At 38.4% G+C, this 72089-nt stretch overlaps 1 long non-coding RNA gene across 1 annotated transcript; it reads right to left on the bottom strand.

The window, feature by feature from the left end:
- Positions 1 to 19129: 19129 nt before the first annotated feature.
- Positions 19130 to 39522, bottom strand: LOC107179350. Its single transcript, XR_006221173.1, has 3 exons — positions 39377 to 39522; positions 25257 to 25488; positions 19130 to 19476 (listed from the first exon to the last, which is right to left on the bottom strand). It is a non-coding gene; the product is annotated as an uncharacterized LOC107179350 (long non-coding RNA).
- Between the last annotated feature and the right edge of the window lie 32567 nt (positions 39523 to 72089).

Here is a 72089-nt window from a genome sequence, read left to right as displayed (position 1 = left end):
AGTAGAAAAATACAGCTGTCTAGTTCTTAAATTATTTGTCCTATAGATTATTTGAAGGTACATTGTGATAAGTTGATGATATTGTAAACTTTAGAGCAACAACTAAAAAATATATAAAACAAAGATACATATGTAATAAATTAAAAGAGGAGATAAAATGGAATAATCAGAAGAAAAATTACTTTTCCAGGAGAAGGAATTAAAAGAAAAAAGGAAAAAGAACAGACACCAATAGCAAAATGGTAAACTTAAATCCAACCTTATCAAAATTACAGTACACACAAATAGCCTAAACAGATCTATTGAAAGGCAAAGATTATTAGATTGAATAAAAAAATCAGGGGATGGCTAAATGCCATTTATAAGAAATGTACAAGTAAGGTGGGGGGGTGCCTGGGTGGCTCAGTCAGTTAAGCATCTGACTTTTGATTTGTGTTCAGGTCTTGATCTCACAGTTTGTGAGATCAATCTAGGCATTGGGCTCCATGCTGACAACACAGAGCCTGCTTGGGATTCTCCTTCTCTTTACCTCTACCTCTCCCCCCACCCTACTCTCTCAAAATAAATAAATGAACTTTTTTTTTTTTAAAGGAATACATTAGTAAGTTAAAGTAAAATAATAGAAAAATTACACCATGAAAATAACATAACACATCTGGAATGGCTTTATTCATATCAGACAATGTAGACACTGGGACACCAATTATTAATGGATAGACCTTTAGAAGAATATTAAAAGGGTCAGTTGATTGAGTAAATAAAACAATCTTATATGTGTATGCATTTAATAATAGTTACAAAATACATAGAGAAAACCTGATAGAACTGAAAGGTGAACATAGAGAAAATTTCACAATAATAATTAGAGTTCTCAGTGTTCTTTCAGCAATAGATAGAGCAACTAGACAGAAAATCAGTAATGTAGAAATCTTGAAAAACAATATCAACCAACCTGACCTCATTGACATTTGTAGAATATTGTACTCAACAACAGTACTATACAAATCCTTTTCAAGTGCTATTCTGGGGCTATCTTCACATATTTAAAAACATTAAAATCAAACACTATGTTTTTTTTTTTTTTTTTTACCATAACAATTAAATTAGATATTAATAACAGAGGTATCTAGAAAATCACCACATACTTGGAAATTAAACAACATGCTTCCAACTAACTAATGGGTCAAGTAAACAATTAAAAGGGAATTGTATAATACCTTGAACTAAATGATTATGAAAATGCAGTGTATGAAATTTTCACCTAAAGCAGTACTTTGAAGGAAATTTGTAGCAGCTAAAACTGCGCCTCCAGGGATATTTACAGCTTTAGATGAGCATATTAGAAAAGAAGAAAGGTTTAAATTCAGTGATCTAAATTTCACTTTAAGAGACTAGAAGTGAAAAGGAAAGTTAAATCCAAATTAGGTAGAAGGAAAGAAAAAACAAAATAATTTGAAACAAGTCATAGCCTAAACATAAAAGCTAAAATTGTGAATCTTCTAGAAGAAATCAAAAGAGAAAAATATTCAGCACCTTGAGATAAGAAGAGACTTCTTATATAGAACACTAAAAGCATAAACTAAAAGAAAAGTGATGAATTAGACTTTACCAAAACTAAAAACATCACTCTTTATACGATACCATTAATGGGAGCCTGGGTGGCTCAGTGGGTTGAGCATCTGACTTCGGCTTAGGTCATGATCTCACGGTTTGTGAATTTGAGCCCCATTTGGGCTTTGTGCTGATAGCATGGAGCCTGCTTGGAATTCTCTGTCTCCCTCTCTCTTTGCCCCTCTCCTGCTCTCTCTCCCTCTCAAAATAAATAAACGTTAAAAAAAATTTTATAAGACACCATTAAGAAAATGAGAATATATTTGCAATACATATAGCTGCTAAAGGACTTACATGCGGAAGACATAAAAAATGCTTAAAACTCAATATTAACAAGTTAAATCCAGTTTAAAATGAGAAAAATATTTGAGAATACTTCAAGCAAAAGAAGATATACAAAATGACAAAAGACACATGAAATAGTGTTCAACATCCTTAACTGTTAGGGAAATGTAAATTAACATCACAGTGGGTACCTCCACATACTTGCATGGCAAGAGTATGGAACAATCAGAATTGTCGTATATTGCTAACGGGAATAGAAAGTGGTACAACTACTTTGGAACACACTTTGTTAATTTCTTATAAAACAACACAGAAATTCAACTCTTAGGTTTTTATTCAATAGAAATAGAAACATTTCTAGATGGAACAGAAACACACAAAGACATGTATACAAATGCTTATAGTAGCTGCTGCTACTGCTTCTCCTTCTTCTCCTTCTTGTTTTTCTTCTTCCTCCTCTTCCTTCTTCTTCTTCCTTCCTTCTTCCTTCCTTCTTCCTTCTTTCTTCTTCTTCTTCTTCTTCTTCTTCTTCTTCTTCTTCTTCTTCTTCTTCTTCTTCTTCTTCTTCTTCTTCTTCTTCTTCACTCCAGTGCCTAGAATAGTGCCTGGTATAAACATTTTTGGGATGGGTAGGTGGGGGTAGGCTGGCTGCATATTTGAATGTTTCAGAATGATAAAGATTATGAATGAAAAATTATCAATATATATCATCATAAACTTTTTTTAGATACACATATTCTGATAAATATATATGTACATTCTGATTGTATATGTTTCATTGTTTTAGAGAGATTTATAGGACTCCATGTAAGAGTGACTCAAAGTAATAGCTGAGAGGATAGATATCATTGTTTCTTTTATTGTCAAATTGTACTTCTCACAAGTGAACCTGTTTCATGGATCACTCATTCATTCATTCATTCATTCATCCAGCACTTACCAAGAACCTTTGGGCATTGACAATAGATAGATACAAAATTAGATGCATGGGAGAAGTAGTATGGAAGTACAGAGATGGAAGAAAGAATCTGCGTTTGGAAAAGAGATTGAGGAAGTGGGAAAATCTTTGAAAAGAACTTGCCTAGTTCTAATTGATAATAGAAGTATATCAAGTGGAGAAAGAAGAAAGGGATTTCCAGGCAGAGGGAGATGCTTTAGCAAAAGCAAGAGGTATAGAAACTCAAGAAATCATTTGTGATGACTAAAGTATAGTGTGTGTTAGAGAATGGTGGAGAGTGATGTTGGAAAAACATGTTGAAGTCTGATAATGAAGGATCTCCAAAGCCATGCCAAGAAGTATATCTAGTAGGTAATTTAGGAACCATCAAAGGACTTTATCTAGGAAGGTGACATGAGCAGTTTCGTGATTTACAGGATAATTCTTACTGCAGTTAGGATGAGAGAGTGAGCCTGAAGGCATGGAGATTAGTTAAAAGACCACTAACAGTTTTTAAGCAAGAAATGGGGCCTAAATTAAGACAGCAGCTGTATGAATAGGGAGGAAAGGACTGATTTCAAGATTAAAATTGATGGGTCTTGGGACCTATAGGGGAGTGAGAGAAAAAGAGGAGATAGAGCTGACTCTGAGTTTCTGGTTGGGAGTCTTGCAGATGGGGCTCTAATTGATCCACTGTGACCTGCAATTGATTGGCCTTCCTGGTTCACCTCATTTCCTCCATTGACCTTTCTCCCCAACTTTAACTCCAGGAAAGAGGTTTCCTTCTACTTTGGGCTCATTAATACCTCTTTTCATTCACCAGGTATAGAACCTACTAGCTAATCAATCTGCAGGAGTAACCTTTCCTTTTCCTCTGTGTCAGCAGCTGAGTATCTTACAGATTGATTCAATATGCTCTCAGTTCTGTCAAAACTGTTTCAGGATACCTAGAGAGCTATTTCACTGCCTTGTAGGTTTGCACATCTTCTAACAACCTGCTGTAATACTTTAATTCATTCAACTTTTTCTTATTATCCCCTTGTATCCACTTATATCAATCCATAGATGATATCAATTCCAGTCTAAATGGTCTCTAAAGGTTTGTTCTTAGTCCTTATGTGGGATGTAGATTTCTGACTGTGGATTCAATATTGAGATAAGTACTGTAAGGAGAGAAACAGTGCACAAAGGGTGGTTTCTTACTTTTCAGAGTTTAATAATCTAGATGAAGAGATGAGACTCTACCCCTTCTCCCTTTTCTTCCTTCTTTCCTTACTCTCTCCCTCCTTCTTTCCTTCCTTCCTTCCTTCCTTCCTTCCTTCCTTCCTTCCTTTTTTTCCTGCCTGCCTTCTTTTTTTCTCCTTCATAAATTAAATTAAATTAAACTAAACATAAATACTGCGAAGGTATCAACAGTGCAAAGATAAGTAAAACATGAAGCTTTCTGATCATACAACAGCCAATAATTAAGTGACAAATTATATGGCACAAAACTGAAAGCTAGTTTAACAGGGAAGTCCTCATAGAAAAACTAGTACACATTTAAGGAATATTTATTATTAGTAGTATTATGTGTAAGAACTCTCATAAGCATAGGACATCTTGATTTTAGGAATTAACTAGCAAAAACAATCAGGATATTCATCTAGATTAGTTGAAAAATGTAGGTGAGATGCTGGTATAGTTAGATGGATTAAAGGGCAATTCTCGAGATTATGAATAAACTAGGGCTGTGTCAAAGTGAATAGAATTTTCTAGGAATATGTGTTAGGACTCTGCCTTTAACCATATCTTATTCATCAATGGTTGGATAAAGTCATAGAAGGCTGGTTTATCTGAAGTATAGACAGTGAAACAGGATCTTATTATACAACATATCACATCAAGGTTCAATATGAATATGGAAGTATAAAATTTCTGAGTCAAAAATAATAAATAAAATGAACTTAGGTTCAAAAAATTCATGATGGTAGTATCAGGGCAAATTGCCTTAACAGGTTGGAAAAGTTTTTGGAGTTGTAGTTGCCTATGTGACTTGGAGTGACATTGCTGCAAAACTAATCAAATACCACATCAGTGGGAAAAGATCATGGGGGCAGGCGTCTCCCTAAAAACAGCATTAGCTAAACCACATGTACTATTGAATGTCCAATTCTGTGTCCCTTATGTTTAGAAGGTTACATGCAAACTAGAGCATGCTCTGACAGTACCACTCATGATGTTTTAGAAACCATATCACATAGAAACTAGACAAGAGATGACTATAAAAAACATCTGAAAAATTACTTCGAAAAAATTTTTAAATGTTTTTTTAATGTTTATTTATTTTTGAGAGAGAGAGAGAGAGTCCAAGTGGGGGACAGGTAGAGAGAGAGGGAGACTCAGAGTCGGAAGCAGACTCCAGGCTCTGAGCTGTCAGCACGGAGCTCGATGCAGGGCTTGAACCCACAAGCAGTGAGATCATGACCTGAGCTGAAGTCGGACGCTCAACTGACTGAGCACCCAGGCACCCCAATTACTTCAAAATTCTTAAAGATCATGAAAAATGAATAGGCTTGCTCTGTCTTATTTCAGAGAGCAGATACAGCAAGAACAGATACAAATTTTAGTGAGGTGAATTTGGACTCAAATCAGAGAATTTTCAGTTTGGTATTCTAGAAATAATTGAGGTAGTTTCCATCATTTACACAATAAGTGCCCTTTCACTGACAGTATTCCAACAAAGTCTAAGTAGATGGTCATTTGTTGGAGATGTAATTAAATGATATCCTATTTGAGTGGAGAGCTAGATGAAATTATCTATAAGCTTTCTTCCCGTGCTAAGTCCAAACAAGCCTTATTTTTGTGTCTTCTCTTAGTAGAGGAAGTTGAACAATGTATTGATTAGATTAATAGGTCAATGATAGAATTATGGGAAGGAAGTAGAGGGAAGAATATTGAATATTTTTTTATACTGTGCTGTAAAGAATGTATATTTCCCTAACAACACAAAGAAAATTTTAGTAGATATCTTAGAAGTTGTTTTGAATTGACTTATACCAATAATAGAATCCTTTACTTCATTTTAGTCCCAAAGTGAAAAGGGAACCAGTAATACATTCCACACATCCTTTTGAAATAGTTAATTGTCAATGCCTAGTGTGGAATAGATTTAAAAAAAAAAACACCTAGTAATTAGGCTTCTAGTTAAGGCATTTTATTCAACAAATACCAATGCTTAGCATACACGTGGGACTTTATATTTGCCAAGTTATTAATTTGTTTTCATATTAACCATGGGAAAGCAATGAAGTGATATCTTTACCTATCAGATGAAAAACATTAAGACCACTAATATGCAGAATCACCAAGTCTATCATTTTTCAAAAGACTTGAAGTGGTATTTATTTATTTATTTGGGGGCCTTGATACCGTATTTCAAGACAGTGAATCCAAGGAGCCAAGTAGTTGATGTGATTCATGTGTTAACATTGCCCAAAATATCAAGCTGATTCTCTTTTCTGAGGCCCATTCTTTGAGCTTAGCTGATAATTTTATAGTTATTATAGAAACAATACTTTTTAAATTTTGTAACTCATTTTTGTTGCCTACAAAGAAGCTTTAAATTACTCAATATCATTTAACAGATAAAATGAAATACATGTTTCTAACTACCCTATATACTTCAAACAGTTGTTTTCGTAAATCCAAGGAAAAAATTCAAGCAAACTTGTTTACCACTGGCTGAATAAAGTTGAAGTTCAGACGGCATAGTTATAATTTATTACTTGGCACACAGAATTATTTTAAATTACTGCATTAGCACTGACTCATTCAGAATAGCATCTGCTGGAAGACCACCAAAAAATCCTAGGGATTTGGTACAGTCAACACAATGACAATAAACAACAAACTGGCAGCCTCTGGGGCTGGCAATTTTATTTACACATATTATATATTTTTTAAAACTTCAGCAGAATCGATACCAGTGATTTCAAGTTTTTAAAAAATTCTATATATCACTGTTGCTTACTTCATATTACTCAATACTGTCAGGCGTTTTAATCTTTGCTGTTCTAATGGAGATAAAATCACATCACATTGAAGCCTTAATTTGCCTTTCATTGGTTGCTAATGCAGTTGTGAACCTTTTAAAATATTTATTCACCATTTGTGTGTTCTTTACTATGAATTACCTATTTATGTCTTTTGCTCATTTTCATAGGTTATTTGTCCTTTATTGATTTGTTCAATTTTCAAATATATCAGGGAGAGTAAACTTTTTTGGTTACATATGTTACCAATGTCTTCTCTAAGTTTGTGGTTTATTTTAACCTTTTTGATGAAATATTTTCCTAATTATTTATTTTTTTGGATGGGGGATATATGCTAATAATTCATTAAGTAACAAAGTTAAACTTTTTAAAAAAATTGAGTGTTGGATACCGAGTCATTTAAATCATGCCTATCTATGGCGAAAGCCTTGTTTAATGCAAGACAATTAACACTGGTACATAACAGGTTAACCAAAAAAAGTAGGCAACAGGGCACCTGGGTGGCTCAGTGGGTTAAGAGTCAGACTTCAGCTCAGGTCATGATCTCACGGTTGGTACCTTTGAGCCCTGCATTGGGCTCTGGGCTGACAGCTCACAGCCTGGAGCCTGCTTCAGATTTTGTGTCTCCCTTTCTCTCTGCCCCTCCCCTACTGACGCTCTTTCTCAAAAATAAATAAACATTAAAAAAATGTATAAAAATAAAAATGAAAAAAAGTGGGCAACACAAAACATGATAAAATAAGATATACAACTGGAAAAAAGCAGTTGTGGAAACATACTGAAATAGTTTTGGTAAATACAGCTCAAATATGGAATGAGTAAAGACAGGTCACTAGCTTCTGAAAGTCAGCCTATAGTCACTATGTTCTGCTGAGGAAATGTTCTGCTAATCATTTCTTGATACCAATATTGGCAAATTTATCAGTTTTACCCTATATAGTCAGTAGGTTTTGGGTTCTTGTTTAAGAAATCCTTTGCTACTAGTGGTGATAGAGATAGTCTCTGATATTTCTTCTAAAATTTTGAAAGATTTGCTTTTCACATATATATATATATTTAATCCATCTAGAATATACTTTTGTATAATATAGAGATCCAATTTTATTTTTTCCAGGTGGATAATCAATTTTCCTAATACAATTTATTGACTAGTTTTTTTCTTTTTTCAATTATCTGTAATGTCACGGTCACATGTGGGTACATGTGTAAGCCTGTTTCTGGACTCGTTCTCTACATCTGGCAAAAAACTTTACTGTTTCCACCTGGTCCAGGCCTGGGCGAGGGCTCCGCGGTGGTCAAAAACCTGCCTAGGGGCCGCAGGGAGAGCCTCAGCCAGAGGCCCTGACACCAGGGCCGGGGTGCCAGAGGGGCCCCTCAAAGCCTGCCGGGCTCCGGAGGCTCCTCGTGGTGCCGGAGGCTGGGCGTTTGGCAGCTGTGCCCGCCCAGCCCGGCCCGGGGCCGCCGGCCTCCCAGGAGAGTCAGGTGGTCTCCATCTTCTGGATGAGCTTCACCTGCTGACCCCCTGGCGGTTCTGCAGGAGGCCCCGGAGATGGGCGCCTGCGCGGTTGGAACCGGGCGCGCAGATAAAGGGCCGGGTTCAGGGTCCGTTCTAGGCTCCTGGCGCCTCGCGTGGCGTCCAGGGCTTTCCCCCCGCTCTTCTTGGGACGGCTTGTGCCTCTGCTCGTCCCGGAGGAGGCCGGCCGCCGCCGTGGCTCTGCCTGTTCAGGAGAGGCCTTCTGGCTTCACCTCCACCGGCTCTCGAGAAGCGGGCCGCGCTCCGGAGCCACCTCCTGGCGGCGGAAAGAGAAGCGGGAGAGAGGTGGGTGCGCGAGCCCGCGGCTGCGTGTTGACCAGGCGGTGGGCGGCTGGGCGGCTGGGCGGCGGCCCCTCGAGGGGAGGCTTTCTGACCGGCCCCGGGGCTCGTGCTTGATCCGCTGTGAGGAGCCGAGCGCAAAACACGGGGTCTTCCGGTCCGGGAGGCACAGGGGGCCCACGATGGTTCCCAAGGTTGGGACTGGAGAGGGGGTTGCGGGGTTGGTGGGAGGCTGGAAGACGGGGTCCCCGGGACTGCTGTGCCCAAGCACTGTGGAAGCAAGAGGCAGATCACGGGACCGCTCGGCTCATCGCCTTTTATTATATTTTCGATTAATTTTTGTGTATTTTCCCAAATACGTAATTGGTTTAATTAATACAGCATAATAATGAACTTTGATTTCTGCTAGGAATATTATACTTTGACCTTGCCACCAGTCATTTTGAGAATGTTTTGGCTGTTGTTAGCTTTTTGCCCATATACATTTTAGAATTGTTAAATTTCTCAAATATTTTGTTTGGATTTTGAGTGGAATTTTATTGCCTTTAAGATTGTTCTTGAGGAAGACTATTTTAACTATGCTAAGCTATTTTATCCATGAATCTAGCATATTTCTTAACTTACTTAGGGATTTAGATTTTTTTTTTTTTTCCAATTAGGGAATCTTTTATTTCCTTCCTAAAGAATACCATTTTGTATTTTGTTTAGTTCAGGCCTTTATTTTTTTGTTTTGTTTTCTAAAAATGCTTTTATTTAGTTTACATTTTTGATGGCTCTTTCCATTGGGTATAACATTTTATGGTAGCAGGTATTTGGTTTCAGCATTTTGAAAAGTCCTTCCATTGCTCATTTGAAGGTGAGTATCTTTTTTCTCTAGCTGCATATAGGATCTATGGAATGCTTGGTTATGGTATTTTTAAGATCTGTCTCTCTTGAAGTTTATAGTATTTTTTGAAAATATGGCTTAATGTCAACAGTTTTAAAACATTGTCTATTATCTTCTCAGAGAACATTTCAACTTCCTTCTGTCATTTGTCCTGGGACTTTAATTAGACCTAGATTAAGCGTTTTAACTTCATTGACCATATTTCTTATACTCTTATGTTTTTCACACTATACTTTTCCTCTCTGAAAATATCTGTGATATTTTCTATTAATGTGTTTTTGTTTATTAACATTGATATTTCTGTTGACATATTGATATATTTCCTAATATATCTCGTATATTTTTGTATATTCTAAATCATTGGTAGTCCCTCTAATTCTATTCTGCAGTTTAATTCTAGCCATGAAGTTTTTTTTTAGCCATGAAATTCTTAAGTACAATTATTATATTTTTTATTTCTGAAATTTCCATTTTTATAGTTTACATTCTGTGCTAGAATTTTTAATCTTATTTTTTATTTATATGAACATAATAACCATAGTTCTTTTTAAATTGCTAGGTGAGAACTCCATTATTCAGATTCTGTGGATCTGCTTCTATGCTCTATTAGTTCTCTTAAGTTTTGATTACATTATCTTAATTAAATGCTTGGTTACTGTTTTTTTGTTTTTGTTTCTAAATACTAATCCCTGCATATAAAAAAAATAGGTAACTTGGGGCTTGGAGTGATGTTATTTTCTGCCAGAGGATATGTGTTTATTTCTGACAGGTGGCTAAGGCCATTAGTAATCAAGGTTTACTTTAATGCAAATATGACTTTAGATCATTTGACACTGGTTTATGTTTTGTTCACCCTTATTCTCAATCCTAGGAGATTTGCCAGTTCCTCCCCATTTGGAAAGTTCTGGGCTAGAATTTCTTTCCATCTAGCCTAAGGTCTCTGCTTAGCTTCACTCTCAGCTCTTTGTTCTGAAAATACAGACAGCCATAGGAGAAACCAGACTCAAATGGAGTTTGATTACTCTGGGTGTTTATCTTCTTCTGAATTTTGACTTCATAAGTCTTTCCTTTCTTGTTGTATTTCTTATGAATTCAGACATACTATTTAAAACATTATGCCCACATTTATTAGTTGTTTTAAGTTAGAGAAATGCTATGAAATATCTAGTTTACCAGTATCAGAAGCAGAATTCTCTTCCAGTAATTTTTAAAATTCAGTGTGTGTGTGTGTGTGTGTTTGTATTCGAAACATTTTATTTAGTTTTCATATCTGACTGGCCATTTTTCATGGTGTCCAGTTTATTTTTCACATATCTTGATACTTTTCCTCTTTTTTAAAACATTTCATTCATAGTTATTTTACATTCTATAACTAATGTGTTCAGAACCCTAAAGGTTTAAGGATTGATAACCCGTGGTTTGTTTATGCTCACTCTCCTAAATTGTGGAGTGTTTGTTCATGTTCATAGTATTTTTTTTTTATTATGAGTTCATATTTTGTTGAATTTGTTCTGTGGTCGTCTTGAGGGCCTAACATGGGGGAGCTTTCCTCCAGAAAGAACTGGTACTTGCTCTTTGTGGGTACTGTTGAATGTAACTAAGTTGATATCACTCAAATATAATATTTCGGCTTCAGATTTCTCTGGATGAATTGATAGCATATATTTGAAATTGTGACCTGAATGATAGCAGGTCTATTGGGGCCAATTCTCATGAGAAACTAGTGTGCGAGTGTGCGCGCATGCGAGTGTGCACGTGTGCGCGAGTGTGCGTGTGCACCACCTGGAGTCCTCATGAAGACAGACTGATTTCTGATAGGTTTCTATTGCTATTATGCAGATGTTGTTAATGTCTTTTTAGTAGTGCTGTAGCATCTTTGAGGTCCCAAATTAAGGAAGTCCATATCTCATGGGTCCTTTACTGGGTTATAGCTGTGAATACTTATCTTAGATGTATTGGGTGAGGAAAAGTACATCTGCTACATCCAAGAACAGATAGAATAGCATATTAATAGAGAAGTAAAATAATTCCTTAAGCCAGAAATAATACAGAGGTCAGGCAGGTAATGCAAAGGTATAAAGTTGCTAAAAGTAAGACAAGAAGAGGCAGTGGGCACACTGTCTGAAAGATTCAAATTAAAGTTTAAAAAAGAAGATGGCCAGGAAAATATCTCCTAGAAGTATCTGACTCAGAGACTACACCCAACACATACTTGATAATATACTTTAAATAGACTTAAATATGTGTTAATATTTTCTAATATACTGTGACAGCATTCAATTTGACATTTACATGTGATCTATAACAGTCTGGCTTGCTTAGGCTTATGTATTTAAAACCCTATGCTTGGTATAGCCTATGCTTGGTATAGCCTTTGTTCTACATTTTTTTTTCCAAGATGCAGAAACATCTTTAGCATATGTTAAGAATAATGGTCAAAAATAATGGAGCAAGGATTTCCTAATCATAGTAAATTGAAGGAGTTTGGATAAAGAATCAATTCCATAAATTAGGGATTCTAGAGGCTAAAATTAGTGGTATTCATGATTTAGAGAACAAAAGTTACTATTAAAACATTGTGCATAAAATGCTTCCACCACTAATCCATATTCTATGATGATGAGAGAAATGAGGTGAAATAGAAGATTAATGAAAAAATCAATGGTAATTTCTGTCTTCTTACTAAATAAGAGTCGATTTGTATCATCACTATTAGCATCTAAGTATAAATGGGAATAAGATCAGGTCTAGAGGGAAGAGTTGTGTTGAATTTTATGGCTCAATGTAGGCAAAACGTAGTGCTTTAATTCTGCAGCTTTCCACTTATGTTGTGGCCACACACTATTTTTTCCATCTCCGGACTGATATTCGGCAAACTCCTTCTATACATCAAGAAAAAAAAATACTGCAGAAATATATTTCTTATTTAATTTCTACTATTCTTTTAAATGGTGGTTTGCAGAATGCATCTGGGTGTACAGCTAATGACCCATGAGCAATAAGCAACTGTTTAAGTAAAATGCACTATGAAAAAGCTTTTACCAAACAGCATTTTAATATTTTAAATAGATTTTCCATTGCAGGCTCTTTGTAACTGGATTAGTTCTCTGATGTGTTCTGACAGAGCTGTGGTTAGGGATACTCCATTAACTTTGTCTGTCATCTTATTTTCCCTAGTATCCAGCAGAACACCCTTATATTTCATAATTTGTATTGCTATCAGTGCTGATTTGTAAATGTGCAAATTATAATTAACAGTGGCTACTACTTCTATTAAATATTAAATCATTCTTGCAGCTTATATTTTCCACAGCAGATGGAGCCCTGTGGTATGCAAATAGACCTTCCTTACATTGTCAGCAATTTTTAACCTATATTTTAAAGAATACATTTTTTTTTTCTGTTTGCTTTATGTTTTCTATAGCATTTAGGTTAATATTTATTTACTGCAGATTTTCTTTCTACCAATAAGAATTTCACGGACTATTACATCCCAGCACTGTGGTTTTGTTTCCCTTCATTAATAGCTCCTTAATCATCTAGCTTGGTTATAAGTGTGAGAGCTTGTTATTTGTACGGATACTGCAGTATTGCATAAGAAGCATTTAGTTGTATTTTAATATATACAACAGAAGCAAAAATGTTGGGTACACCATCGTAGGTTTTAATTTGAAATCCAATCTATGTGCACATTTTTCCCCCAGAATAAGCAAACACATTTAAGGTTTTATATTGTGTCTTAAACATTCTATTAAATGTCATCAGCCGATTCAGGAAAATGTATTGCAAAAATATTAGAGAAGTATAAAATGTGTAAATGTAATAGATGCTTGGGACATGGAGAGGAATGTAAAAGTCCAACATTTATCAGGTAACCATAAACCACTAAGAAACATTGATAGAAAGTAACATTCTTATGATATATAGTATCTTAAGCATGAACTCTTATTTCTAGTATTTATTGCAGTGCTGTTGTATTAAAAAACACTAATCCAGAATTATTGCAACCTTTCCTAACCGTGGATTCCTAGAGTATGAATATTTTGGTTGTGGAGTGAGTTCTAACTTTCTTAACAATGAAAGGATATATACTCTTTACACCCGCTGGAATCAGAAGGTTGTTTCCTTGACAGGTTTTTAATGGCAAGTTAAGACTGCCGGGGAAACCATAGAACTCAAAGGCATTAACTGACAAATTAAGCAAAGAGTAATGAAAACTTCGATGTGTTGGAATCATCATTCATTGAACTGTAATTGCCTTAGCAGCAGAAAATTAAATTGTAACAAGTAAGGGTCTTGACACTTCCCGCAATTTCTTTAAAAAAAAAAAAAAAGTTTGTGCCTGCCATGGAGGATAAACAGCAGTCACATGAAATACTGGATGTGAGTCTTCTTAATTAATTTTATTTATTTTTTGGAATCAACCCTTCAGTAATGCAGATATGCAAGATTATTTTAACAGTTTGCTTTCTGAACACTGAAAATTTGGGTCTGTAGCAGATGATGCACTTATAAATAGGGTCACGTTCAAGGTTATAGGGCCTGTTGGTTTATGGAAACAAGTAGAAATGACTTTCTCCATCTCCTGGGGGGAGGAAGAATACTCAGGAATAGGAGGGATAATTTTTGTCAGATTTTGCCTTTGGAGGTGACAGTTAAGGGTCTAGTTGAAACTTATTAATTCATTTGCGACTGGCCAGTGAAAGTAATCTCCAAGTAGCAGGTTTTTCTTCCAAGAAAAGGAATATCTTGGTGGTGGTGGTGGTTGTTTTTAAGAGGTATGAATGCTAGAGAGCATACAGGATATTCAGAAAGAAAAACCTATCTCTCTTTTTCTGTGGATATCCTATAGGAGTCAAAATAGAGTACACAAGGCTTTATAAAACAACGTTTTGGATTAATTGAAAGTTACAGTTACGGAACCCATGAGAACAGCCTGACCAGCCTCTCCGTGAACTGTAGAGAGTGTGAATTTCCCAGCAGATCATGCTTCAGCTTTGGGTGGGAAGCAGTGATAAATGTTTGAGTGGGAAAATATGTGTCTGAGTTACAGCATCTGCTTTCATTACTTAGTTTTCAAGAGGACATTGTGAGTCAAAGAAATGAGTGGGTTTTATTCTGGAAAAGATCCAGGGGAAACTAGATCTTCTTAAGACAAAGGAAGAGCTGATTTCTGGAATGGTGGACAAGACTGACTGGGGTGCGGTCTCACCATGTTGGTCAGTGGTGAACTCTGCTCATTTGGGAGCAGCGTCCTCCCTCAGCACCACGGAGCCTTGTTCAGGGGTCGGGGTTAACTTGTTTTAAAACTTCTCATTAAAACCTTCCAAAACGAGGTACCCTAAGAGAATGCCTTTGCCTCAGGAAGCTGTACTTAACGGGGATCTCCTGAAGAGAAGGCCTCCATGGGACATTTATAAAAGCCTGGATGAAGGAGCATAATGGGAACATGGAGAACAAAAAGGAAATGGGTGTGCAATTGCAGATTTTAAGTTTAGGGAAGAATCTCCATAAAGGGACTGAGTCTCAAGGTCAAGTAATTTCATTAATGATTCATAAACCACTAGGTTCAGAGGGGATTTGTATATTATTCAAATAGTTTGTAAGTTTCCATAGCTTTAAAAAAATATAAGACCTAGTACAATGGTGACAAATACAGTATGTGTTAATATCCATAGGAAAATCTGTCCTAGCAATGTAGACAGTCAGACTGGTTTTTATCCCTTCTTTATTCATGGGTAAAGGCTAAGGGTGGTGGCTGGGCTGGAGTGGATAAAGAGGGGGAAAAGGGGATATTTCTGGATGAACCAGATGAAAGGCCGCTTTGTGTTGTTTTGACTTTGAATGCCTGTGGTTGGCTTTGGGGACCTCCTACTATCAGTAACTTCTCATGTTTGCTAAAGTCAGTGTCCTTTTTGGACATCACTTCCTTTCCCATGGTATCTTTGTATCTTCAGCCACCAATACCTACAAAACCAGGTTGAGGTCTCCTGGCTTCCTGTGAAAGCTCCAATATTTAAGATCTGTTATCATGGCCACCATGAGGCTAAAGTATAAAGTGGACAACGTGGAATTCACAGTTCATTCCCATTTTGTTGGATCCTTCTTCCAGTAAGATTTCCCCTCACCTCCTTCAAGAAGCCCAAGTACAACTGTCCTCCTTTGACATACCCTAACCAACTTCTTCTTGGCCTCCTCTAAGTATATAATTTCTGTGGCCTATGTCCTCAGTGCCTTGTTGGGCTTATTTAATCTTGTAAATTAAGTAAGATGCTATTAACTGATAAGTATCTTTGGATAACATTTGCCTTTTGATAGAAATTTTACTCACATGGGCCAGGAGACCCTATGCTAAGACCAGCAGGACACAAACATCCTTTGTTTTCCTTCCAGTCATCAGTTTAACTACTTTGACTATGAGCAGCTTTGGCCTTTTCCGTAAAATCCTGAGATTGTGTGAGGCCCCCAAACCAGTGCCTTCTTTAAAAGCAAATCAGTGAAATAAACATCAGTCTTTTAGCACATGCCCCAGTGTAATGGTTGTCCAGGATTTGTGAACTTACACAAACCTAGTCTTAGGCTTAATAGAAAGTAAACAGTAAATCTACATAAATTACCCTGTAGGGGATCTAGCTTTGCAATAAATGTAAACTCTCCTTGACCTCTTCATATTCCTCATGTTCCATTTGAATTTTTTATGGATTTGCTTTTGAAGACTCTGAGTGCATTTGTTGTAGATGCACATGTGCTCTGGAAAGCTTGACTTGATAGAAACTCCATGCAAAGAGCTTTGTTTCCAGTGGGATGCAAAATGCTGTAGACACCATATAAATTTTGAGGATGTGCAATATGCATTAGTGTAGTAAAGGCTCTGAGAAGTCCTGTAGTGAAAAAGCCTGTTTGAATTTGTTTAACTCAGCATTTCCTAAAGGCATATTTTGTGCACAACATTCTGGGAACTAGTTTGCCAATTAGCACAATTGTGGAGGATGGGGCAGGGCATGACGCTGTGAACATCTGCTTGTACTCTATTTTAGTGGAAGCGAAGGGAGGAAAATGTTTTGGAAGATGATATAAGTAAGCAGCACCAGTAAACACATCCATTTGCTTTGAACTCCTTCATTTATTCCTTAAGAATTTATTAGACATTAACCATATAAACAATGCTGAACCAGGAGTTGGGGGTCTTCCCTAAAAAAAGAAAAACTAATCCATGTTGGGAAACATTTATATAATGAGAGTATTCTAGATTGCACTTATGTGAATGAATCAATGATCAGGGTGAGAAGATATCTTCCAGTGGTTGAGTCTTGACTTTTTAGGGCTTGCAGAGAGTACTAGATGCTGATAAATCCTGATTCATCTAAGCTGCATTTTATGTAGACCTCCAGACTCTGTAAAGAACATCTAAACAAAAAAGATCGCTTCAGAGACCTTTCAATCTTATCTGTTAAGATTTTGAGCTGGAAGCGAGATGTCCTTTCTCTGATATTGGGGAAAGAGCACAGGGCTTGGTCTCAGAGCACTTACGTTTGAATCCTGCTTCCATCCTACATAGCCTTGTGTTTGGCTCTATCCCTAATATTGCCAAGGCACACACTGAAAATCCAGTACTTAATATTTTCCTGGAGTGAATCTGGGAGGATTCCGAGAGGATCTAATGAAAACAATTCTGTCCTTCAAAAAGTGTAAATGTTTGTTAAATGTTAGGTATTGTTTTTATTATTCTTGCTTTTATTATTCTTGATCTAATCCAAATAATCAATTTACAAAGCATTGTCTTAAACACTTTCTAGTTATTTTCTCACTTAACCTTTCCAACAACTCTAAGTGTTACATACTATAATTGTTCCATTTTATAGATGAGAAAACTGAGGCTTCCAGAATTTAATAAGTAAAACGTATATAAATTTTCAGTGTTTTAGATCTGTGCCATGTTCAGCAACTTTGGGATTTTTAAAATTTAGTTAATAATATCAAGCACCTAGTATGGCCTGTGTGGTGTTTCAAGTTCTGTTTGTACAGTAGTGAACCAAATGGACTAAAATTTTTCGGTGTGGAATTTAAATTCTAATGAGGAAGAGAGACAATAAACATCATAAATATCTAAACTATATAGAATGTCAGAAGGTGATGAGTGCTATGGAGGAAAAAAATAGAATAGGATAAGGGATAATTGGGACTGTGGGGAGAGGGGATGAAATAATTTTAAATAAGTAGGACAGAGTTGCCTATTGAGATGGTGGCTGTTGAACAGAGATTTGAAGGAGATAAGGGAGTGGGTCGTTTTGGATATTGAAGAGAGGAAGGCTGTGGTTAGAGGGGACTGATAGTGCCAAGGTCCTGAGGTACGAAAATGTTGGTCATGTTTGAGAAACAGTGTGTACAGTGGAACTGAAGTAAAGTGAGCAGGGGTGAGAGGTAAGAAATTCATCAGAGAGGACAGATCGTGTAGGTGCCTATAAACCACTGCCAGGGCTTTGGCTTGTACTCTTCATAGAGTGGGAGATAGGGACGAATTTGGAGCAGAGGAGGGACATGATTGGATTTATATTTTAAAAGGATTGCTTTGGCCATCTTATTGAGAATACACTATAGGGGTTAAAGGTGGAAGCAGGGAAATCAAAACCTGTTCGTTCCTGATACAGAATGGAGTGAATTGGAATGTGCTTCCAAATCTCATTTGGTGTATATTAAACTCAGTTAGTTCATTTTCCATATAGCAAAATGAGTAAGCTGGGGAGGCCTGTTTGAACACCTATTTATCTTGGCCAAATACTTTCTTCTAGCATCTTGAAGTCATTTATTTGGTCATGTTGGCGCTATAACCAAAATGAGTTTTTCTATAATAGTGACATAAATCCTGGACTTCCAATAGAAGATTGGATTAAATAGGATTTTTTGGGAGGTTGGTGGGTGGTATATTCCAACTATTTCTTATCAAAACCAGTATAATTTCTAGTATAGACTGGGTAGTGGTTTGGAACATCATCTATCCAGATACCGTCTGATGGTAGAATATAGGATTAATAGTGGAATATATCTACCATGCAGAATTAGGATGAGGACCATGATCTTTTGAAGAAAAATCATGGAATAAGTCATGGAATACTGACACAATGGGAATTTGAATTCATTTCGTGTAACCATTGGTATTATCCAATCCCTAACCTTCAGATCCATACAACTGAGCCTGCATGAAGAATTTGATGCTGTTATTCTTATAGAACTGATAGAACGGGAAATCACATAAACTGTAGTAAGCTCATTTATTGATATTTGAGTAACTTTATGAACCATGCTTGGGTTAATGATAGGGCAGAAATCCCATTAAAGCCGAATACTATTAGTTAATCCACTGGTGACATGCGTTAGTGATACTAGAAAAATTGTACAGTAGTGAGGACTTTTGTAGTGTTTATCCCCCTAGTAAGATTTGTAGGTGTTTTACATGAACTTAATTTTCTCCCTTCACCCTCAGTGAATGACTCCGATCCCTTTAACCTACCAGGAGACACACGCAAGAAGGCTTTCTGTTAATGGAACGTGACTGCCGTGTTTTCTCTCAAAATGCAGTACAGTTACTTTGGAATTACAAGTCTAGTGTGTGACCAAGAAGCATCCTCAGTTGGATACCGATTGCACAGTTTATTGGAAATGTGAATCATACTTCCTTTATTTACTCCAGGGTTCATGGTTGGGAGTAGAAGTGCAGCAGAAAGAGAAGACTGTTCAAGAAAGTATTGGATTAATCTGAGGTCCTTCCCTTTCGTATCTGATTTATCTTTTGCCGAGAGTTGGCCAGCGCCTTCATGGCAGATATGCTCAGGAAATGACGGTCATTTACCTGTTAGAAATATCTGTGGTGCTCACCTTGATAGCTTGTGTACAGAGGAAATTAGCATGGCCCCTGTGAAAACAAATTCATGAAGTATTTCATATTTTTAAGATAAACTTATGGTGATAATCATCTTGTAATAGTTACATATGTCAAATCATTACATTGTACACCTTAAAATCCAATGTTATGTCAATTATATCTCAATAAAACTGGAAAAAAAGGAGAAATATTTGTGTTTGGAGGCTGGAGAGAGGGCCAAGAGGTCAGAGAAGACAGTCCCATCTTTTGAGACTGTAGTCAGGAATTTAGCAAGCAATTGAAAATGCAAAAAGCTGTAGTAAGCACATGTGTAGGTACCTGAAATCTGGCATCCTTTTAAAACAAAGTGGTTAAGAGGGTATAAATGTTAGTATTCCATTGCTATCCCTGCCACCACAAATCTACAGCCTACTATTTTCCTACCATACGTTTCCTAATGATGCTTCTGTTGATAGAAAGCCCCAGTCATTTTTTATTAATGGATGCTGTGACTTCTTCCCACTCTCTTTCCATTGGCACAGCATTTACTGATTAAGGATGCTGGGTGAGTCAGAATATTCCTTGCATAATGATTGGTTACTTGGAATGGGTACCAGCTCTTCCTTTGTGATAAAGAACAGTGTATATAAATAAGGGTAAGAGATTTTCTTGATGTTCAAGGTCTTTGGTCTCTGAGTTACAGACTATAAATTTCCTGGGCCACATTCTAGATGCAAAACTTCCACTGAAGTCAACAGAAGTTTTGTAAAAAGAAATAAAAGAAAATAAAAATAAATTAATGGCAGGAAAATGCACTATTATTTATTATTTCTTTTTGACTGCTCTGAAGATAATTTGGTGCATAAAGTATTGAAGAAATTTTGGGTTTTTCCAGTGACTCATTTTCATGCAAATGTTTATCACATTTCTGGGTATTGTTTTCCTCTATCATATGTATTTCCATCTTCCATGGGTAAATCAACATCTTCATCCATATTGCACATTCAGCGGCTGTAAATTCAGCCTGTATTCTCATTAAATGTTACAAATATGTGATTTTTCATTTATGATTTTAGCGGGTGTTCCTGAAATTTCCACAGCAGCATCTGGCCAGGAAATAGTGTCTGTGAATCAGAATTACTACACCTAATTTTATTTTTCTTCTGTCTACTCATTTCTCTAATCCTTTCCTAGCAAACAGGAGACAATGTGGATTCTTCTGTATCCTAATTCTCAGAGACCCCCCTCATATACAGACCTTAGGTTTGATTTTGCCTTTCCTGTTATACATGGTTCAGGGAACAATGGAAGCAAATCCTGAGTCCCCGCCCTTTCCTCTCTGCCAGCAGTCACTTCTAAGCCACCACCTTGGTTTAATCAGACCAGTGCAAGCACTTCCTAAGAAGTTTTTCACTATGTTCAGCTTCAGTCCCTTCTAATCTCTTGATACTGCTGTTAGAATGATCTTTTAAAAATGTGGAGATGATTCTGCATCTCTCTGCTTAAAACCCTTCTTTTGCCCTTAGGACAAAGACCATGGGCCTGGCTCATGGAGTGCTTCCTACTCTGGTCCTGACTTGCCTCTGAGGACACTTGACACCCCCCCCCCACCAGCCCCCATCTTTGTGCTCCAACCACAGGCCTGGAATTCAGACCCCCCACATCATCACTTTCTTCACCTCTGGGCCCTCGTACATGCTCTTCACTTCACTTGGCTCATTGTTCCACTAAACCTGCTCCTGAATGTATCCTGCTCATTCTTCAGCTTAAGCTCCCCTCTTCTGAGCAGTTCCTCTTACTGCCATTGATTGGCTCTGTATTCCCACAGGATCCTACGCTTGACCTTTCAAAATAGCCATCACTCCTGTGGCTTTTTGTTTAACACCTACCTTCCCCACTAGATTGCTCTCTTTGTGAGGCCAGTGACCATATCTGCATCGTTACTACTCTCTCCCCAGCACCTTGCACATAAAAGGTGTTTGGGGAGCTAATGAGTATAACAAATGTTTGCTGATATCACTTGAGAACTAATTCCACCACTGACATCAGTGACTCTCTTCTGTCATTGGATGCATGTTAGTCTCTTTCCAAGGAGACCATGGGATGTTCTTCTTTTGAAATTGCACAGATACTCACTGTCCTTTATCATTCCTCTCTTGGAGCTTCTTCCTGATGCTACTTTTCACTCTAGGAGCCCAGTTTGCTTTGGAGTGACTGAAACATCTCTTGGTGTGTGGGAGATCACTAGCCTCAGAGATGAGAGGCTTGAATTTGAATTCACCTATGATATTTGTTGGGGTTTTAACTCTGGGCAAACTGTTTAATCTCTCTGGTTATTATTCCCCTAGGCCCCAAAATGAGAGGAATAGACTGGACTGAATATACGGGCATCTCTGTGACCCTAAGAAGCCATTTTGTGTACTTTAAAGAAGATTTAGACAATTGTGCTGGAGTATACAGAAGATAAAATGATTGAAAGGTGAACAAATGGCAATTCAGCATATCTTCCTATAGGGAATACTAGATTTTGACGTAGAGAGGGCTGAGGACAGGGTGTCTGTTTCCTGTAGCATGTGCCCTCCTCCCCATTGCTCTGTGATTCACAGCAGCCCACGCAGTTCTGGCTCAGAGAGAGCTGATGGTGGACATACATGAAACATGCTCTCACGTGGATTAGTGGCAAGCCAGGGTAGTATATGGCCACATGGTGGAGGTTGTGGGGTGATTTGATGAAGTGTGGTTAATGCATAATTAATGAAAAGGCATAGGATTTATAATTAGACTGATCAGGGTTTAGATTCCAGCTGCATCATCTTATTGTGCGTGAGAGAGAGAGAGAGAGAGAGAGAGAGATATCCAAGGCAATTAATTTGATTTCTATGAGTCTCTGTTTCCTCCTCTGCACATTTATGATAGTAACTATGTCATAGAGTTGTTTAAGGATTTTTAAAAGACAATATCTATGAGTTATTTGTGTCCATTTAGCATGCCTTCTGTCTTCTGATAACAACATTCTCTTCTAGAGGAGTCATCCTCTCTACTTAGATCATGACTATGATATAAAGGCTGCCAATCAAGCAGTGATTGGTTGCTGTATGGAAGTCTACTCCCAATATCCCCAGAGTGAGGGATCTGTTGATGAACTGAGCCTGAGAAATCAGAATATGGTCCTGGATCTTTGAAAATGAGTATAAGGTGAGGCTTTCTGGTGGTAAAGGTGAGAAAATGCAAACTCAGAAGCTTCTGGCAGCTGGGGTCCTGGCTTCTCAGAGGCTTCTGATTGGCAGAAGACTTGGATGGAGTTGAGGTAACAGAGCGGAAAGATCCAGGTACCATAACATCTTTCCTTGTTGCCATTCCCAATTATACTTTTCTTTTCCCTTGTCATCTGAGTCAATAAATTTACCTTTTTGCCTAAGCCATCTCAAATTGCATGCCTGTAATTTACATATCAAAGAGTCAAGGACTAGTAGAGTAGCATACTATAGATCCTGAGGGGACTTCAGTTCTCTTCTCCACACAAATATTATCTTATTTATTTATTTATTTATTTATTTATTTATTTATTTATTTATTTATTTATTTTTGTTTCCTCTCAGGATAGTCCCAGGCATTATTGATTGAAATAATCAAGAGTTTCTATAATCTGAATTCCAAGTTTTTAATCTATTAGGAATCTCTCCTTTTACTTTTCCCCCAAAGATTTAACTACTAAACAATGTTTTTTATACTTTGGAGGCTTTAAAAATATGTGGATATTTACATATGCTAATGTATATTATTATATAATGTATATTATTGCAGAGTACAAAACTGGTATAATTTCTAGGTGATGATTTGGTAATAAGTATCCAAAAGTTTTGTTTATACTTTTTTACTCATGAATTCCATTTTTGGTATTCTATCCTGTGGCAACAAGCCTGCATATGAACAATGCTATATGTACAAATTTATTTATTGTAGCTTAATTTGTAAGGATGAAGATAAAATTACTTAACGCTCAAATCTTAGGGGTTATTTAAGTGCCTTGCAGCCTTTAAGTAATTTTTATAATATTTGATGACATGAGAAAACTCTGATAGATTTTTCAGAAAAAAATAAAGGCCAGAAAATGGTGTATATGATTCTGATTTGCAATATGCACATATGCTCACACACACACACACACGTGTGTGTGTGTGTGTGTGTGTTCACAGCTATATAGCAAAAATACCAACAATGGTTTTTACCTAGGCAGTTGCATTACTTAGTGTAAGGAAGACATTGCAATTGATTCCCCAGCATCCATCCCATTATTCCCTCCCCACTTCTATACCATGTGTAGCAGCCATGCAATTTGGTGAGGTTGACCTTCACCTTGAGTTCCATGGGTGGTCCATCATTGTGTGAAATCAATCAGTACGATCCTATCTCTCTAGTTGTGGTTATTGGGTTAGTGGTGGACACATAATCTAGGCATGAACCATTTAGTGGAAAGCATTATCTTGGCATTAACGTCTAGTTCAGAGATAGGCACATAATTTCATTGGATCTAGTCAGAAAGAGTTGAAAGACTATTAGTTGGATAGGAGGCACCCAGTCTCTCTCCCTGATATGGATAAGGACACCTAGAGTTCTAGGTAATATTGGAAGAGATTTTGTGACCTTAGAGGGAAGCTAGCCTTGGGTAAACTGTGTGATGCATACAGGACAGAACAGAGGTGTAATGAGATCTTTTATGTGCTGGCATTGTCACGTCTCTGAATCATAACACTAAAGTCTGCCCTAATTTTAGAATGAACTAACATATTACCTAATTAATTAGGCTAGGTGGCATTGAGGCTTTCATCACATGAAAATAAAACAGATCAGACTTAAGTGGTTTTCATTTTTTTAATGTTTTCCATTATTTTTAAAGATTTTTTTCATCGAGCACATATTAGTTTTATAATTTAAAAAGATTACTTATTATGAAAATTGCCATTAGCTAAAAACTGGCAAAGACCCATTAAGTCAGTGTGTATTCTTCTCTCCTTTCTCACTCTCCCCCTTTTGAACCTCTTTCAGTTCTTTTCCCCAAATTCCCACAAGAGCCAGAGAAGCCAAAAAAATGTCAAAATTTTGTCACTTCATTAATTAGGAGACTTGAACTGGGGGAGGCACAACCTACATTCTGTGAAATTGATTGGCAAGTGACTGGCAGGGCTACCTTCTTGCTAACAGGGCAATGGCAGAGATGAGATGATCACCACTGTTTATCAGCATGTGGCTAAATATATGGAAATGCAGGAGGATTCACAGGGACACTGGTTATCATATGCTGACCAAAGAAGCTCCAAAGCCAGGCACTAGAACTCCCTTGCCAAATTTGGCAGTGTGGTCAAAGGAAGAAACCCCAGGAGCAATGTGGATTGCAAAATCTGAAGTAAATTTAGCCTCGACATATATTCACATCTAATGAGTTGCAGTCAAATCAAATTGGCTAGAATTTGTAAGGCATGACATGTTGGAGAGGGTACTTTTTGAGAGCGGTGAGCCTGCAGCAAATGGTGAGAATAGAGAGCAGTAGCTCAAAATTCTGTTGGGAAGATAATTCAGAAGTGGACCTAGAGAGGAACAAAGGAGTCAGTGGCCAAGCATCTTTAAGATACCGAGTGGACAGCTGTAGTAAATGCTGCCTTGGTGAAGAAGAATGCTCCCTGATAGGGGTGCCATCATTGGATGGATTCTATCTCTATTTCCCTATACCCCATTGCTCCTGGTTGCAGATTATATACACTATGGGGCTGCCATTAACTAGATGTGAGATCTTAGGCCAGCCACTTAACCTCTCTGTCCTTGAGTTTTCTCACCTGTAAAAGGTCTGAGAGGCAGTCCCAAGTACTTCAAAGGACTCTGCATGCTCTATAGTTGGTCCATCCTTCCGCCCGTCTGCACAAATCAGCCAATGAGGAAAGCTTTGAAAGCCAGTACACTCTGCAACGCAGTGTTGACTCCCTGCTGGCCAGGAAGGCATCCTCCCAAAGTGGTGCTCTCAGGGAGGCAGGGGCTTTTGAAGTTATTGCTGCTCTCCTTGCAGCTGCTCTGCAGAGGGGAAAAAAACCTGGATTTTAAAGAAGCAAATGGTCTTGTTGTTTTTTTTTTTTTAAACAAAATTAACTCACAGCTGCAAGCAGCACAATGAAAGCACATTTTAAAATAATCAGATGCTTTTGGGGCCTCCTTCTGCTCCCAGAACAACTTCAGTCCGAGCTGCTCCAGGCTACCTGTCAAGGCTGCAGCCTTGGGCGCCAAATGTCCAGGGGTGAAGTGGGGCCTAAAGCTGTTGGTGTCAGAAAAGAGGCCGCAAGTTTTATGATCTTGGGGACCCTAAAGGCCTCAGCTGTTTGTTTGTTTGTTCTGTTCTAATTAGGATGCATTATATATATTTGAAAGGCATCTGACAGCTAATAGGTTGTTTTTAAAGGGTAATTTTATTAAACACTTTTAAAAAATATTTGGTGATCTTTTACATTTCATTTAATCAATTAATCTTTATTTTATATCGGTAATGAATTGTGAGCCCATGCAGTCCCTGAAAGGTGCTTGAGATGACCAAGGTCTAAAATCCTGGTGGTTTCTGAATTTCCACCTATGTTTGGTATACTGATTTCTAGATAAGGATGCTACGTGTTTAGAGGGTAGTTTACAATACTCTGCTCCACCGTGATGTGTCTGCATGTGAACTTCTGCATGTTGTTTAAGCTGCTGAGTTGACCTTAGAAGGAAAAGAAGTAATGGAATTGAATATCTTGAGAGAAGCTTAATGAGATATTTAATACATGGGAGAAGCCAACTTTGTCTAAGAGAATTAAGATCTTCATCATGAGGAGCTGAAGGCCAAGAATCCCCCTGATGGGTAGAGCTGGGTGCAGGGACTTATAGTCAGGTGACCTCAGGGCAAGTCCCTTCAGGGACATCTATTAGTGGTGTGACCCTAAGCAAGGCCCTGCATCTTCTAGATTTCTTGCCTGCACAGAGGAGATGACGATCACTACTTTATCTAAAGTCATGAGGCCGAAATAGGAGTTTATATATATAGGGAGCATACTGTCTGCTGATATTAAGAGTCTGGCCTGACAAACTCATGAGGCCGAAACAGGAGTTTATATATATAGTGAGCATACTGTCTGCTGATATTAAGAGTCTGGCCTGACAAACTTTTATTGAGCATCTATTGTGTTTTCAATAAATGCTTCCTTTTCTTTCGAATCTTAAGACTGAATGGGTTTAGTATCTTCTGAAGATTGACAGAAGAGATGTATGACAAATGAAGAGCAATGCTGGGTAAAAGGAGGTTTTCACCTCAAGATTAAAAATATCACTAAGTTGAAAAAAGTTTTTATGTAAATTAAGGGATGTTCCATATTTAGTAAGTTTTAAAGGAAAAAACTAGGAAAAAAAATGAAACAGGTTTAATCTCTTAAGAGTGCAGCTTTCAAAGTAATCCATGTTTACAGCAGAGTCAGGAACCTGGCTGTGATCGAAAGACCATTCCTTTGCTCTCATTATAATTAATAATGATGATGCTATCTTATTTTGGATTTTGAAGACAGCCAGACTATTACTGTCATAATTAAGACTATTGGGTGGAACCCATTCACATTAAGGCCTGGGCCTGCCTTTCTTTTTTTTTTTTTTTTTTTTTTTTAATTTTTTTCAACGTTTTTTATTTATTATTTATTTTTGGGACAGAGAGAGACAGAGCATGAACGGGGGAGGGTCAGAGAGAGAGGGAGACACAGAATCGGAAACAGGCTCCAGGCTCCGAGCCATCAGCCCAGAGCCTGACGCGGGGCTCGAACTCACGGACCGCGAGATCGTGACCTGGCTGAAGTCGGACGCTTAACCGACTGCGCCACCCAGGCGCCCCAATGCCTTTCTTTAATTTGACAATGGTAGTAACAATGATAATGATAATGTCACAGCTGTTCTAAGCTCTGTACATATAATAACTCACTTATACTAATAACAACCCTTGTGGTGGTTAGTTTCTTGTCCCCTTTTACAAATGAAGAAAGAAACTGAGACAGTTTTTAAATGACTTGTCCAAGATCATACAGCTTAGTGGTAGAGGCAGGATTTGAAGAAAGGCAATTGGCTCTAGAGCCCCCACTTCACCCACTTACTATGCAATCATTTATTTAACTGTGAGTTTCATGTTGTCACAAGCTATCTTGAATTATGATAGGTCATCTTAAATACTTAATCTGGGTTACATAGTTATAGTTTGGAACAAATATTTTCCTTAACATTTATGGTGGTGGTTCCAGTTGGTATCTAGGGGAAGGTATATTTAGGAATTTACTATATTCTTCCATGCATATGGACTTAGAAGCACAATGACTAATGAGTCATGTCACCTGAACACTGAAAGAACAAAGTAACTGAGGATTGGGGAATACATGCCTATGTATATCAAAAGTAAAATCTAATAAACCATTCTATTCCTAAATATCTTTCAAATCTATTTCCTCTACCCAGTCCTGACTCAGAGAGCCTCATCACTTTCTCCTCCAGCATTGCAATAGTCTCCTTCTTGGTTGCTCTTCTTTTATTTATTAAAAAAATTTTTTTTTAACATTTGTTCTTGAGAGAGATGCAGAGTGTGGCGGGGGAGGGGCAGAGAGAGAGAGAGAGAGAGAGAGAGAGAGAGAGAGAAAGAATCTGAAGCAGGCTCCAGGCTCTGAGCTGTCAGCACAGAGCCCGATGCGGGGCTCGAACTCACAAGCCGTGAGATCATGACCCGAGCTGAAGTTGGACGCTTAATGGACTGAGCCACCCAGGCACCCCTGGTTGCTCTTCCTTTTACTACCTTCCATTTTATTTTGCATATTCTTTCCATGTGATTGTGATGACAGAATAATTACCTCATTGCTGTTGCTGAGAACCTTCCTCTGATTTTTTACCTCCACATATCAAACTTGAACTCTTTAGGATGACATATAAGGCCCTCCACAAAATCATCTACCTAGTTTTCCAGCCCTTTCTTCCGTGATACACTGTGCCTTTCATGCTTGGCTCTTTCAAGCATGTGGAATGCCTTTTCTGCTCTTGCCTGCTGGGAGAAATCCAGTGAATGCTTTCAGACTGAATTTAACCATCACCTCATTGGAGAACCTCTTTTGACCACCTCCTTACTTGTCTCTCAGAAAAAATTCTATCACCTTTGTGCTCCCCCTTACACTTATTCAAACATTTAGTATAGTCTTTCCAGGGGTGTTTTATAATTCTTGAACTACCTGTCAATCTTTCTCACTGGAGGGAGGGCTCTGTAAGGTAGTGGTTGTGTCTTCATGTTCTATCTACTGTATCTAATGCAGTGTGTGACACAGAAAACGTATTCAATAAGTGATTGTAGATGGAGGAATGAATGGATTAACAAATGATGGAACAAATTATATCCTTCAAATAAGAAGAGAATTCTGGAAGTTTTCTCTGAGTTTCTTTAATGAACTCACTTAAACATCCATCCAGTTGGAATAGAACATATAACATGGACTAGATGGCACAAAGTCTGGGGTCTACTCCTAGACTGTCTCTAATTGGTCTGGTGGCCTCGGACAGATCGCTTAACTTATCAGTGATTCAGTGTCTTCATCCAGAAGACAAGGATACATATGTAAAACCCTTCAAAGTTGCCATTAGGATTGGATAAAAATAATTCATGGTCAAATGCTTTTGAAAAATACAGATAATAAGGCATTTCAGCAAAGCTTCTAATGATCAGATTTCTTATGGCTAATTCTATGTCAGGGAGGTGTAACATATTTTTTGTGTTCCTTATCTCGTGGTCATCTGCTTGTCCCTTTACTTGCACTGGGTCATTGAAGATACTCTAGTAGGTTCTTTTTAATAGGTCAGTATGCTCACCAGAGCCTTGAATTGCAAAGGAATCTTAGAAAATATAGTACAGGGGCGCCTGGGTGGCGCAGTCGGTTAAGCGTCCGACTTCAGCCAGGTCACGATCTTGCGGTCTGTGAGTTCGAGCCCCGCGTCAGGCTCTGGGCTGATGGCTCGGAGCCTGGAGCCTGTTTCCGATTCTGTGTCTCCCTCTCTCTCTGACCCTCCCCCGTTCATGCTCTGTCTCTCTCTGTCCCAAAAATAAATAAAAAACGTTGAAAAAAAAAAATTAAAAAAAAAGAAAAAAAAAAAGAAAATATAGTACATGTTCAATACAAAAAGAGCATGCCCGTATTAGACCATCAAAAGTCAAAGGCATAATTTGAAATGATGAACGTATCCATTTTAAGTTACACATTACTTTGCATAGTTAATATCACCGTAATTAGTCATAGTTCCTATAATTTATTGAAAAAGATGCTCATCCCCTCTAGTGTACTACAGTGATGAATGTTGGGAGAGCAACTTTGGAAGCTGGAATCAAGAAAATGAGTAACAGTTGGAGAATTAGCATGTAAATCAATAATACCCTTTCTTCATTTTGAATCCAGGATTTTCATGACACACTGCAAAATCAGAGAGCCCCACAAGTTAGAGCTGTCACTGCACCCCACAGAACTAGGCAGACCGCTTCAACTGTAGGAAATGTTTAAAATCCTCTCAAACATTTGAGTAAATCTCTAGTAAATATTTAAACTCTGTATAACTAGTCACAAATAAATTAAGCTGATTTTATGCAGTCTCTCTAATTAGAAGGGCACAGCATTTGTTGAAACGTGATTAGTATTATTCATTAAGCAAAAAATTCTCATTTGTATCTTATTATCACTATTCTGCATAAACCAACACAATTTGTCATGAACTCCCTCATTTGCTGTATCCTCAAAAAGCAGATTATGCTTATTTTTCATTTGGACAGTGGAAAATCAAGCCAGGTGTTTGGCAGCACCAGAGTGTTCAGGTGTAACTGTGCCAGTGATGGAACATTACGAGCAGCGCGGATGAAGAATGAGGCATGGAGAATCTTGGGACTGAGGTGCCTTGAGGCCCATCCCTTCCGAGTGCCCCTGCTGATGAGACAGGTGTTGCACTGGGCTGCTGGGAAGGGAGAGGGAAACAGAAAAGAAACTTTTTTGTAATGTCAGATCTTTTCCCTTCCATCAGAACCTGAACATGCTTGCTTGAATTCCTGCTGCATTCAAGCTATGAGCATGTGCAGTGTAAAACCACTACAGCCGTACCTTTGTTTAAAATATTTCTGAAGCATAAAAATTCAGCTCAATGATTTGTCTAGAACTGTCTGTCTGTCTAGACACATGAGCACTGTACATATTTAGCTTTCAGACTTCTAGATATTGACAGATAAGACAAAGATGATGTTGTAGGAACTGGACGAAAGGGGACTGAAGGCTGCTTCTCCTCCTCTGAGATCTATTCGTTTTGTCTTTAAAATATTCTTTGTTCCCTGGCTCAGGTTAGAGACTCCATTAGGGCTTGTGATTGAAGCTGCTTTATGATTCTGGCAGAAATAGGGGCGTGAATAAGGTAGGGTCTATAAAATAGTGGCACGATGGTAGGAAATGATTTTTTTTAAGGTAGTAGTGGACTTAAAAAAAGCTATTTTGAATCCTGTCTATTCTTTGGGAACTTTAGAGCTGTGAAGGATTGCATACTATTTGGCCTGTGTGTCAGTTTCTCTTTTTTTGTGTCTCTGTTCCTCTTTGTTACTTCACTACCCTCTCTTGTTTTTGTGAATACTCTGCCTTTCCCAGGCCTTACTCCTCACTACTGATGTGGTTGATTTTCTGAGACACCAATCATGTGGAATAGTGTAGGGACAATATACAACAATATATTATTGGAGAGAATGGAGGTATTTACCTAAAAACATACACAGCAAAGGGGAAAGGTATGATGGAGGTCATCATATGTCTATAGGGTACTCAAGGCCAGGTTAACATTGTGGAGTGGCTGCAAGAGTCTCTCTACAGCAAGCAAGGGGAAGATACAGAGAGGCAAATTATGGTTCTGCTTGAGGAAGCACTCTGTAATAGTGGTGTCCAGACATGGAATAGGCTGGCTTGTGAGGTAGTGAGCTCCCATTACCAGAAATAGTAAAGCAGAGTTTGGCTCAGGAACTCGAACTATATGAATTCCAGATTCCTTTCCATTACTATTTTTGATGTTTTTCTTTATTGGAAAGGTTATTCCCATCAAGAATACTAGGAGAATCCCCATTGTGATAGAAGTTCAAAATATTCAGGAATCTCCAATCCTTGCTCTTCTGTGCCTCACATTTTCTGATGCCTGGAAAGCAGTTTACCTGCTACCACATGTTACCTGGCAAATATTCTGGTAACACCTGGGGTGTCTGGTCATGCTGAGAGACCAGTGGCCTAGATGGCATTTTTAAGTCCAGCTTTAGGGTACCCCTTGTCAAATTTCAGACAGAAGCCTGTCTGGTAGACCAAGAGCCTCCTGTCACTGCTGTATAGCCAATGTACAGCTATAGAGAACTTAATGGTCCATCCAGAAGCCATTCTCTGCTTTCACAGCATTTCCTTGTTTTCTCCATGAATGAGGACTTGTGCAAACACAAATTTTGGGTATCACATTTGGATACAAATCGGTTATCTACCTTTGAGACTTTTACAAGGTAAAAATGTATTCAAGGGTTATATCTGTGTGAGGTGGAATTAATGACAAATTATCTTATCTTCCCAAGCAGGAAATTAGTTGTGAACTTAGTTTGTTAACAGATGGAATGAAAATTATGAAACTTTCGAAGAACGTTTCTTAAGTTGTGGTCAGGGACCACCTACTTGTTGAAACACAGATTCCTGGGCCCAGCCCTATATTTATTATATTAGTTTTTTATTGCTGTGGAACAAGTGACCACTAACTTAGAATAAAACAACATGTATTTATTATATCATAGTTCTGAAATCAGAAGTTCAGGCCATGTTGCTAGGTTCTTTGTTAAAGGTCTAACTAGGTTAGGTTCCTGTTGAAGGCTCTGGGGAAAAATCCAGTTCAAATCTTACTTAGGTTGTTGGAAAAATTCAGTTTCTTGCTGGCTGTCAGCTGAGGGCAGCTTTTTGCTCCTGGAAGCCACCTACATTTTTTCCCACATGGCCATTCCCATATTCAAGGCACATGGAGTCCTTTCCATGCTTAGAATCTCTCTGACTTCTTTTGCTGTTATGTATCAGAGAAAACTCTCTGCTTCTGAAGCACTCATATGATTAGAGTAGACCCAACTAGATAATTTCCACATTTTAAGTTGCACCAGCTTGAGACTTAAATTACATCTGAAGAATCCCTTCATAGCAGTACCTCAATTAGTGTTTGATTGAATAAGGAGGCTATGGGAATTGTGGGGGGCCCATCTTTAGAATTCTGTCTACCTACTAAATCAGCATCTCTTCAGGGGAACCAATGAAATCTTTTTAGCAGCACTCCAAGTGATTCTGATGAGTAATAAACTTTGAGAACTATTGGTATAGAAGGATAATAAGAAAAGCAGTGAATGTTAGGTGTTAAGTGAGTGATGTAGAAAACAACTGGCATAGGAGTTCCAAATGAGGGACCACTGAAAACTGAAGATGCCATTGATTACATGGATGCAATCCATGGGCATTAAGACAGGAACAGCAGGCTTTCCAGGCAGGGCAGAAGGTGTGAACAGAGATTTGAACTTGGGAAAACACATAATTGGCCTTTCAGAGTACAATTCAGTTGAGTTGGGTTGGAGTAGAGAAGTGTGCAATTGTGATTTGGGGGAGAAGTTGTGGGGTTGGGATTATATTAACTTGTAGGACTTTGAAATAAAGGGCAGCCAAAGTTTTTACAGATAATTATGGTTAAAAGGCCATGTAATTTTATTCACTTTATCTCATTTACTCATGGAATTTCTCTGCAGTTGAAGGTTATGTTTTGATTTGCTTTTAGTAAATTCAGGGTCGTGGTTGGATTCCAATGATGGCCAAATATTTTTATGATTTTTGTTCATGGGGATGAAGAAGAAGGGAGTTTTTCAGGCTGTAAGAAATGAACTGACATTTGGAAAAAAGTAAGATAACCCAGGGTCAGACTCTTTGGTTGAGGGAGAGTGAAAATGACAACCTGAGTCTCTTTTACAAGCACCTTTCTACATATTCTGATCCCTAAAATGTTTTCCGCTCACCATGCTCCAAGTATAAATGTATTCCAAAGATCCAAGATCCTTACCGGGGACTTGTGGGGGAGGGAAGTATTATCAGTCACTACATCGTCGCTAGAATTGAAAGATGAGAGTTTTGTAGCTGGGAACAGAAGGTGCACTACCTTGGAGCCAGGTTTGATAGCTTTGAATTCCAGATGAAGACTGCAGATACAGGAGGGTATCATCTGACAAGCATCTTAAGCAGATGGATGACAGAGTGGGTGCACTGGAGAGTATTGTTAATTTAATGACTCCAGATAATGCTTCTTTAAAATTGAAAGCAAGCTACTGGGAAACAGCCAGCAAAGCTGTAACTTGTGGGTTTCTGGCTTCCTGGTCTATCCACATAGGGAGAAAGGGAAGGACATGTATAGTTCTGAGTTCTGGAAAACTCAAATTGCTTCTCAGAAGAGGTAGTATAGAGCTTACTCATTGACATTTTTGAGAATTTAATCAAATCATCTTCTCAGGAAGGTGGGTTATCAATTTATTTTAGTGGAAATTCTAAATCTTGTGTTTAAATATTAAATGAATTAGAGAAAAGATTATCTGGGTTCTTCCCTTAGGTTTAGTGAATCTAAAACTCCAGAAATTTGAGCCCATGAAGTTCATTTAATCCCATCCTCTCTTTAATTCATTATTTTATTTATTCATTTAATTATCAAGAATAGCTGTATCATGCTATATGAGGTTCTAGAAATGTAAAGATGAGTCAGACACCTCTGTCTCTTCACAGAGCTCATGCTCTACTCTAAGAAACCAGCAAAACAAGGTTCTACTGTGAGCCAAACCTACAGTTACCCCAGCAGCAGCAAGACATGGACAGATGTTGAGAATATGGGCTTGTCACTACTCTATCCTTCACCAGTGTTAGTGGGACCCAGAAGATTGCTGAGGCTCCCCACCCTGACCTGGAATCAGCGGGACTGATAAAAGTAAAATGTGTTGCTACTAGTCAGTCCCAAGCTTCTGACCTCCTTGTACCAGTGGGGCAGAGTGGGAAGCTAAGCTGAGTTTATACCCCAACTTGAAGGGAATGAGGTGGTGCCAGTCAGTGCTCCACTGTAAGCAGGAAAGGTGTCTTAGGAGCTGAAGAGGGAGCTAAACTTCCACTCCACCCATTTGCAATGAGGCAGTGTGAGTAAGTGCTCCATTTTTGCATAAGTAATGCCAGTAGGACCCAGCAAGATGCTGGACATACTCACCTAGCCATCATACTACACCTTGACAGGGGGACTATCTACAAAACAGAAGATCAAATAGGATCTAGAGCCCACTAATACAACATACAAAATATCTGGATACAATAAAAAGTCACTTATCAAGAACCACAAAAATAACAACTTGAAATGATAATCAAGAGACACCAAGATGATTCAGATGTTGGAATTATCTTACAAGAATTCCAAAGCAGCCATCGTAAAAATACTTCAACAGCGGTGACAAATTCTCTTGAATCAAATGAAAAAAAAAATCTTAGCAAAGAAATAAGTTATAAAAAAGAACCAAATGGAAATTATAGAACTGAAAATTATTAAAAGCAAAAGAAAATAGTGAATGGGCTCGGTAGTAGGGAACAGATGATAGGGGATAGAATCAGTGGACCTGAGGAAAGATCAATAAAGTTTATACAACTTAAACACAGAGAAGATAAACTTATTTTAAAAAGTAGAGGAAGGAGAGAAGGAAAGAAAGAAGGAAAAAGAGAGATTATTTGAAAAAAAATAATGTCTGACAATTTCCTAAATTTGATGAATGCTCCAAACCTACATATTCAAGAATCTGAGCAAACCCTAAGTGGGATAAACCCAAAGAAATCTATGCTAAAATACAATAAAATTAAACTTTGAAAACTAAATACAAAGAAAAAAAATTGAAAGCAGCTAGAGATAAATGACACATTATTTATCAATTGAATTGAATGTTAGTTTGAATTTAGTATCGATTCACATGATGAATTTCTCATCTGAAACACAGAAGGCCAGGCCGAAAAAAAGTGGCACAGAATTTTTGAAGAGTTGAAAGAAAGGAACAGTCAACCCAGAATTTTATATCTAGCAAAAATATCCTTCAGGAATGAAGACAAAATAAACATTTTCAAAAGAAAACTAAAATTTGTCACTAAAAAATCCTACCCTTAAAGAATGGCTAAAGGAGTTCTCTAAACAGAAAGGAAATGAAAACTCTTAAGGATGTTTCCTTAAGAAATGAAAGAACATCAGAAAAGGTAAAAAAAAAAAAAATCATGATAAATATAATAGACCGTTCTTCTCATGAATTTTTTAAATTATATGTGATAGTTGAAGCAAAAACCAATATACCTTCTGATGTGATACTTGAGTAGAAATACTCAAGAAAATTATGTTTTAAAAATGGGTAAGGTAAAGTAATCTAAATGGAAATAAGTTTTCTACACTTAAAGTTACAAAATATTGGTAAATATTTTAATTGTGTAAGTTACAGTCTGGAAAGGGAAAAATATGTTTTCTTGAAACTAGAAATCTCCTCATCCAGAACACCCTCAGTAGACTATACATGGGTGAGAAATATAATTTTATTGTGTTCACACTATAAAAAAATCATTCTGGTACTTACTGGATTGCACTGGATCAAAGAGATCTTTGGCAATGCAAATTGGAGATGGGAGTGGGAGCAGGAGCAGTAGTGCTTGAAGAAAGGGGATGAATTCCAGTACTTGAATTCCTTTCTAAGTTTTCCACAACAAACAGACTTTCAGCTCAGGTTAGAACTTATCAAAAGAAGACCATCCCTGTCTTTTTCAGGCATTTTTACCTTTGATTCGCAGTAATATCCCTGAGCGATTGAAATAGAATTCTTGGGTGCCTGCATGGCTCAGTTAGGTGAGTGACTCTGGATTCTGGTTCAGGTCATGATCCCAGGGTCATGGGATGGAGCCCTACATCATCAGGCTCTGTTGTGCTGCTGAGCGTGGAGGCTGCTTAAGATTCTCTCCCTCTTTCTCTTCCCCTGCTTGCATAAGCATGTGCGCTCACACGCCCTCCCTCCCTCCCTCCCTCCCTCCCTCCCTCCCTCCCTCCGTCTCTCTCTCCCTCCCTGCCTCTCTCTCTCTCCCTCCCTGCCTCTCTCTCTCTCCCTCCCTGCCTCTCTCTCTCTCCCTCCCTGCCTCTCTCTCTCTCCCTCCCTGCCTCTCTCTCTCTCCCTCCCTGCCTCTCTCTCTCTCCCTCCCTGCCTCTCTCTCTCTCCCTCCCTGCCTCTCTCTCTCTCCCTCCCTGCCTCTCTCTCTCTCCCTCCCTCCCTCCCTCCCCCCTCCCTCCCTCTCTCCCTCCCTGCCTCTCTCTCTCTCCCTCCCTGCCTCTCTCTCCCTCCCTCCCTCCCTCCCTCCCTCCCTCCCTCCCTCCCCCCTCCCTCCCTCCCTCCCTCCCTCCCTCCCTCCCTCTCTCCCTCCCTCCCTCCCTCCCTCCCTCCCTCCCTCCCCCTCCCTCCCTCTCTCTCTCTCTCTCTCTCTCTCTCTCTCTCTCAAACAAAACAAAACAAAACAAAACAAAAGTCTAAGTCTAGTGTGGGTTCAGTGCAGCAGTAGGCAAAAGCAGGAAGTGATTTTGCTGCCATAGGCCTGATGTCTGCTTTACAATTGTAAATCATAAGCAAATACATTTGTAATGGATGGAACCCTTCTGTATTACTCTGACATGCTGTGTAATCACATAGATCTCCATGGAAGGGTAGGTAAGATCCTAAATCCAACTCAGGCATCCACTGGGACCTCAGTACCTGTGTAAAATTTAAAACATAGTGTTGTTTTGAGCAAACAAGTTTTGACCTCGGCCTTAGTACTAATGCCTGTTTTGGCCTGCACTTGTGAACTGGGCTAGATTACACATAGGCTTTGAGAACTGCTTTTACGTAACTTGAAATCCCTTTCCTCAAGCCCTATCTGATGATTATGGTCTGCAGAAACTTATCACTTTCAGAGTTAGAGAAGGATGCAGAGATCCACTTCCCTGTGCTTCCCTGGTCTTGCTGGGCCTTGCAATTAGAGTCAACAAAGGAGCCACACTGGAAGAAGGTAGAAGAGAGATAAGTAATGTGAACCATCCAAATAGGAACTCAGAAACATGGTAGAGAAGCAGGGATAGCTCTTCGTCTTTTGGCTGTACACATCTGAAGTTTCTTAGTTATCATAGCCCAACTGTCCATCTAGGATGATTTCATTATGTCCTTGGATTTTCCTTCATGGAAGGTTGGAATGAGATGTGAAAGGCTTGAAACCCTTCTACATTTATGGTTTTCAAACTTCATTGGAGCATTGGGCTGGATATTCTGCTTGCAGTCAACAAGAGTGACATTTATTCAAAGAAAATGTACACAAATAAAACAAACAAGAAGCTTCTCTTTGACATGGGAAATAAGGATTCCAGATTCTTCATTTCTCAGCATTTTCCTCAGGGCTCCTGTGAAGTACCTTCTTGGACTACAAGGGCTTCACACAGTACAACTGGAAACAACTGAGTTAGGGTAAGACGGTATGGGGAACACACAGACCCAGACTTTTACCTTCTCATCCAGATGAACACTGCAGGCTACCCTTCTAGAGGCCTGTTCAGGATACCAGCCAATTACCCTGTAGCTCTTACTTTCTAACAAGGACTGATTCCACCTCACCTTCTGCCAATTAGCTGTTGGCTGGAGTCCTTTTCCCAGTGACTGTTCACTTGAGGGTATACAGCTGTTAACCTACCTGATGTAGAAGAGTTGTTTATGTTGGTGCTGCTGTGCTTACCATCCTTGGGTCTGAGTTGGTATATTGGACTCTTTGGTTCTCAGTACTAATGGTCTCTGATAGGTTTCTCTGGATCCTTACACAGTAGGTACCTGTTTTATTCTCTGCTTTGAGTGGTGCAAGCATGCCAATGCATGTTATGATAGACCATTCTTTCATGGATAGCTCTTGGCTAGCAATTCATTTATAATATCTGGGCAGAGCTTACATCCCAATGATCCTCACTCTGCTCCTTGAGAATATCATGGAACAAGGTTAATTGTCTCTCACATGGTAAAAGTCCTGTCTTCAAGTTTCTGAAGAAAGACCTCATGTTTTCTCTGAGCCTTCTCTTTTTGTGTTATGTATTTTCAGGATGCTTTTATTTCAAATACTAAATAGTAAAACTTCTTTATCTGGTTACCTGCAGAAATGATATTTTCTTTGTCTTAACAACAACAAAACCTTCAAGAATCAGGACTTCTATAGGAAGTTCTATAAGAACTTCAGAGTAAGATGGATTTTCTTTGTGCCATCATCCTCTGCTTCTTTATTCGGCTACTATTATGGATCTGGAGCAGTAATTGATCAAGAGTGATGTTTCTGATTCTTGAGGTTTTAGATACAGTAAATGTATGGAAGGGGAAAGGTCAGTTGGGAGTGACCGACACATTATTTTGGATAATCCCTCTACCTCCTCAATGAGGGATCCCTCTACCTACCCCACCAATGATCTGCGCTGTTGGTTGCTGGGCCCCTTTCCCAGGCTTTGGAAGGAACAGGTATTAATGTTTATTCATCCCTATTTTCCTTATACATGCGTATCCTTCCAAATGAAATAAACGTTTTGTCTCTCCAGTGCCCAGCACAGTGGGTAATACAAAGTAGACATTCAGTAAATGCTTGGTGATTGAATGAATAAGCAAATCAAATAAGGAAAAGCCCCAAAGATAGTCTTTCTTCTGTTCTCTCTGTATCTCTGCATCCCTGTCTATATGTCTGCCTGTCTGTCTTACTTACACATACACCCCTACCTAGAAGGGTCCAATCACACACTGAGTCCATGCACTAAACCTTCCCCTCACCAGCTCAGGGTTTTAGTATCATGTCTCCATGGCTGCAGGTTTCCTCTGACAGTTGATGCTGTTTGCAGGATTGGAATTTCCCTGACATTCTAAGTGTCAGAGTCCATTTATTCTACTTGCAATAACTGATTCCTGTCTTATGCTTCCCATCCCATATCTGTCCCATAGTTTCCTGTTCCTGCAAATTTTGATTAGGAGTACTCCTGGCCTGGGCCTCTGCTACCTACAGTTGGATCTCCCTAGTCCTAATTATCTAAGCCTCTGCTCATGCCTCATTTTTCCTCCCTTCCTTGCTTCTTTCTTCCTTCTTTCTGGGGCAAATATATACTGTATGCTTACTCTATTGCCGAGAAAACAGCAATAAATGAAATACTAGTCCTTGCTTAAGAAGCATAAAGTCCAATGGAACCCCATTCTCCTGTGAGAGCCTCCATCTCTTGTCTGCTGCTACCTCTTGAGAGTTCACCTTATTCCCTCTGAGTCTGTTCTCTGGGTCCTGGCCCCATCACATTTCCCTTTACCACCACCTCACTGCTGTTGCTTAGATACTGTATTTGATGCTTATGGGTCTTTAGAATCCTGAGCTTGTTGAAGTCAGTAGCATACCTCATGGCTGCCCATGACCTTATGGTGGCATCATCATACCTCACCATGGTGCCCATGGTGCCCATGGTGGCATCATCATACCTCATGGAGCTGACCAGTTTCCCACAAGCACGTGCATGTGTGCATGCACACACACACGTTTATGCTCTCTGTTTTACTCCACCAGAAAAGACGATATTCATTTATATTAGTTACATTTTTGATTCTAAGACTTCCTGTTATATTCCCCAAAACCTTTGCACTTGTATGGGCAAGGTGACTGGAGGCTCTGATCGGGTTTCCTGGAATACATGATGACAACTGCCTATGATACCAAGCTCAGCTCACTTGTTCTGTATCTGAATATGAATAGTGGGTGGTAACAAGGATAAACTTTTTTTCCTTTTTTCCTAATTCTATATTATCACATTGAATGTATCAGGGCACATATTCATTGCCTTAGCCTCCTGGGTTGAGTTGCTGTGCTCATGCATAATCAGATAAGGAGAAGTGGGCCCCATCCTCATTTAGAAACTCAATGCACCTGGAACAAAGAACTTCTGATTCTGCTTACCATCTGCTGGGGGAAGAGAAGGCCTCCCACTGCCCCATTTGCCACACTTAAATTGGAGGGTGCATTCCCAGCAGGTGGTTGAGAGTGTGGATCCACATCCCGGGTGTGGATTTCACCCTCAAATGCCCCAGATGAAGTTGTGTGGGAGTTCTTTGACTTCCCACATTTGGGAGTAGAATGCAATTGAATTTCTGAGTAGGAGGACTGGTAAAGAAGAGTCAATGTTCTGTAAACCATAGACTAAAAGACAGAGACAAAAAGATAATAAGTATATGTTTTATTTAATAATGTTCTCAGTAGTTTCAGTCATTTTTCTGTAATTTTCATGATGAATGCAAGCGATACTTTTCTGCATATCCTTAGTGTTGAGAAAACAGGCTAGGGAAATAATTTTTTAGTCAAATATGAAACTGTACATGATTCTAATACCTTGGAGGAGATTTCCTTCTACTTTCCATTGTTCTGTAAATGAAAAGTAAATTATGCTTTGTTAAAAAACTTTCCATTGAATAGTTTTATAGCAAATGTTTCATTCACTTCAATAAATAAATGTACAATATTTTTTGAAAATTGAGACTCGGGCTTTGTAAAATTTAACAACTCTGCCAAATTAGTCTCTGTGGTTCTTATTCTGCAATAGAAAATTATACTTTTTAACTTTTAGTCAAGTAGCAGTTAAATAAAATGTCTAATTAATTTCCAAGCCTTTGTGAAGCATTAGACTTGAGATGCACAAAGGTAGTTAATGTTAGAAAGCTAAAGGATTTTTTATGATGATGCTCCATCTTTCTTAATGAGAGGTAGCATGGTTGAGTAGATAGAACACTGCTTTAGAAATTAGGCTTCTGGAAAAAGGACTCCTCATAGGACTTCCAATGCATCACTCTGTAGCTCTTTGCTGATTCCTTAACCTCTCTGGGCATTTGATTTTTTTTTTTTTTTTTTTTTTTTTTTTTGTATAAGATGGAAATAATAAATGCTGATGTCCACAAAGCTCTCAGGGATCTTTGAGTAAGATGAGCTTTTTACATGCAAATAATACAGGAAATCATGGTGGACCTACCTAAAATTTACAAGGGACAATCAGCCGATTTCATTTATGACCACTAATCTGAGTCAGAATTATAGATCATGGGTTAATTTCTTTGTTTTGTGTTTGTGATATTGTTATTTTGATTGATTTGGGGGAATGGGCATGAGAGGAAAGGAAGAAGGAAGAACTGAATATATTGAAACAATTATTTTTGCTTCTAAATGTAGGATTGCATTTGAATCAAAACAATAAATAGAATACATGCACTACCCTGCATGATATGGTATAAGAGGTCTAGAATCTTCACAGAACCTCAAGTCTGGCTTTATGCTTAGAAAAAAACTGGGGGAGAGATACTTTTTGGCACTTTTTAAGCACAGAACAAGCTACCCTCAGTAGTCTTTTGATTCTTACACAGCAACAAAGAAAGGAGGAGGAAAGTGGTATCTTAAAAGCTGTGCTCCCTTAAAATTACCATTACAGTTGGTCAACCATGGCCAGTCAGCCAGTTGGGGTGGGGCTAGAACCTCTCACTGGTTTCCCCACCCATAGGGACAGGAGCTGTGGGAGCCAAATGCCTTCTGGGGCTATGGCTGTGTCAGGAAAATAGTCTGTTATGGTAACCAGGGTAAGTAGAGGAGACAGTTGATAGTCATGGGGAATCTGGAAGGACAGGCAGATTCTTAGGAGGACAGGAGGTAGGAAGGCAGTGGTCATCATCAGTGGGAATTAAAAGTAGGCAGTCAAGCCCAGTGCTGGGCTTTGGAGTGAAACCTTGAGCTTCATGGAGAAAAGATTTTGAAGTCCTAGGAATCTAGGGCCAAACCCTTGTTCTATCATTTACTTGACAGCATGATTTGGGGGAAGGTATGTCACCTCTCAGATTCTCAGTTTCTTCTTCTATAAAATGGGTTGAGTAATACTTTGTTGGCTTGTTGTGAGGATTTGAACAAGTAGTGTTAGTAAAGAGCTAGTAGTTTCTGGCATTTATTAGTATTGGAAGACAGATTGTGTCTTCAGTCCAGGAATATTGATACCTAGCTGCAGAATGTTCAATTCCTTTTGCGTATGGTCAGAGTTGATCTGGAGAGCAAAAGTGAGTGGGGTAATAGATAGGTCTAAGCCTGAAAGTGGTTCAGGACCCCAACTGCGGGGAATATTACTGAGCCTTGCAACCAGACTGAGGCTGACTGTGTAAGCTTTGTTGTGCATGTATGGCCAATTTCATGTTTATCTCCAGGATGGGTTCGTGTCTTAGTCATCTTTATATCTCCTCTACCTGGAATAGGACCTGGCACAATATATAAATAATTATAGAATAAAACCAAATAGAACAAAAATATGGTATCTTACATGGGGTTGTGTAGCTTCCGAGAAAGATAGAGCCCACTTTGGGATGCCAAAATGGCATTCATTTTGTTCTTAAAGAGAAACAGCTTTAATCATTCAATCCTGCTCTCTGACACATGGCTCCAACATTGATATTGTGTTTTGGCTATCAGATTAAGAAATTATCTCCAGAGTATCAAGAAAATATATGAGGACATCAGGTGGGGTGCTATGGCATACATCTACGTGGGCGTAGTGGAATATTAGCTTGTAGACAAAAAATTATTCCCGAAGAAGAATGGATAATCCATATTCTGTTGTACAGCTGCTTCCCTCTAGAAAGGCAGTGTATTATATGTTTCTCTGTAACTTGTAGGATTAGATTTAGAAACAAAATTATTCATGTAGTTATATAATTTTTTTAGTATTGTTTATATACCATTTCGTATATGTGATATAATTGATTCATTGACCTGGGTTTGTCATAGAGATACCAGGAGATATCAGAAGCATGTGTCCAGAACCCTGTTTGCAAGGAGTTCGAGAAATCATTTATTGGGCTCTGACACAGTGTGTTTGCAACTCATGTGCTTCTTTGAGTCTCAGCACAAACATGTCTGGTTGTTCAAGGAGTATTGTTATTACTGGTTAAAGCCAAATAAAAAATCATTAGGTATTGGATGGTTACTGGATGAAGGTATAAATCTCTTATGAATTCCTAGTCATTAAGCTGTGTATGCACTTACAGTTTATTTCAGGGGTACCCAAAACTTAACTCAGATTTTTCTCACAGAGTTTACCAAAACTGGATTGCTTTTGAGCAAAATCTCTACGTGGACAAATGGTGCCTGATGTATAAATACAATTGGGAATTTTGTTAATTAAAAGTGATTTCTAATTTTATATAATATATTGAAAGAAATTTCATAAGCCAAATGTGAATCTTCATTGTAAAACAAACAAGGCCAGCAAAAAATAGTCTAGGCCATCCTTGGAGCAGATCAGTTTTCACTTGTTACTTTGAAGTGATGAAGGTCTTGGGCATAAGAGTATCAACCCAAATAGAGAATATACTCCATAGAAACATTTTCCAGATTTGGGTAGCCAGGCAATATTGCCCTGGTTTCATAGATGAGCCCAGAGTTGTATTAGTCTGTATTTATGGCTGCCTTGTAATCACCAACTTTAACACATTTCAAGACCATGTATGTCTGGACATTCACTGATTTTTAGGTATCAGAACTAGAGCTCCTAAAGGAACCCAGTGCTTTGGAATGAAGAGTTTGTAACACATCTTATCCCTAGTGCCTCACTTAGGCTGAGACCTTAGAAGACACTCAGTGATGTTTGTTGGTTAGTGTTGTTCACTATGTTTTTTGTTTGTGTGTTTGTGTGTTGCCTCTTATCATAGTTGCTGCTGTTTGATGGTCACAGTTGTCCTCAGCCTTAGATCTGATGTTAGCTTTGGTTACCTATTAAAGACCCAACCTGTGACAGCCTCAATCCAATGACAGTTCATGATTGCCTTAAGAGATAGCAGGAAGAAATCTAAAAGAGGCAATGCAAAGGATCATGTTAGGTTCCCTGGGAAATAAACAGAAGTATGAAATGCAGTCTGTGTTTTAGAAAAGCATACCATCCTATATGGAAAGGAACAAAGCAAATTTGAGGAAGCATTTAAATTTGACTATTTAACAATGTAAGTGATCAGAAATGTGGCACAGGAAGTGTTAGTGGAAGTCAGAGAAGGGGGAGGAGGAGACAGTTTCATGGAGGAGCTGGGGCTTGATCCAGACTGATGACATCATAGAGTTTGGATGGAAGAAAAGGTATAGCATATTATGTAGAGGTACACAGCTAATCTCCACCAACCTTGGTGAGAGGAACTGACCTTTTCTTTCTGGGACAACTGTAGTATTCTAGAAACATTCCAAGGTTGTTGGGACCACCTGTTGGGAATTCCCATTGAAGAATGTAAAGAGACTAGTCATTTGCAGTCCTGCTGTTAGTGTGGTACAGAGGATCCAAAAAGAGCAGCTGTGTCAAGTTCACTTGGCTTTTCATGGTCAGCACCAGAGCCTTCTTCCATCTCCTCTGTATCACCAGATTGTCCAATCTCCCTGGGAGTGTGGTCCCTTACCCTATCATTCCTTTCCAAGGGGCCATGGTAGTCATATTAATTGGCTGTTAAACTATTGATTCTAAAAGTGTGATATTTTCTCTGGGGCACTGGGCTATCCAAAGGAACAGCTCTCTCTTAGGTTATTTGATTATATGTATGCATGAACCTTAAGAGACTCGAGCATTTCCTGCAGCATATCCACCATGGCCTATTCAGTTGGCTTCACTGAGCAGAGTGGATCCTTGAAAGCTTATACAGTATCTACTGCATCACATCAGAACAACAGGACAGAGAATCTAGTAGGTAGAATGATGACCTTACATTGATTTGAGTGTTCCACACAAGCACAGTTTTGACTGTCCTAAAGAACTTTAAGTTAGTTCAAAAGAATAAATAAATGTGGTAACACAAACTCAAATTAGGTATTTGTGTAGCTGTTTGTATATGGAGATTGCATTTGGGTTCTATTACAGAGCTAACTCAAGCTAAGATTTTTGTTTTTGTTTTCTGTATGATTTGCACATTTTCCCATATTGCTTTGTAAGTATTTTAAGTGTGTATGTATGTGTAGTTGTGTGTATGTGTGTGCACGCACACGCACTGCTTTCTAGGCTAGCCTGTAAACTCCTTGAGGGTAAAAACTCCATCTTTTGAAATCATTCACAGTGCCTACCAGATGGACTTAGCCTCCACTAAGGGCATAAATGTAGCCTAATTTAATTCAGAGAATTTGTTTCTGCTTCCCCACTTTATTATATCTACTGCTCAAACTCTAGTTTATCTCCTTCAAAAGCTATTTCTTCCTCATGTTTCATTTCATGCTCAGTGTATATGTGTATAACCAGTCAACTTCATCTCACTTCTTTTTATTTCCTTGCATGGGAGCCATTTTAATAGTATTTGTTTCAAATGAAGGCCTGTTATTCAAAGCAAACACACAGAACTTGGCTAGAGAAAACTACTTGAATAGTATTCATACAGCAATAAAGCCTTGAAAATGTAAATTCAAAATACAGTATCACGGTTAGTAATGTTATGAACATACTTTACTAAGTGCATTTGGGATAGAATATAACTAATCAAAGAAGAATCATCACCTATATTCCATGCAAGCATCTTTCATCTGAGAAACTCAAAGAATTTTTACTAAAGATATTATAAAACTTATCCATAATCATCCTTTTCTCACCAATGTTTAATGTCAAAACAGAGATGGGTCAAATTGTGTCTGAAGACTCCAGTTTTTTAAATCCTAAAATATTGGTTGGGTGCATGTGAAAGCTCAAGTTGTTTATGGGTAAGTATGGAATTTAGCTCTCTCTCCATTCCTGCCTCCTAGCTGTTCAGTGCAGTCAGAGAAAATTGTTTTGTTCCTCACATTTACAATTCCAGTGGAGAAGCCATGAGGTTGTTTTTTCCTCCCAGGGTAACTATTTTGAGCACCAAAGCATTGTGAAACCATTAGATCATAGATGCTAATGATTGTGGACTTGTAGTGTGGGTAGGGGGAAACTAGAATTCTAGGGAAAGTGTTACTCATCTTATTAAGGATGACAAACTGGCTGCTTGAAGAGTGCTATTGAATGACAGGATCTTGTGGAAAGAGCACCAAACTTAGAGTCCAAATACTGGAATTTGGAACCTGAGCTCTGAGCTGTGTTAGAGCATGTGACTAGCCATGCAACTTAGGCAATAATAGTGATTATAAATACACTAAAAGCTATTCATTGTTAAGTGGTTTCTATTTACCAGGTATTTTGCATCTGTCATTCTAATCCTTACTATGCCACCAAGTGGTACTATTACTTTTCCTCTTTTATTGGTGAGGAAGTAAACTCAGGTTCAATAACTTTCTAAAGATCACACTACCATTACATTGGTGGAGCTGGGATTTAAAATAAGGTCTATTTCAGGCCAAAGTCTAGGCTCTTTCCTCTAGACCGTGATGCCAATGAGACCTTTCTAAGTCACTGTGTTTTAAGCAGCTACTATAAGACAGAATAAGTGCTTAGCATATATTATTTCTTGTGATCTACAGAAAAATACCAAAAGGCTGTGAGGCCAATATCATTTTACAAATTCATAAACTCCAAAATATTATACAGGTAGATAAAGTGGCAACAGGGGATCAATTAGGGAACAATCATCATTCCCAAAGTAAGAGATCATGGAAATGTGACCTAAGACATAATGGTGAGGGTGATAAGAAGTAGTCTGAATCCAGTGGCACAGCCGTCAAAAGTTGGGGATGGCTTGGCTGTGGAAGGTGAAGGAAAGAAAGGAAGTAAAAATGTCTCCTAGGTTTTGCCCTGAGCACTTAGGGTGGAGTTGGTGCCTTTAGCTGAGTCAGGGAAGAATGTGGGAGCCTCAGAATGGATAAATATTTGAAAGAACAACAGTTTGTTTTTGTTCATGTTAAGTTTGAGATACTTTAGGACATTAAACTGGAGATACTAAGCAGACATCTGGAACTTAGACACCAAGGGCTAGAGATTTACATTGGGGAGACATTCATGTAGAGATTAGGAAATCATCCATTTAGAAGTCATAAAAGTAGAGATTTAAATAAGCCATCAACATGCAGTCATCAATGCATTCAGTAACATGGAACTAGATGAATTTCCTTGATACAGTGGGCAAAGGTGAACTAGAAAAGGGGGTTAGAGACAAGCCCTTGAGGAGCTCTAACACTGAAAAGGACCCAGAGGATCTGAAAGCTGAAAGAGAAATAGCCAAGGCAGGAGAAAACCAGGAGGGATACCCTTGAGCATCCTTTTCCTTATTTTCAAAATGGAAGAAAAAAATACCAGCCCTGACTACCACCGAGGAAACTTATCAAGGTCATGTGAGACACTGCAGGTTAAAGAAAAGGACTGTAACTTAGAAATGGTAACATATTACATATTTCCTAATTTATTTAGTCCAAGAAGTTCAAATAAGTTTAATATTGTCTGAAATTTCACAATTCTTGGTTTTCTTTTGTTGCCAAGGCCTTTTGAATTCCATGCCATCTTATTTTTAAAAGTACTAGTATTCTTCCCCTACTTCAAATCTCTACATCCTAAATGCCACATGCTGAAATCTTGATAGCTTCAATTTTATCACTTCTTTAAGAATTATGTAGTGAATTAAGAGGCAGAAAATGCTGTCTGACAATAGAACAGAGTATTTTGGAAATGATCTGTCCTGGAATCTTATCTGTAGGGTCATTACAACCGGTTGTGAGTAGCATAAGAGCTGGGATGGGTCTCATTTATCCTGCTTCTTCAGCGTTCTACAGTATACATGCTGATTACAGGTGTTCCATAAATGTGCACAACGTGAGTCATGAGTGAATATCTGACTCCTAGTCTTCCACTTCGGTTTTTTTTTTTTGGGGGGGTTTTGTTTTGGTGTTTTATTTTAGACAGTGTGTGAATGGAGAGTGGGGCAGAGGGAGAAAAAGAGAGAATCCTAAGCAGGCTCCACACCCAGCTCAGAGCACGATGTGGGGCTTGATCCCACAACCCTGGGATCATGACCGGAGCTGAAAACCAGAGTTGGACACTCAACCAACTGAGCCACCCAGGTGCCCCCCCCCAGTATTCCACTTTGTATGAGCAAGAACATATTGGTTCTTCCAGAGGTGGTCCTAATATGAGACATCTTATGGTGGTGGAAGGGAACAACAGCTGCACTGAGTTGGTTGCACAGAAGATAAAACATCACTGTGAAATTGGTCCCTAGCCTAATTTGAGACATTGTGCTACTCAACATTAGACAGTATATGTCCAGAGCAGTTGTGGTTTCATGCCAGATGTTTTTAGGTCACACATGGAGTCTGAGAGTTGTTGGACTATAAGTACCAAATGGCACAGAATGTTTCAACACATCATTTGAAGATCACGAGTAAGAAAGGTCAACTCCACTCTGAACTTGTTCATACTCAGCCCATTTGATTTTTATTAGCATTGTTGACATCGTATGCTCTTGATTTTCACCTTCTTAAACTTCAAAATCTAAATACTACCCTGTGAGGCCTTAGCATGAATGCCATTGTCCTCATTTGCTTCCATTGTTCTTTACCTTTTTGTAGGCATAGAGGCATGTAGGCGTGTATTATAGATCATGTTGGGTATTGGACTCTGGTCTGGATCAGGATCAATGAGTTAAGAATAGAATAAAAATACACATATCTCTTCTTTGACTTCTGATGGTTTTGCCCGTCTTCTTTCTAATACGGTTTCTATCTATAAAATTTATAAACATGCAAAAAATATAAAGGGTAGGGAGTACTTTTACATCAGGGGAAGCTCTTTATTTTCTATCTTCACTTAGAAACCCTATTTATTCCTTTTTTTAAAGTTTATTTATTTTGAAAGAGAGTGTGCACGTGCATGAGTGAGGGGCAGAGAGAGAGGGAGAGAAAGAATCCCAAGCAGGCTCTGTGCTCACAGTGCAGAGCTCGATGTGGGGCTTAAATTCATGAACCACGAGATCATGATCTGAGCTAAAACCAAGATTGGATGTTTAACCAACTGAGCCACCCAGATGCCCCAATTCCTTAAAAAAATTTTTTTTTTAGTTAATTTAGTTTTGAGAGGGAGGTGCAGAGAGAGAGGGAGAGAGAATCCCAGATAGGCTCGGCACTCTAAGTGTGGATCCAGAGGGACACAGGGCTCGAACTCATGATCTGTGAGATCATGACCTGCGCCAAAACCAAGAGTCTGACGCTTAGCTGACTGAGACAGCCAGGAACCCCAGACACCCCTTTTATTCCTTTGTAGGGAGTGTATGTAATTATTTCAGAGCTCATTAAAATAGTGGAGTTGATTTCAGCAGTTCCTCTAAGTGGCTTCTGTTCATTCCCCTCAACCTCAACCTCCCTGACAGAGAACTTTGGCATCCAAAGGGGCTACTTCCCAGTCAAGTTAATCCTACTCTGTATTTACAAAAAGATATTTTATAGAAGAGGTTAATCACACTAGTTAGGGCAAATTCACAATAATTAAAATAGGTCATTAGGAATTCATTCAAGTGTGGCTCCTGTAAATTGACTTCCAAATTTTCAAGGGAAAAGAGGAATGCTTAGTTCTAAGGACAAGATCTGTCCAAAAATAATGTTACATTATCAGGAAGGATTATAGTCTGTCAAAAACTGTCAAATCTCAAAAAAAAAAATCAATTCCTGTTTGAAAAACTTGGTAAAAATCTTAATCTAGAGTAAGTTTGGATATCTATTTTGCTCAAATAAACAGGAACAATATAGTAAAACCTTGGTTTGTGAGCATTTGTTCTGGAAACATGCTTGTAATCCAAAACATTGATATATCAAAGCGAGTTTCAAGAACCATTGGCTCAGTTGTGATCATGGGATGTTCTGCATTATGCACTACTCATATTGAAATACATCACTCCTTTATCAAGTTAAAATTTATTAGAAATGTTTGCTCATCTTGTGGAACACTCGCAGAACAAGTTACTCACAATTCAAGGTTTTACTATACTGTTAGATTACGTTAGAGTGTAAGTTCCTTGAGGGCAGAGGGCATTTTTGGTCAACTTTACAGCCCCCTTTAGTACCTTACATAATATCTTGCACATGGAAAATGTTTAGTAAGTTGGTCTTGAGTGAAACTGAGTGTCTGGACTTGGTTCTTTATATTCAAAGAATATACAACGAATAAAATTACAAAGAAAAAGTGCAGCTTGGCCTTTTCTATATAGTGTATGGAAAATAATGGGACCCTTAAGTGCAAGAGACTGGGGATCTAATTTGGCTCTGCCATTGACTAGTTATTTAACTTTGTGTTGATAACCTCTGCTGACCTTAATGTATCTTAACTTTAAACTGAGAAAGTGAGGGCTAAGTGCTCTAAAATATCATTTTAATAATTATTTTACAATTATTCTAAGCCTAATTTTTACTTGTGTTGGTTACCTAAATAGAGATACCAATACATTCATACCTTTAGAAACTAAATTTTATACCAAACAACCAAGCCACTGTCCAGTTTTCTCATCCTAGGGAGACTTCTCCAGTCACATCAATCAGATCCATTCTGTCTGAATATCTGACTGATTGTGTGGAGTTTTGAAAACTTACTTTGAGAACTTGTAAAAATAGGACAGAGTAAAGACACAAATGACTGTCCTTGCTATACCCAGTTGAAGTTTATGGTATTCTAATTACAGTGGACCTGAACCTTTGGTGAGCTGGAGTAATTAAACTATTCGGTGGGAGCAAATCATTACCCATAGGAGATGGATTTGCCCTTCTAGGATGCTGATTAGTGCTCTGAAAGAGGAAATTTACTTAATAGTGCCTGGAAAAGTGAAGGGCATTTTGTTTCCAGAAAGTTGTTTCTTCACACAAAATCAGGCTGGATGCTGTTTGTTTTTCTGTGATCATTTTATAATCACTTCAGCTTTAACAAATAACTTGGAGAGGAGGGGAAGGGTGGTGGGAACAATAGAAATAGAAGAATCTGGCAAGGAGGGGCAGAGTCTGCTTTTGTTTCACTGAGAATCTCATGGGATTTCTCAATAAAAGCACACTGTGGGGTCATTCTGATGAAATCATAAAAATAAGAGAGGGAGGAAACCCTGTCCTACAGTTGAAAGAGGACTGTATAGTTGAGGTGGTATTTCATACTCTTCTCTATTTAAGATTATTAATTGTTCTCAAGGGCTCTTTCTCCCACCAATCCCAGTGGGATGGGGACCAAACATCATTCTGCAAGGAGAGGAGGCAATATTTTTTTTAAAGGGAGAAAGAGTGTGTGAATGGGGGAGGGGACAGAGGGAAAGAGAAAAAGAATCTCAAGCAGACTCCACGCTTAGTACAGAGCCCAACATGGGGCTTGATCCCATGACCCTGGGGTCATGATCTGCGCTGAAATCAAGAATTGAATGCTCAACCAACTGAGCCACCTAGGACTCCGGAGAGGAGGCAGTTCTTGATGTGATTTGCCATCTTCTGGAGAAGAAATAATCATGCATGAAATCAGAAAGGAACTCCCAAGTTCCTTCTAGTGTGTGGGTATTGTCCAGATGGTTTAGTTAAGTATCTGTGTGGTAACATAACATTTGAAAAAAAAAAGTAATAAAGGAAATTGAAACACAAACTCATATTTTTATTCTTTTTTTTAAATGTTTATTTTTGTGTGTGTGAGAGAGAACATGAGCAAGGGAGGGGCAGAGAGAGAGAGAGAGAGCTGGGACAGAGGATCCAAAGTGGGCTCCATGTTGACAGCAGAGAGCTGGATGTGGGGCTTAAACTCATGAACCATGAGATCATGACCCCCAGCTGAAGTTGGATGCTCAGCTGAATGAGCCACCCAGATGTTCCTCGTATTTTTATTCTTAAAGAACTACAAATACTTACTAATGGGATATGTACACCTGTTGAATACCTCACAACTTTTCAGATTCTGGAATCCAATTGAATAATGCCTCCCTCATTTTTTATTCCACAATGAATTTTGTGTGTTTACTTAGTTTTTATCATAGCAATCATCAAAAATGTACCTTGGCAGAGATACATTATCATTGAAAGGAGTGACAAGACCTAATGTTGAAACCATGCTAGTAGTTCAAGGGATGTCTGAGAAATGTGGCTGTGCCCTGTGAATTTGTTGAAGTATTTCACAGTGCCTTGGCACACAGTCTGGGAACCATGGGATCAAATAGATGCACTTTTAGGAATGATAAATATGAATAGCTGGGGTCAGCTAAAGACTAATGCAGTCACAACTCAAGGGATCTAGTGGGCCTAAACGTCATGTAATTATGCTTTGACTCTAGGACTCCTGAGATAAATGGTGGTTTGGGCTGACTGCCAGCAATCGAAGCCTGCCCAAGTTTATCTAATTTGTTGATTTTGAACTTTCAAGAGAAATGAGAACACCTTGGAAGGAGAGTCACTGCTTGTAACTTTTAGTCATTCTAATGGCCTTTATCTACTCGCTGAAACTCAATTATGCACACAAAGAGGGGCAGTGTATTGTGCTAGTTTTTCATGGAATTAGTGTTTGGACTGTTGTATTAACAAAATTAATCCCCTTTCTCCCCCCAAAATGGATTTTTCTCTTTCTGATCCATCACTGGGTTTTCTGGATTCTATTTAGATATGTACTTGGGGTGTGGTGTTGGTTTATCTTCTATTTTGGAGGAGAGAACATTGTTTCTGGTGGAATTGATGACATCTAGAACAAGAAGAAATTTTTGAGTAACCTGCCACTCCCTTCACATTTTACTGATGAGAGGTCAGGTGACTTTCCCAGGGATACTTCTCATTTGGGAGCAAAATAAGAAGGCAGTGTCTAGCCTTCTACAACAATGAGTGGTCTAATTGACTGTCCTTTTCTACACAGTACCTGCTTAAAGAATCCTCTTTTCCATTCATGGGACTATAGAGGTGTCAGGACATTTCATCAGAAATGACCTCTCCTGGATTCTCAGTCACCATCTCCTATGGAATTAGCTGGTGTCAATCTCACACACAGAACATTTAGTCATTACTGCTAACATCACACTGAAATGGGGAAGCTTCTTTTTAGTATTTTTAGTTTTCTATGGTCATTTTCTTAAGTCAGTGGTTCCTAGTATATTTAGAATTATAAACCTTTGTATCTAAATGAAAGCAAATGACACTATCCTCTCCTGAAAATGCACACACATAGAACTGCATACATTTAGGGGGTTCTGTGGACCTTCTGAACTCCTGTCAACTTCAGGTTAAGAACCTCTGAGGTAAGTGATAGAAAGCTTTTAAAGTATTATTTACTACAAATAATTATTTTGCTCTGGTGTTTTTTGCTAATATGTGTAAGTCTCATGTCTTTTAGCCTTGAGGTTGGTTTATTTTTTGGATCTTTTCCCCATAAAAGGAAGAGTAAAGATTATTAATAGCTTGTTTCCAAGATTATGACAAATCATAGCCAAAGTTTCTTTTGAAATGAGAGATCATCTATCAGTGGTTTCCAGATCCAGATGTCCTTCATGGGGGTAGGAAGTGGGCTTTTAAAATTAGACCTGCCTGCCCTATACCAACCTTGGCCCCATCTAAAGATTCTGATACAGGAGGTATTTTTAACATGTGGCAATGACATTGATGCAGCATGCATGAACTGCTGAAAATCCAAAATTCTCACTTTGTATAGTTACTATCGGAAGGCTAGAGAGATGCCAAAATTAGTGAAGTGGTTGAGAATTTATTGTAAAACTCCTGACTTCCTAGATCTGATATAGTTTAAAAAATATTAGAAAATATTACTACTCTACAGAAAGTCCTAGAGAGAAATTAAACAAAAATCAGCCTGATCAAATGTTATTAGCATGTTGCTATATATGCTTATGATTTAAAAAATTACAAATAGGCCAGGTTTATTTTTATTTATTTTTGTTTTTTTTTTAAATTTCTGAGAGACAGAGCATGAGCAGGGAAGGGGCAGAGAGAGAGGGAGACACAGAATCTGAAACAGGCTCCAGGCTCTGAGCTGTCAGCACAAAGCCTGACATGGGGCTCAAACCCATGAACTATGAGATCATGGCCTGAGCTGAAGTTGGACGCTTAACCGACTGAGCCACCCAGGTGCCCCAGGTTTATTTTAATTTATGGTTTCACCATTGTTCCTTAATTCCTGTGACTTATATTTTTCTGGTATTTGTCAATCTCTAGTTGTAACCATTCTTTGTGATTTTGTTTAAATGTGTCTAGTAAGCAATATGGTGCTATTTTTTTTGCCAGTCTATTCTGATATACACTTTTCTATTTTCATTTATTATGAATACTGTAAGATTTGGGCTTATTCTATAATCTTATTTGGATTTCTGTTTGTGTTTTCTTTCCTTTGTTGACTTTTGGATTGATCAAGTTTTTAATAATCTTTTTTACCATCTTCCCTTGGCTTCCTCTCTCCTTCTATTTCTCATTTCCTTCCTTTAAGCAGTTGTTCATAATTTTTAAAATAAATGTATGTAACGTAACAAGAAGTAAAATTATCCAGTATTTCTAGTTGTCTCTTAAAAAAATATGAATTTTAGCCAATGATGTGCTTGTAAGTGTGTAGCCACCTGCTCTCTGAAAGAGGAAAAAAACCTGATTTATAGAATTTACTAATTTTCCGGCATAAATAGTTCCATTTGAAATCCCATGGCTGATTTCCAGTTACAAACATGATGTCATTGAATGCATAGATGGGAAAAAATGCTCAATAGCACACAAGCATAAATATTTCAGATATAATGGCATAGATTACCTTAAGAACATAGGAAATAGTTAAATGTAAAATAATTAGAAAGTGACAGGTTTTGAGTATTTATTATCTTTGCTTATATTAGAATTAATTGTAAGTTTACATAATTTTCAAACTTAGCTGTGTTTGGGGCACTTGGGTGGCTCAGTCAGTTAAGCATCTGACTCTTGGTTTCAGCTCAGGTCACGATCTCATGGTTTCGTGGGTTCAAGCCCCAAGTCAGGCTCTGTGCTGACAGTGCAAAGCATGCTGCTTGGGATTCTCTCTCTCCTTCTCACTCTGCCCTTCTGCAACTTCAGCTGTTTCTCTCTAAATAAATAAACACACTTAAAAAAAAAAGGCTGTGTTTAACAACTGGCTTGCAAAATTCCTGAAAATTTAATATCTGGCTTTTTTGAAATAGTTCTGGCACACCACTGATCTTCGCTGCCACTGAACACTTTCTCCCTTCCCTCCCCACAACACACACACAATATATCTTATTATTATGACAGTTTTTTTAACTTGCTTTATTTTAAATATGCAAACACACAAATATTGCTTTTACAGTTAACCATTACATGTGTTGACCTATTATATCAATTTTTGGTCTCATCCCTGTTCCTTAATTCCCATGTCCTTCAGTGTTAATTTGTCATTTTCCTGAAGCATATTCCCCAATAAATCTTTCAGTGAAAGTTAGTGAGTAGTAAACTCCTTTTGTTTTTTGCATGTGTGAAAGGCTTCCATTTTGCTTTCCTTTCTGGAAAATCCCTTAGCTGAGTAATAAGTGCTAAATTGTTCCTTGAGCATTTCCAAAGTGTTTGTTCATTCTTTTCTGGCATTTATTGTTACTACTGACAAGTCTACCATGAGTATAATTGTCATGATGGTTTTTTTTTTTTAATACATCTTCAATGTCCTGCGGTTTTGGTAAGATGCCTCTTGGCTAAAATTTTCTTTACTTACCCTACTCAATACTCGGAGAAGTATTTAGAACTAAGTATTTGTGTTTCTCTTCAGTTCTACAAAATTCATAGGTACTATTTTTTCAAATAATACTTCTTCACGATTTTTCCATTTTACTTCCATTTTCTGTAGCATTAGGTGGACGTAAATTAGATCTTGTCATCTTTTGTTCTTGTATCTGATATTTCATATTAAAAAAAAAAACCCAAACCCAACAACCCCTGAAATCTCTTTGTCCCTCTAGGCTTCATTCTGGGTAAATCCCTCAGTTCTGTTTTCCAGTTTTATAATTCTTTCTTCAACCATTTTCAGTCCAGGGTTTATCATTGCTATATATATACACACATATGTATATACATATATATGTGTGTATATATATATGTATATATATATTTTTTTCCAGTAAAATATTTCTTACTTCCAAGACTTCTAATTGGTTCTTTTTCACATTTGTCTGTTTTTACTTTATATATCCTTTAAAAAATAACTTCTTATTCATTTTTAATGAACATCCACAACATATATATTATTAAAATTTTTGTTACACTGCCCCATAAAACTAATTTCTTTAGAATGATTACTATTCTGAATGTTTATACGGTGACTACTTTTCTTCACACTGTGTTTCCTGATGAGTTTTGTAATTTTGATGTAACAACTCATGTTGAGAGGGATTTGTTGTTGTTGTTTTGCTATGTTTTAATTTTTTCTTTCTACTTCTATGTGCCTTCTTCCCTTTTTTGTGCAACTGCCACTCCCAACCAATGTCATGTGACCTCTATCCCTTTCCAGACCCATATCCTCTCCTGCTATTTCTGTTCTGTTCTATGGTGAAATGGGAGATCTTATAGATGTATCCATTGAGCCCATGGATGGCTGGATTCAATTCCTGACCATGGTGGCTGGCAACATGTTTTGGCTTGTTATGTTATGTTTTAAATCATCTTCATAGGTGGCAATAGTAGTGTCCCTTTCTGCCTTCAAGTAGTAAACCAAGCTCTGGTTGCTCTTCTCACACCCTCTCCTACCCTGTTTCTCCAACCCCAATCTGACTTGAAGCACTTTAATTTCCACTTACTACCTAGGCTTCCTGAACTCGGCTGCTGCTTTCAGATTTGAAATGCAGTGGGTGCACAGCTTCAGCTCACCACACCCAGCTTTGCATTTCTGTTCCTTTTGGAGCCCAAAGGTTCTTCACCTTGGTTTTAAGCCTGATCATATCTTTTTGCTTTTTTATTTTTATATTATCCATTGCTTGTGGAAGAGGGGATTTGACAAGCACACATTTCATTCTACCACGATGCTTTCTGCTTTTAGAAGTTTAAAACCCAAGGTAGACAGGATTCAGACTGAGATTTTTCAACACATCCTTCATGTTAAGAATCCTTCCTTTTATGTTTTTAATAGAAATATGGTCTTTCTGTTACTCAAAATAATATTGAAGCCTTTCGACATAATCAGAATAGTCTGGGCCTTTCTATTTTAAATAAAGATTTAGATGAGAAACACTGCAGGTGGTTTGGAGATGATATACCATACATACAATTGTCTCCTGGGGTGTTATTGTTTCCTCTGCTATTTTCCACGATGTCCAAAGTTTTATGAAAGATTCTGCACATATCCAACATAGCGTTGGCTTGAGCACATTTTATTGGTTAGTTTTGTCTGAAGCTGGTATATTGCCTAAAGCTAGTGACTAATGTCTTGTAACATAGTGTCTGCTTATTTATGTTACCTTGACCACTTTTATCTGCTGGCATTCCTAATACAGAGAGTTTTATTTTCTTAATGCCCTCTTTCTATATATTTCTCTGATTCAGGGAAACTTCAGTTCTCAGTGTTTTTAGTAAATCTCTTCTCTAAATCATTTTATTTAAACCCAGAATGGAACTATACCATTTTGTTTTCCCTCATCTTCTGATCAAGAGTGCATGCATAAATGAAAACTATCATCTCCTACCCAAACAAAAAATAAATAAAAAAATCCCATTGTGTTATAGCCTGCAGGACACTTCTATTGATAATTAATGTATCTGAATTTCACACACATGAGACTCAAAGAGTGATACAACAGAATTTTGTTCCAGCAATATCTATATATAATGTAAACAAATATTAGCCTGAATTTTCAGAGCACAAAAATTGTTCTCTCAGTACTCTCAGAAAACACAGAAAGTTTTAATGTCATATAGCTAGACCATGTCGATGTTTCTTCCAAAACTGATGACTAACAATGCTGCCTCCTCTGCATCACTTTCAGTGAATTGGTCAAACTTGCCACTTTCAGAGGGATCAGTAGGACCTTACTTGTAACCTCTTTTTTTTTTTTTTTTTGGTGGATGTAGCTTTTCTTTCTGGATGGAGTCCTATATTTAAATATAACAAAATAGATATTTCTGTCATGAAGCCAACTGATAGAACCTGGAATTTGACCCCAATGTATTATAATGTGTATAAATTTCCTGAGTGATTACGCCCTCACGGATAGCATAGTCTAGTGTATCCTTAGGCCCCTCTACCATTGTTCATGGCTCCATTTCTCATGTGGCCCTTTTATTTGAATTATAACCATGATTATGGAGTCTTCAATAACCCCTGTAGCCCATGTTAGAAGCCTTTGCCATGCGCATACTTTGCACCTCATGCAATATATCCTATTAGGTTGCCTTGTAGTCCCAAGAACTCTTCTTCCTCACTCCCCTTGCTGCCATTGGACATTAAAAATCATGAGAAAACAGCCTGCATCTTTCAACGTTATATGGTGCCTGGAATAAGTGCTAAATACAGGCTTTTGAATGAATGTACACACCACTTCTCTAAGGCAGTCTTAAAAAAACCAAACACTTGGGCTTTATTATTATTGTGGTTTTCAGTTCAATGCTAGTATGTGGGAGACACAACAATATCCCTGATTATATTAGTCAAAATCTCAGTGGTTTCACAAAATGGAAGATTTCTCCCTCATGTCTTGACTTGGTGTGGTCATTCAGGACCAGGGTTCCTCTGTTATGTGGCTCTGCCATTTACCGGGGCTTCATCCTGAAGTGTATGGGAAACAAGGGAAAATGTAAAAGCCCAAGTTTCACATATAACTTCAACCACATTGTATTGGCCAGAAGTCAGTCCAGTGACTCTAGCTGTTCAGAAGGTGTGCGAAGGTGATCTAGTTATGTGCCAGGAGAAAAATGAGATGAAGGTTGATTAACCCAGCTTTGAACCTGCTATACTACCGTCTAAGGAAGCATAGAATCTAGTTGCCCCTATCATACAGTGGGTTATATATCTCAAGTATTTTTTTTTATCATAACAGATTGACTATTAGCTACTTAGGACTTAATTGTCAACATGTTCCTGAGCTTTTAGTGTGTCATTTGTTATACTCTCTTGATGTGAACAGAAGTTGGTAGGAATATTTGATTGACAAATGTATTTTTTTTAATTTGAGAAGTAACTTTGTACCTTGATGACAGAAGTAAGACATGTTGCTGAAAAAATTATAATGCAGAAAAATATTTTTTAAGAACAGATGAAATTACCTGCCTGAGCACACACCTTAGCAAGTAATACTTGTCTATCAAGGTTTATTTTCTCTTGTTCTAGTCAAGTGGGTATTTATAAGCTCTCACAGTAGAAATCATTTGAGGGAAATAACATCATTTCTTTTTCATTAAGTGTATCTTTTTTTGTAGGATCCATTTCTTCTCCATCACTAATCTTTCAACTACTAACTGGTCTGGGATGTGCTCTTTTAAATGAAACAAACTAAAGTAGGCACAATTAACTTACAATAACTGGAGGCAATTGAAATGTTTTTCTTTTTTTTTCTTTTTTAATTGTAAGCAAATCTGGTTTAGCAATTCCTAAGAAGTGACCAATTTAGCAATTGCTTTGAAGTGTATTTAAATATAAGTTTCAGTATAAAAACAGCTATTCCTTGATTTTTGTGTATGGAAAATAAAGAAATGAAATTTTCCTCTGGAATACTCTGTTTTCTTCTGTTTCAAAGAAAGGAGTCATGATTTGGTAAATAAGGTATCTGCCTCCATTTTATAGGTTTTCTTTGATTTCCCAAGCCTAGGTAGTCGACTGAAAGGGTTCATTCAAATCAGAGATATAAGACTTACTATACAATGTGCAGTATAATTTTTTTAACTTACATCTACCACCGAGAAATTTATAAGTCGATATTTAAGAGGGCAGGCTTGAGGACTGACTGGCCTCCTATAGTTTCTCTGAAATCTGAAAGATTATTATATCAAAAGTCAGCATTTCATGGCCCCCTTATATCCATAAAGAAAATTAAAATCATATGCTGCACAGCAAGCTTAAACCATTCAGAATGCTCATAAACATATTTAAAGCCAAAATTACAGCTGTTTCTCGACTCTCGGTACCACGTATAGCTCTAGATACGGTTCTTACATTGCTGTGCACACACTGTAACAGTAATTACTGTATTTTAAGCACCACACTATTCTACAAGAGCATTCTTTGGTGGTGATATGGCAACCTGGTGACAAGGAGCCCCTCCTGTACCACAGAACTGCCTTTGCTAGGAAAACGTGGAGTGTCCTTAATGTCCTACCAGAGCTTTGTCTTCCTTTGTTAGGAAAGGAGACAACAGTTGTTTTCAAATATAGAACCAAAGGAAGCATTTCATTAAACGTGCACCGTTTGGTAACTTACTGGCAGCTTTTCTTTTCATACTTTTGATGCAGTTTCAACTTTGGAACTTAATTGATCGGATATGCGTTTAACTGAAGAACTAACTGGTGCCAGTGGTAGCCCAAGTTTGTGTGAACACCTTTTCCTGCCACTATGGTCTGAAATAGGGATGAATCAATAGTCACACATGAACTTTAATTAACCACTTGAACATACCATATGTTACACGGGGATGTAGGAAGTGTGAAATCCTTTGCAAAATAGAAATTTCTCAGAATCTGACAGTGAGAGCACATTTATTATTATTTAACCTTCATTACTATTATTTTATGTTTTTATGGTCTCTTTTACCCCCACTTTCAGAGTTTGAGGTAATTAGTTTAACAACTCTTCCTCAAATAAGGAAGACAAAATGTACATTGAAATGATAATGGACCATACAGTAGAGAATTATTTGCCTCTAGAAAGTACTTACTGTAAGTTTGGTGTCTTCTGTTCACTTATATTACCATCTATCTAACAATGTCCAGTAGGAAAGGAGCCTATATCATATGTCACGGCCTTCCCTTGGCACAAGTGTAAAATGCGTGTCTCACCCTGCTGGTGTGGGCACTTCTGCATAATGTAAAACTTGGCAGCTCAGAGTTTAACAATTTGGGCTAAGGACCATCTCCTAATGATATTTTTGCAAAGATGTTTAGCTTACATGTCTGCTCACCGAATTAATTTAAAAAAGAAATAAGGTTCCCCTCTATTAAGTGGACAAATTAGATATTCTCCACTAGGAATTCTGCCTCTATGCAAAGTAAAATAAACATAGGTTGTTTATATATTAATTTTTATTCTCAGGAAAGATTCCAAGGATGAACTCTGTTTAAAGCCCGTGAATACGACTTGTCTGTATATTTCTAAGGAGCCTAGAAGGAGACAAAGTCAGGTGGGTCCTAGTATTTCAAAGTCCCTGGCAGAATCTTTAGCCAGGAGAGGGAAGTTTGCTTGAAGACTACAACTACAGAAGATAGATGGCTCAGTAGAAAGTCTCCTCTTCTGGGGAGCTGGGGTGGCTTGGTTGGTTAAGCCTCCAACTCTTGATTTCAGCTCAGGTCATAATCTCACAGTTCGTGAGTTCGAGCCCTGCGTCGGGCTCTGTGCTAACAGTGCAGAGCCTGCATGGGATTCTCTCTCCCTCTCTCTCTCTGCCCCTCTCCCTCTCTGAAAATAAATAAACATTTAAAAAAAAGAAGGTCTCCCTTCCCTTTGGGCCCATAGAGTCTTCATCTCCCCAGTGCTGTTCTCCCTAGAAAGAAGCTAACACTGTCTTTAAGCAGAGGAGACCTGTCTTCGGGCAAAATCTTTCATATGTGAAATTAATAAAAGTAGAATTGCCTTGACTAAGGAAGGAAGATGGAAGGACAGTACCTCTGTCTCAAGCTCAACCTCATGTCTTGTCTTCCCCAAGTTTGCTCTCCTTGGAAGCCTCAGAAGATATTTATAGTTTCTCTGAGCACAGTCTGAAAATCATTGACCCAAGACAACTCCTTGGGACTCATTTCCCTTGACCTGGAGAGAAGTCACTTTTTACTCTCTACTTTGATGAAATAGGGAGGAATATTGGAAACCCAATGTTTGAATTGCGAGCTATTTTATAATATAGATTCCCCTAAAGATGGTAGAATTTCTGTTTGTATATAATAACTAGCAACATGCATGTATTTCCAAATATGGGAAAGAAAACTATGAATACACATATGTATATGTTTACAGGGTCAGAGTTATGCTTGTGAAGAATAAGTAGATACTTATGCTGCGTGATTAGAAGAAAACTTCCTCAGACAAAATATACTCCTCACTGGCCCTGTTGCCTGTGTTGGATCTCCCATAACTTAGTCCTTTGGGTAAAGGCAGTTGTTGAAAAAGAAGTATCAGCAGGGATATGGCATACATTTTGCCCTTATTAACCTTTAATATTTTATTTTCAGTCAGTACTGCAGAGAGCAAGATTAGGAGTGTGGGAAGCACAGAATTAAAAAGATTCAAAGAGAAAAAGAAGGATAGAGAAGCAGTTGGGTTTTGAGGAACGTTGTTTAGGTTGGGTTTGGAAGAGTGGTGCTTTGACAAGCTGCAGTGTGACAGAGGTTAGCTGAGATAGTCATACATTTAAAATCAGGACTGTCGAGGGGCACCTGGGTGGCTCAGTCAATTAAGCATCCAACTTCAGGTCATGATCTCATGGTTCGTGAGTTCAAGCCCCACATTGGGCTCTGTGCTGACAGCTCAGAGCCTGGAGCCTGCTTTGGATTTTGTGTCTCCCACTCTCTCTGCTCCCCCCTCCCCTTGCTCTCTCTCTCAAAATAAATAAACGTTACAAAAAAAAAAAAAAAAAAAAAAAACTAAAGAAAAATAAAATCAGAGCTATCCAGAAAGGAGGATAGAAGTGCTGAGGAAACCTTGTGGCTTTTGCAATTGTTTTTTTAACTACTTAGAGTTTGTGTGAATATACCATGTATATAAAATTAATAATCTGTTGGCGTCTGTATGTGGAAGAAAGTAAGAGGAAGATTGACTTGATGGTCTGACTTGTACCTGAATTTTTCCCATTGTGTTGACTTGCTTCCCTACAGATTCCTTTGCTTTTAATCTCTTTGCTTACTGAAACATCTAGGTTCTCTTTCCTAAAAGTCCACTTAAAAAAAGCATCCCCAATAAGCTGTTAGCAGCATTTGGAAACGCATAGAATTGATCAATTTCTGTATCTACCTTGGGCTGCATAGCAAAGGACAGGCGTGTGACAGGGATGAAGGCAACGTGTCCTTCTGTAATACTGAACAGTTATTCTGCACCCAGCGGGCAGTCAGTTAACCATTCCAGTAGCAGCCGTGCAGTTCCTGAAACTAAAAGATAAACAACCACGCGAGGTCAGATAAATTTCATCTGCATACTCAAAATGTGGATCTTGCATAAGGATTCAGAGGAGAGGAAGAGTTTTGAAGATAAATAAATAAATAAAAATAAAGCCAGATGAGAAAGAGGCCTAAAATGATAAATTGCAAAGTTTTAAATGGCCATTAAACTGGAGCAAGTCAAATGGCTACCAAATGGAGTTTCATTTCTCATTTTATTTATAAACATTCACATAAAATTGCAGGGAGAAAAAAGGGAAAATCCTTGAACTCCTGTGAAAGACATTTTGTGCCGCGTATGTTGAATTACTATTAAGTATTCACCTGTCTTAAATGGGCTTTTTCTCCAGCCTCTGCATCATACATCTTAATGTCAGTAACATCTGCAACTGAATGGTAATGTGGATCAGTGAAGATAATCACCAGTTAATAAGAGCTTCAAATTGTGCTTTGGCTAGTGTACACCCTTTAATGTATTTCTTTGGATAATTTACCAGTACAATTTTATTAAATGCGTATGCTTGATCAAAAAGTGCTTGTGTATGAAATTAGCTGCAAAATCTGAATTTTTAAAAATTACTAGCACGGTGGTCCTTTTGCGTCATGCAGACCTTTTCGTTTTCTTTTGAGCTTAGATCTCAGAAGTCATCACTTATAAGTCATTCTTGGTTTCTATTCAGTGCGTTGCTGATGCAGATGTAACCTTGCTCTTTTTTACCAAGTTCCTGCACCACAAATGAAAAGATGGGAGGTGGAAAGCCTATGTGTTTTCCTCCATTGATAAATCTCGAGTGCATTGGGTCTTGTGGGGAAACTTTGACCTTTAGTATTTCTGTTTTTGTTGCTCTGTATTTATTTTGCTGCAGAATGCGATTGGTCATGAAAAATAACCCAGGGGCGATGTGGTGGGTAGTGGAGGGAAGGCGGAGGAGTGACCTGGTTTTGATTAGTTAATTCAGATTAGGGAGTAAATTCTGATTTCACAGCTGCTGTTCAGGTTCAGTGGCACTACCAATTTTTCCATTCCAAGTTCCCATATATAAAGCTGACAGTTTCCTCGGCTAGAACCCTTTTTAATGTTCCTCTTTGGCACAGGCTCTACCTTTCCCCCCATGATTTTCAGTAGCCTTCCTCCCCCATGCAGCTTTGCCAGAGTTACTCAGTTGTGAGCTTCAAATCTCCTGTAATTCCTGTCCTAGCAGGCCCTTAAAAAATGTAGCAATGCACAGATGTGCAGTGAAAATTTTAAAATGTGCACTTTCTTTTAGGAATATGAACACTGAATATCACATAAACTTCTGATGTTCCCCTTGCCACCTTCTAGAGCTAAGCTAACACTTCCTTCTGTGTTTATATTTGTGGCTCTTAGGTCCGTGGTCGGCCCTGCTTTTAGTTCTTGCGTTCCCCCATCTCTTTTCTTCTGTGCCAAATAGCGTACTGGTTTTATGATGTGGGCAGGGGCCGATGAGGGAATAGTTTGTGTCCACAGCTTCCATTTTCATTCATGGCCCAGGCTGAGTTTTAATACAGACCTTAGTTAGAGAGAAGTCGAGCTCTCCACAAAGCTCTCTTTTACAGTTTAAATAAAGAAATGATAAATATCAAAAGATCAACAGTTTTCCAAAGAAGCCAATATGTAATAGTCATGCTCAGGAGCACTGTTATAACTGAAAACCTTACAATGAGTGTTGAATTATAGCTTTTGTCGTTTTGGTTTTCCTCCCAAACGATGGGGACGATAGGGTCCCTTAAAACGGAAGGGGAATAAAAGGAGGGAGGGAAGTTTGAGGATCGAGACTGAAATGAGTCTGATCATTTAGATGCAATGAAGCAAAAAGGCAGTGTTCAGTTCTGGAGGCTTTTTGGTGGTGGTGGTGGTGGTGGTGGTGGTGGTGTTGGGAGTGGGTATGATACACTGAGAAACAGTTCTGTGTGATCCACTTGCAGAGTAAGTTCTATCACATAAGTCTGTATTATCTTCAACAAGTGAAGGGAATATTTTGTGGGTATATGTGTGTGGTGGGCCAGCCAATGGAAAACACCCTCCTAGGGGCTCTACATCCTTTGAAATAACAAGAAATGATGGCTCTAATATTTTGCTCTTGTTAAAAAAAAACAGCACATTTGTTGTAGATGTGCATCTTCCTGTCTTCCTCATTACAGAGTATTTATGAAGTTAGGATTTTTCCTATTTTAAAGATGGGCAGTCATCCTTCAAATTACACAGTGAAACCTCATGCATTTCAGGGTTATTGGGTCTTTAAAATGCCATCTCTTTTAAGAGACCTCGATAAAGTGAGGGAGTCTGACAGTGACGCTGGTTTCAATAATGCACTGGTAGCAGACGGGTTAACAGGCATGCAGCAGAGCTGAGTGATTTGCATTGTTTGGTATCTGGCTTAGCTATGAACTATAGCAATGGGTTTTTGCATAGAGGCCAGCTGGGTGGGCTGCTTGTCGTCGCCTAGAAATGGCCACTTCTTCTAGGATGGTGGGTTTGTGTGTTGCTTTACTCTTTTTTTGCCTGAAGTGTCTGTAAATATAGAGAGTCTCTCTGATGTTAATCTGTGATTACAATGATGCGAGCTTGACGATACTGGATGAAAGGCACTGTAAGTTTGCTATAGTCAAATCAAGGAGGTAAGATGGGGACTGTGATGCAGGAAATTCAGGCTAATGCCGTTCTATGTATCTACAGAGCAAAGCCAAAGAGGCAGTGCAAACCCAAACAGACCAGCCTGCTGCCATCCTGGCTGCATAGGAGAGATGGAGATTCAGTATTTAGGACTTTGGTCCGGAAATCAGGAGGCATAGTTCCAGTTCCAGTTTTAGTGCTGACGTCTGTATTAAAACATTTCCCCAAAGGCCAGAGTCCAGTGAGCAAGCAAGTCATTTTCATGTTTTGTGTGTTACATGTGCCCATCTATGAAATGGGGATGACGACGCTCTCTGCTGTTCCTTTCCTTGCTGGGGATTTGGTTAGATGGATGAGGCAACATGTGTGTAAGAGCCTCAAGCTCTTTGATGGAAAGGTGCTCTGGAAACCCAAGCTTGCATGTGCCGTTGGGAGGTACCGGCAGTCTGCGGTGACATAGATGGCCAGCAGTCATCTGCAGTGTAACCCCACCCCCCACCCCCCACTGAACCCGACCATCCTCCAACCTGCCTGAAAGGCAACATTTATAACATCATTGTGGAAACCCACTTTAGGCACTGACACCTTGAAGTAAGATTCACTTAAATGCAGGGGGAAAAACAGCTCTCCCCCCCCCCCCCCATATCCTAAGTCTTCCACTGCTACAAATGAAAATAAGGAGATTTATGAAATGGCAATGCAAATCTTCACGCTAATCAACAGAGTTTAGAAAAAATCAGCCAGGAGCCCTGAACATGCCCATGGCAAGTGTACTGCTTCAGCCTGCAAGAGATAAAGCACACTAGTGCATATCGGTTAGTCTAATTTATTCAGAGTTGTTGCCATATCACAACCTTGTGTTTGATTTTCTTATAAACTAATAATTTCTTGAATGAACTAATACTGCTACAGCCACTAGTACCTCTACCTTGTAGAAGTTTTTTATTGTTGTGTATGCAACTAAATTGAAATATCTTTCACTTGAAATATTGACTTTAATATCTCATTTGAAAAATTCATGAAGCCTTTGATGTTAAATCCATACTCAATTTAGCCAAATGCCATTAGAATATGCAATACGCCTGAATACAGAAAGCATTATTGTCTGTGTTTCTGCAGAAGAATTACATTTTATGACTGTAACGTCAGGATCTTTTTTGGATTTGTGCATGAGGAAAAGAAAGGGAAAGGCAGCACATTAGATGCAAAATGAAAAGTGGTATTGATTAGGCTCTCATTTACCCACTCTCTGCCTCATTCCCTAAATGCATGGAAATAAGGGTTGTGCCACTGCAACTAACAATGCTCTATAATGAATGGAACAATCTTTAGAAAATTAGTGTGAGCATGTATGATAGTGCACAGATGTTGCTCTGAGTAACTGTCATACATTTCTTTTACATCTCCATTTACATAAGTCTCTTTATTTCCTAATAGTATCATAATAGAAACATGACAATAGTTAATGATTTCATAAAACATGTAATGTAAAGCCTGTCAGAAAGGTAGAACGTTAATTGAAACCTATAGCTATACTGCATTAGAATTACATTTCCTAAATGACTCATGTTAAAAATATCCCTCTTGCACAGAGAAAGACAAAGACAGGTATTGAAAAAACAAAACAAAACTCAGGCTTTCAGCAAATTAAAAAAATGTCCCCCCAGTAAAACACAGACCAACAAATATTGCAGAATCTACTGTGTGCTAATAGAATGTTTTTTTGCCTTTAGTAATTTATGGGCACTTTCCCCCCGTCTATCGATCACATCTTAAAAAGTAAACTGCATTAACATTTTAGACTATAATGGCTCCAGAAAATGTTTGATTTTATCACTACTAAAACATCGTCATGGCGCACATTTTCGTTAGCCAGTGCAGGAAACAGGATCCTTCTTTCTGAATGAAAGGGCTGTCCGCACCGGTTATGTTTACACAAGTACTCCATGATGCCCTGAAGGAACAGGCTGGAGAATGGCACTGGGGATGGGACACACTATTTTTAAGACTACAAAGAGCACATTTATGACATTGGGAAAAAAGTGGAGGACAGAAAAGATGGAGAATGGAGGATCCTTGCTCAATGAGGTAACTGACTAGCCAGAAGACTACACAGATCCTTTGGGTAGTGTGCGGCAGGCCTTGAAGGGCTCCAAGGAGTTAAGCCCCGGTAGCTGCCTGCTCTGTAGCACCATCTGCTGGTCAGTCTGCAGTTTCTGTCGGCCTGGGTGGAGCAGTGGCCTGTTGTGCTCCAGACAAAGGTCAGGTCTGATTCAGTTGTAACATCCAGCATGCCAGTTGCATTTTTCACCAAATAGGGGGAAGGGTAAACTATAGTCATTTCCGAGAAGGCTAAACAGAGCTGGAAGGGCCTGTAGAATGTTATGCACAGCATCTTTTTTAAAGAAGAAAGCAAAGGGGAGTGAGAAATGTAAGAATCCCATGGATTTTGAGAACGACACTAAACCGTCTGTGTGAGATTTATTCTCACCTTGATCCTTCAACATCTTGTGTATCTTCCATTCTATTAAATTAAGGCATTACTGAAATATGTTTAAAATTGAGCACCATCCATCATAGAGATTGAGTTAGAATATCTACATAATATTTACACATCTCAACAGGAAAAGTAATTTTTCTTTTCAGTAGTTATCATTTTTGAAAACCCAGGTTGACTTGCAGGCCGCTCTGTCTCATCCCTTACTAAGCGTTTCCTTAGCTGATGCATTTCACTGATTTGATCTCACTGATATGGTAATAAAATCATTGGTCACTCAGACACACAGAGCCCGGTAGCCATGTGTTGAATCACCTGCTGTTAATTCAGATAGAGGTATACAGATGGGACTCAGGGACCCAAATGTGTTAATCTGAGAAATCCCTGGGCAATATCCCATGGATTACAATATTGCTGAAATATCCGGTATATTACTGCAAGTTAAATACTTCTAGAATTAATTATTAAAAGTGTATTTACCAAGGTTTAGTAACTATTTAATATGTGTTGCTTCCCAATGGGAGATTAGCCTATCTAAGGGCTGTGGAATCCTGGGGCCTTTGGAATTAACAAATGATAAGCACCTGATTAAAAATAAATTAAATGCTAGTTAAAGTATTTAGGGAGCTCATTTAAAGTGTTTCATTAATAAGGAGTTTCCCCGTCCCATCTTTATTGTTTTAGAATTACTAACTTTATATACTGGAATAGGAAACAAGATGGCTGCCACGGAAGACTTGGATGAATAACCATATTTCTTAATTACTTTTTTTGTCCCTTGTGAGAGTTTTAATTTTTTTTAAGGAGATTTCTATTCACCACCCCATGGGGTTTTTTTCACCCCCATGAAAACAGGTTCCTTAATTCTGTGAAATTTGGAAGAAAGTATTTGATAACAGGTTCACCAGTTGCAAGCTCTTCTTACAGAATTTGCCTGGATTTTTTCTGTTTTCCTCTTGGAATACATATGTAAGTGTCCCTGACTATCTTTTCCAAGTTTTTTTTTTTTTCTGGAGCTATAATTTCCATAGTTAATGCAAGAAAAAATTCATTCTCTCTTGTATAGTTCTTCATAGAAAAACATGTAAATCATAATTTATGACACAATGGTTTGAATTTGTCTTTCACGCGTACTGAGTGCTTATTATTTGCCAGCCATTGTACTAGGCCCATTCATATACCTTCTTTTTGAGGTCAATTTTCAAGGAATTGTCACACTTACAAATTTACATGCATGATATGCACAATGCCTGTCTGCTTGAGTTTGAATCAGAAAAGTTCAAGAGCTCAGACCAACACTGCTCTTTCCTGATAGAGAGCTTTCTGGTGGGGGAGGGGGTGGGGAGAAAAAAAAAAACAGGACTTTTTGAAGCCAATCCAGAAAAACAATGGGAGTTTTACATCAAAACAGACTGAAAGACATGTTTATGGATGAAACTGTGTATTTTGTTTTAATACTTAAATTATGTTTCATGTGTTTGAAATCACTAACTTTGCATCTAAGCTGTTGTGGGTTTTTTTTTTTTTTTGTCTTGGAAGTAAAAGTTCCTTGAGCCTGGGGTCTCATCGTTATGCAATTAAAAGACATCCTGACTCTCAGTACATTATGCTTAATGCAAAGAAGTTAAAATCATGATGACTTCTGACTTCCAAGCTTGGCGCTCATTCATATCCACGTCTAAGCTGTGGGTCTGTAGGAAAGATATGGTAAGAGGAAACTGAATGGGAGTGGGGGATCTGGGGAAGTAGAATACAGGTGAGGATCTGGTGGAGAGAAATGCAGCCTTTGATAATGAGGTGTTTGTTACTCCTTGTTATTCATTGCAACTTTCCAGCAGATTTCTCTGAGCTCAACAGCAGCTGTGTGTCTCTCTAGATGTCTAGAAGGACTAGATCATAAATTCAAGATAGCCATGAAGGTGCACCCCTTAAAAAATGTGGCAGATACGCCAGATTTATTCAGAGAGGACATTCCTGCCATTGACCAAGTGTAGGCCAAACAGGAAGCAACAACCCTAAATAGGACTTGGATTTGGAGTTTTGGTAACAGAAACCTCTCTGGAACCACAGCATAGATAGATAAAGTGTCAGCTAACGGGAGAACCTGATCACAATATAGAGTTGGAGATTGACTTGTGTGGTTGTGGCCAAGAGCTGAAAGTCAATGATAATAATTGAGTCAGTTTATCTTAAGGATCAGGGATAATCAACCTAAAAGACAAAAGGAGTTGCCTTCTTCATTTATCAACCACATCTTGAAACCAGAGGACAGAACTGCTTAGGGTTCGTGCATTAGGCAACTCCAAAGAAAAATGTAGCATTTTCACAAATCCTGATGATAAATGTATGTAAAATGAACCTTCCACAGTTAATATGGGTAGATTGACCATCCTGGGGAGGGAGAATAAAATCAAGTGAAAATAGAATGTATCTTGGCAGTGCTCATTGGCCATGGCCAGTGAGTGGTCAGGCAGCAGATGTGGTCTTTATGTCACTAGCAAAGGCTTTGAAACCTCTCCTGGATCACCTCCCACCCTTGTGGCTCCCTGAGCAATGCTGATAACAACTAGCCAAGTGACTGATGTTGCTGCTGAAATTACCTCTTTGGTTTCACACAGAGCCATCCTCAGTCCATGGAGAACAGCCAGCATATCTGTAGAGATGGCAACTCAGAGGGTGAATGCATCCCATTGTATGTGGGGGCTACGTTATTCCATGGGAGACCTTTAAGGGGGAGGGATATCTGATGATAGCTGTTGCTGCCAGACAGTATTAGTAAATGCTGGGCAGTTTTGTCTTCAGGGGGACTCTGAGAAGTTACCTTGTGTCCCATGAAGTGTCTTGTTTTATGACACCTAAAGACACTGATACCTAAGACCTGGTGGTTGTCACTATTTATGGGCACATATTATTATCATAATGTTCAGGTCTAGAATTGTGGGAAAACCAACATGCTGGGTATATGCCTATAGTGTCTAAGTCATGGTGAGACTATTCCCACATTACTGTCATATTAAAATTCTTTCTGGTGCATTAGCCCCAGAGCCTATCCATCCCTGATTCCTGAAGCTAAAAAGAATGAAATTGACTGTTTTCCAAAGCACAGATGTTTGTTTCAAAACATAGGGGAATGTGGAATTGGGTTCTAAGGGTAGGGCTCCTCATATCTCTTGGTAGTATATACTTG

This window comes from Panthera tigris, chromosome C1, assembly GCF_018350195.1.
Source record: "Panthera tigris isolate Pti1 chromosome C1, P.tigris_Pti1_mat1.1, whole genome shotgun sequence".
NCBI lineage: Eukaryota > Metazoa > Chordata > Mammalia > Carnivora > Felidae > Panthera > Panthera tigris.
This window is presented reverse-complemented; position numbering and strand designations above follow the sequence as displayed.